Raw genomic sequence first — 72,089 nt, 5'->3', positions numbered from 1 at the left:
CCAGGAAGCTGCTGAATCAAGAAGCTCCCACCACAGCTTCCGGCTCCAGCATTAGTCTGTGTGAGAGGAAGTTTGCTAAGTATTATTGCAGAGAAAGTTCTAGTGGAGGGCACTGGATGCAGGCTGAGGGGGTCCAGAAAGGAGTCCTAAAAGGGCAGATGCTTCAGAGGAATTATCTAAGAATGAAAGGAAGGTAGTAACTTTCAAGGCATGAAAAAACAACATGTATAAAATCAAAACTGTCCGAGAAAGGGTGATGCCCTTAGAAGCTAGAGAATGAATGCAGGGTGAGAAGGGTGCATGTAGGCACAGACAGGAAACAATACTGAACCTGCAGAAAGACATTGGATCATGCTAAGGAGTTTCACTTTATTCAGAAGATGATAATGAGGCAGGCAGAAAGACAAAAGTGCTAATGATGTTGCTTTAAGAATAAAGTTTATATCTATGGAGAATTATTAATTTATTATACATAACCTTTGAACTTTACAATGTTCTTGCTTTGTTTGGTTCCTTGATAAACTTCATGTGACATTCATTCATAAAGAGCAGAATGTGAAACCTTAAAAAGAAAATGGTATCCACAGGATTATTTCATGCTTATATGTTTGCTTTTGATGGGCATTTGAGAAGTTGACTTCTTCCAAGTTCGTTTTGTTTTGTTATCTATTAGGTTGTATGGTGCCACGGATGAAAACCTTGGCCTTGAGCATGCTGAGCAGATACTCTAGCACTGAGCTATATTCTCAGGCCTCTGGTTTATTTCGAATGAATCTGAACATTATTCCACTAGCTGAGATTATCTCCTTGTGAATAGTAATTGCACAGATGAGATTCAGTCTAGGCAATCAATGTCATTTCCATGTGACATTCTGCTATTTATGTATTGTCTCCAAGACAACTTTTTTCTCTTTACATTTTTCTTTTCTGTCACACTATAGAATTTTGCATATTCCACTCTACTAAAAAAGTAGGTTAAATGCAAGGATAAAAATATGAGAACGTCTTAGACGTGTCTGATGCCTTAAAAGAGAAAGGAAATTAACTTCTTTGATGTTAACATTTTTGCTGTTTGACAAGTTCTTTAGAATTTTTTAAGTCGGGAAAGATAAAAGTTTTCTTGAAATTAGTTGTCATTAGTTAAAAAAAGAATCATCTCCACATTGATTTCTTGGTTTAGAAAAGAGGAAGAATCTTAAAGGGGCTTATAATTATATAGCTTCCTTCTTTAGGCAAGACCTGCCCAACATATTCTTTGTCCACCAAGAAATAAATTTCAGTTCTACTTTCATATTCCACTTACCGATAAAATGTAAATTAACAAAACAAATATATAAAATATTATAACAAGTGATTTATTAAGAATTCTGGCCAGGCATGGTAAGACATATCTGTAATCCCAGCAACTCAGGAAGCTGAAGCAGGAATATCACAAATTTGAGGTCAGCCTCGGCAACTTAGCAAAACCCTGTCTCAATGAAAAATGAAAAAGAACTGGGTATATAGCTTAGTGGTAAGAGCATCCATGGATTCAATCTTCAGTATCCTTCTGCAAAACACATGCACACAAAATTCTGAGTAGTTGCTGTAATATTATTGCTAATCATTTCTTGGCTTTGTTTTATATAGTTTTATTTTATCTACATAGTATTTAAAAGTGCATTTTTAAAATTTAAATAAGTGAAAATTTTTCAAGTAGTTCTAGGTTTACAGTGTGTAAAGTACAGAGTGTCCTCATATAGCCATACTTCCTTCTCCATCAACACAAGGTCCCCCCCCAACTTTTTTTTTTAAATATCTTGCATTTGGGTGGTCTATTTGTTGTAACCAATGAGTTATTATTGACAAAGTTCATAGTTTACATTAGGGTTCATTCTCTTTTTATACATTTATGGTTATGACAAATGTATAATGACATATATGCACCATTGCAGTATCATCCAGAATAGCTTCACAGCCCTAAAAATCCTTGTACTCCACCCGTTCATTCTTTCTTTTTTCCTTCCCTCATGCCTTGGCAGTCACTGATCTTATTACTGTCTCCTCAGTCTTGCCTTTTCCAGAATGTCATATAGTTGGAATCATACATATGATTTCCAGATTCATTTCTTTCACTTAGTGATATGTAATTCTTTTCATGCCTCAATAGCTCTTTTTCTTTTTATTTCTTTTCTTATTCTTCTTCCTTTTATCTTTTGTAGTGCTAGGGATGGAACCCAGAGCCTTACACAGTCACTGGGCTATATCCCCAGCCCAAATGTTATATACTATCTGCCCTACTATGGGACTTATTCTTTTCAATTAAAATTATGTTAAGATAAATCCAGATTGTTGCTGAACTATCGTTTACCCATTTTTCTCAGTTGTACAATATTTTTTGTTGGAACATAGCACAGATTATTCATCCAATCTTCTGTAGATAAGTATATGGGTTGTTTCCAAGTTTTTACTTTTGTGAAAAGTGGGCATATGATTGGTCTGGGACTTGGTAACTATTGCACATGTGCAAGGATTCTCTTGATGTATCCCTAGGAGTGGAATTGCTGGTTAAATGAATAGAATAAATAGAATATTCAATTTAGGGTGATAATACCACATTCAGAGGGCAAAGGTATGAAATCAGTCAGTAACATGAAAATTAAGATAATGATAACTGTCCTAGGGGTAGAGAGTGCTGTGATTTTTTTAAAGCAAATACAACATTTTTTATGCCTTTATTTTATTTATTGATTTTTTTTGTGTGTGTGTGGTGCAGAGGATAGAACCCAGGGCCTCACACACATTAGGCAAGCACTCTACCACTGTTTTGCAAATTTTTTGTATGTTTCTTAAATTCTAAAGATTCGAGAAAATCATTGAATCTATAAAAAGCAATTACAATCATATTAATTTTAGAAAAAAAAACAATTTAAGGTGAAGAGCATTTAGCATGGTAACAAGAGACATTTTCCATTAATAAAAGCTGCAGAAGTGATATAATTCTGGGTTCTAAGAAGAATTTCCAGTAGCCTGTAACATGAAAATAGTTTCTTCTTCACAATAATCTTCCAAAAACAACTGGTTTCTGCAATTCAATTCATACTAAGATGAGTTAAAATAAAAAAGGAACCAGCATAGCATCTATATATAAAAATATTACCAAAAAAAAGGGCGGGGGCAGCAAGGGAACAGGGAAAAAACATGGTAAATTAAGAATACACACTAGCAAAATGCCACGACAGACAAGGTAAAAGTAAAAGCCTATAAACTACCATGAAATAATAACATTTTAAAGAAACCTTGCCAATGGAATTAAGTATATAAAATGAGATGACAAGACAGAAATTATAAAATATATGGACAGACAACAGAAGGAAATGAAAGTGAATTTGCAGAGTTTAGAGAAAAAAGAAAGGAAGTTAAAAGTAGTCTAGAAATAAATGTCAATTAAGTAGATACTATTGAAAACCTAGAGAGAGACATAGGTTTAAAAATTGAGGAAAATCAGAAAAATGATATGGCACTAAAGCAAGAGTTTAAAGGGCTTGGAGTGAAAAATATAACTATGGAAGATGAGAAAGGAGATCCAACATATGCATAATTGATATTTTCACAGACATGAACCCTCTCTCATCCACATAAAGAACTATCTTAAATATTTAAAGATAAAAATCAAGAAAAAATATTTCTCCAGCCAGGCACGATGGCACATGCCTATAATTCCAGCAGCTAGGGAGGCTGAGGCAGGAGGATTATGAGTTCAAAACCAGCCTCAACAAAAGCAAGGCATTAAGCAGCTCAGTGAGACCCTGCCTTTAAATAAAATAAAAAATAGGGATGGAGATGTGGCTCAGTGGTTGAGTGCCCCTGAGTTCAATCACCGGTACCCAAAAAATAAAAATAAAATATCTAGGCTTCAAGTTCTAAAAAAAAAAAAACAGTTCTCCAGATAAATGGTAACTTGACTTTACCATAAACCAACCAACTTGAATCATATCCTAGCAGAAAGTTTTTGAATATCAAAGAAAACTTTGGTTGGTCTGACACGAGTTTAAGACATAGTAATTGTGTATGAGATTTTTCCACAGCCCTGATTACAAATATATTAAAAATATCCTAAAATTATTCAAAGTCTTCAGAGAAGGAAAATATGATTCAAGAATGTTATGCCCAGGGGCTGGGGATATAGCTCAAAGGCAGAGCATTTGCCTGGCACCTGTGAGGCACTGAGTTCAATCCTTGGCACTGCATGCAAAAATAAGCAAATAAAATAAAGTCATGCTGTCCATGTCCAACTACAAAAAAAAAAATTAAAGAATTCAAAGTCTTCAGAAAAGGAAAATGTGATTCAAGAATGTTACACCCAATTAATTTTTTTTGGCATTAAAAACAATAGAAGTACAATTCTGAATATGGGAAAATTCAGGGAATAATTCCCACAAATATTTTACAGTGCTGGGGATTAAACCAGGGTCTTACCCATGCTGGACAAATGCTCTGCCTCTGAGCTACACCCTCTACCCTTTCATAAGTTCTTCTTGAACGAACTATTTGAGGATTTACTGTCAAACAGCCAAGAGATGAATGGGGGAACTATGATAAAAGAACCAAATGTGCAATATTGGATTCATTTAGTTGTGGGAATACAATAAGATCAGCTTTATGGTTTAAGAAGAAAATGTATGGGCTGGGGATATGGCTCAAGCGGTAGCGTGCTCGCTTGGCATGCGTGGGTGCTGGGTTCGATCCTCAGCACCACATAAAAATAAAATAAAGATGTTGTGTCCACCGAAAACTAAAAAATAAATATTAAAAAACTCTCTCTCTCTTTAAAAAAATGTAAATGTAATAAATTCTGATGTTAAAGGAATATTACTTTTGACAAAAGTTAAGATAAGAAGAAAAAATAAAGGCTCAAATTAAATATTTAAGGAAATTCATCAGGCATTGAAATTTTTAAAGGAGTTCTCCAGGTGATTTTTATATGTGGGATTTTTTAGGATTCCCTGGTCTACGGGAATTACAGTATTTACTTCCATGTTTAATTCTCAATGGATAACCAAACAGTGTCCACTTCTACCAGACTGTTAAAGGAGGAAACAAAAGTTTGTAACAACCCATATATTAAATTTTATGTGAGAAAAGTACTTTTTGTCTTTCTTCTGGGTATGACACATTGTTTCAATATACAATCTTGGCAAGAACAGGCTGTCCTTGACCATGAATCTGAACAATTGTTAAGAGAAATCACTCACCATGGTCACACTGAATAAATCCAATCCATGCCTAGTACCCAGAACATCCACATTAATTATGGTAACTGACAAAAGAACATTAAGTACAGTACAGATCAAGAATAAATAAGTTAGAAAAGAAATAAAAAACCTAAACAAAACAAAACAAACAAACAAACAAACAAAAAAACCAGTTCTGTAAGCTATAGTATCCAGCAAATTCAGGAATATTTGGGGCCTCCTTGTCCAGACCTTATCTTTATCCTGTCTTTCCCATGTTTGTAATTTTCTAATTCCATTCTGGGTTTCCCATCAGCCTATTTGTCTGCCTGTGGCTTTGCCCCCACAGAAGCAGGGAAATTGATTCCAGGAACTTTTTCACTCCATTGGGCTGGCTGCAATGCTAAACAGCCACAGGTGGCCCCTATCTGAGTTTTGCCCTGACATTTTCTCTGTATACCTTAGCAACAGCTCTAACTGATTCACCTCTTAATTCTGAGTCACCACCGTTAGCCAGGAAGAAAACACATTCATTCATACACTTGTTTGTTTTTGTAGTGAATCAACCTCTTTGCTGTTACCACCTAACCCATTGAGATTTGGAGCAGATTCCTCAGTAGCCTCTTTTGCTCCTGGGATCATGGAAATCTCTGGTCATCCCTCATTCCTAGGTTAGCAGATACCTTAGCCTTCTGCTCCTTCTGGGGCTTTATACACTTGAATCATTCCTTTTTAAAAAAAAAAAAAATTCTGAAAATGTTCTTTTGTGGACTTGAAATAACCGTGTTCCCTGATGTTGTGGGTACAGTATCTCCTTGTGTCCATTAGGTGAAGTTTGCTAATCATATTGTTTAAAGTCAGGGATGGACGCACATGTCTGCAGTCCCAGCTACTTAGGAGACTGAGGCAGGAGGATCGCAGGAGGATCATTTGAGCCATGAGTTTGAGACTAGCCTAGGCAACACCAGCAAGATCCTGTCTCAAAAACAAAACAAAAGCAAAACATGTTTAAATCTTCTCTATGTTTTCTGATATATTAAATCTGCTTATTCTATCAGTATTTAAAGACCTAGACGATCATTGTTCTAATTCTACTCGCAGTCATGTCAGTTTTTGCTTCTTATTTATCTTTCTTCTTAAACCTCAATTGTATAATTATTGCTCTTTAAATGTCAAGGCCATGCTAAATCCATCCAAATTTAGAGTTGTTATATTATCCTTGTGAACTGGACCTGGATATTTTATCATTAGGGAGTGCTTATCTCTAATAGTACTTTCCATTTTAAAGCTTGATATTATTAAAGCTGAATTCGCATTTTTTATGGTTAATATTTGCATGGTACACTTTTTCCATTCTTTTGCTTTCAATTTCAAGACCTTCACTCAAAGCAATAGGAGTTTATCAAAATATAATTGACAGCTACTTTCTGTGAGCACATTGAAGCTGTCGTTCTGTTGTCTGTTGGCTCTATTATTGTTGTTGGTTGGGAGCTAACTATAGCTCCTTTAAAGGTATAGACTGCAGATATGAGCCTGGGTATCACAGACTCCACCTCAGACAATTCAGAACAACTGTTTCTAGATCAAAGTCCATTTTCTCCTGGACAAATTATGAGCCTCTTGGAATTCACCAGAAACACAGCTCAAATTACAAGGTACTTTAAATTTTTTTTGACATCAGAACTTCTCCATTCTCACCAAGAATCAGTGCTTCAGCATCGATCAAGTTCTGAGATCAGAATTGGCTACATAATTTGTGGGACCCTGTGCAAATTGAAAATGCAGGAATTTTTGTTAAGAGATTATTAAGAATATCAAGACAGAGATAACAGAACACTGAAGGGCAGGGCCTTCCTTTCTGATCATGCATGATGACAAGGATTGCACACTTAGGAAGTTGGCCTGTGTGAGATAAGCTCTGCATGCTGATCAGATCCAGTACTTTCTTGCACAAATGGAACCATTTGTTCCATTAGGATTGCAATAATTCAAAGGAAAAGAAAAGTGTTTGCGAGAAATGAATCATAAAACTTTTGAAAGACGTGAACAATCTTCTTGCAAACATATATACACTTTTTCTAGAGAGAATACATACGAATTCTTACAATTCTCAGCTATTGATTTTAGAAGATAGCTTTCCCAGATTGTAAGTTATCTTACAAGATAAGAAGAATCCAGAATTCTTTTCCATTTTCTGGACATTTTTCCATAGTTACCATTCATCCTTTAGATTTCACTGTGGAAATAATTGCTTCAATGAAACAAATGCATACTAATGAGAAAAAAATAGTTGTGTAATGTATGCCTGGAAAAGTATCAAACCTGATTAAAATTCAGACACCTAATAAGATACCAAGCTTTTATTAGTTTGGACAAATGAAAAGTAATACTATTATTTACTCATTCAACAAATATTTATCGAGTACCTATTATATGTCCAGAGAAGAGATACTAAAAAAATAAGATTATATACATGTAACCTTAGGTGATCATACACACACACACACACACACACATATACAAATATATCATAGATTAGTGTAAAAATTTAAAAAGCAGGTAAAAAAGAATAGGAAGTGAAAAGGGTTTGAAATTTTAAATAAGATGGTGGTAGAAGTAAATTTCACTAAGAACATGACATTTGAGGAAGATACAGGAATTCTGAGTCTTTTCAGTGTGTTAGTGGATGTGAAGAGATGGAAGACACACTGAAGGTGTGAAGAGACAGATGATAGAAGGGCTGAGAGGTGAGAAGGGGTGAGATGAGGGGCATAGGAGAAAGGGGTTGACTCTGTAAAGGGAAAAGACAATTCATTTTCGAGAAGAGAAAAAATTGCTTAAAAATGAGTTCAGAGGGCTGGGGTTGTGGCTCAGTGGTAGAGTTCTTGCCAAGCATGTGTGAGGCACTGGGTTCAATCCTCAGCACCACATAAAAACAAACAAACAAACAAATGGTATTTGTCCATCCACAACTAAAAATATTTTTTTAAAATGAGTTTAGAGTCAAAGGGCGTTGTAAATTGTTGGCTCTTATACAAAGCTGAAGGACATTGGCAACTTTAAATCTTATGCAACATAAGATGAAGTCTAAAGAAACAATGGCAACATTAATAAAGAAAAGAAAAGTGCATGATAGAAAGGTAAGAATGCATAACTTCGAGAGCTGAGATACAGCACAAGGGAAACACGGTTTATTTATCACACTTAGGTAGATTCAAGGTTTAATGACTTAATGTGATATCTTATAAAGGAAGCACTAAGCAAAATAAGACTATTATTTTATAATCTCGAGGAAAAACATAAAATATCTGAAGAAATTTCAGGGGATAGAAATTATCCAGCATACACCAGAAATTTATCTATTATCAATAAACACTGATTCAGATTCCCCATTTCTGGCAATGAAAGTAAAAATGAATTATAGCATATCTCATTTTCTGGCATAAGAGTGCTTACAAAATTATGGATATGGGCAAATACTTTCCCAGAATTAAACTTTAAGACAAATTTGCCATAAACCCTTTTATGTTTAAGGAGAATTGGGAAATAAATAAATAATGTTTTTACTGCCTAGTTATTAAAACTAAGGAATTGCTATTCACAATTTTATAAACCAAAGGGCACATCATCAAACCACAATAAACAAGGGACTAAGTTACCTATTTGATGATGATCTCACAATATTGTGGTGTTTACTTTTGAAAAACTTAAGTTCTGAGTAAGATCTGTTTAAGTTCATAGCAGAAGGCTGAGTTATGCATGGATGTATCTTAATATATAAATGCATTTTCCTGATAACTCTTTCAAGGTCCTAAAATAAATGGAAGTAGAAATGAGATGTACAGTTTGACATAAAACCAGGCAAAAATAAACACACAAAGGAACATTAGGAGTAGAGAAATTCAATACTGTTACAGTTATGAATGAATGAATAGAATGGAAAAGCAGTTTAGATGCTGAGCTAAAACAGAACACAATAAAAATTCATAAGGCAATTTTTTTAAATTCAGAAAAATGTTGCATAAAACATAAAGAAATGCTTAAAATCTGTAACAGAGCCTATAAAAAGGAGAGAGAGAGAGAGAGAGAGAGAGAGAGACTCCCAGGTGCCAGAAATGATAGGCAACTCATTACTAGATGGAAAGTGTATTAAATGAAGGTAGATTACTAGATACAAATGTTGACCTGGTAGCCAGAGGTTGGGTTTAGTAACCACAGGAGAAGTTAACATACAGCCTTGGCCTTTACGTGGCAGGGAAATGGAACTGACAACTTCTTTTAGTAAGCAATGACCTAAAGATGATTTCTCCTCTGAGTAAGGGGAACAAAAAAACTGTCAAACCAGAGAAGCATTGGGGAAGTTTGCTCTGAGCAGCTCTCTGTTTGGGATAGCTATTCTTCTCCCAAGATGAGAAATCAAAACTTAAAGCTAAGCGTCTCCAGGATGTGCAATTTGAATTTATTCTACCCCTATGGTGAGGGAAATCCAAGCTGAGATATTAATATTCAAACTGGTGCTCAACCTCAGTGGAACACACGGAGGGTGCCTGGCGCAAGCAAATGCAGAACTGCTCTATTGGGATCTTACTTCCACCCGGGTTTTGTGTTGAGAGCCACAGCCTAAGGGGTCCCAGCAAACTTCCAGCTGCCAGCAAAAACTTCTAGCTGCCAGCAAACTTCTAGCTGCCAACTGATTGGCTCCTCTGCAGTGATGCTCATTGGGCTGTTTCCCCGCCCTTTCAGACCACGGAGCTGCTCATTGGGGGACTTTTTTTTGGCTCTGCCCACGTGACCCAGCCAATCAGCCTCAAGAACAGGAGGAGTGGGGGAGGTTGAGAGGCTTGTGGGAAGCGGTGGTGGCAGTTGGGCTCTGAAGGTTTTTCCTGAGGAGCTGGGTGGTTTGGTGTGTGTGTTCTAAAAATAAAGTTCGTTTCTTTTGACAAGTGGCTCCTGAATTGTGCCCAGCCAGACTGTGGCAGTTTTTCACTCTGGGTTCACAGTTTAAAAAAAAAAAAAAAAAATGAACACACTCAAAATACAAAAATTCACAATAATAAAAGATAAAACATATGACATTATATTTAGCCCCACAAAATATATGTGGTGGTGTGTGTCTCTAATCCCAGTGACTTGGGATCACAAGTTCAAAGCCAGCCTCAGCAAATTAGCAAGGTGCTAAGCAACTCAGCAAGACCCTGTCTCTAAATAAAAAAATATAAAAAGGGCTGGGGATGTGGATGAGTGGTTAACTATCCCTGGGTTCAATCTCTGGTACAAAAACAAACAAACAAAAATCCATAAAAAGCAGAAGGATAAGCAACTTGAGTGATAGAAAAATATTTCTGAAAAAAATCAAATTGTTGAAAAGATTAAAGAAAAAAATTAATTTTTAAGACTAATAATAATAATAATAATTTTTAAAAATTCAAAATTAAAGAAAAAAATAAGAACCAAAAATTATAGGACACTATGAAAAGGAACAGGCAATTTGGGGGTTTAAAAATGTTAAATTTCTAGAGATGGAGCACAGTCATTTGAGTCAAACATTTCAATGAATTTGTTGCTTTATTAAAGTAAAAATCACATACAGCTGAAGAAAAAGTAGCAATGTGGAAGATAGTGCAGAGAAGACTATTCAGAATGCATATAGAGTGATAAAAGGATAGAAAAGAGGTTTTGAGACATGAAGGATAGACTGAAAGCCCAAAATACATGTCTAAAACCTGTTTCAGACAGAATAGAGCATGCCAGAGAGACTCTATGGAAACATAATGGCTAAGAGTTTTCTAGATATGGTGAAATAAATAAATTCCAAATAGAGGAGCACACTGAGACTGAAGAATAAATAAAAACCAAATAAACGTGATGGGTGTGGGCCAAACACATCATGCTGATACTACAAAATACAATGAAAAGACACTCCTAAGGCAACCTTGGGAAAGATGAGACACTATAAAATCTTTCAGTTAAAGAGAAAATTCCAAAAGACAAACTGGAAGCACAATTTCATTGACAACAGATACATCAGTAGCAACTATAGAATCCAGAAAACAAAGAAAAATTCTTCCAGAGTGCTGAAGAAAGAAAACTGTCAGAATAGAATTCTGTTATCAAGGGAAACCATTATTCAAAGGTGAAAAAGAAATAGACATTTCAGACCAGCCATTTGGGGTAGTGTGCCTCTCACAGACTCTCACAGAAAGAACGTTTTTTGCTAAGAGGAAAATGAACTAAACAAGAGTGAGATGCAAGGAACGCTGGTGATCAAAGGGCTGCTGTTAAACATTAACCAGACAGAACAACAAACTGGATAAATTTATTTAAAGTTTACAGAGAAGAAAGCCAGAATAGTTAGGAAAGTCATGAAATAGAGGAGGGATGAGTTGGAACTCCATAAGACATTATTTTATTAGAGTAATGGTTGTACTGGAGTGTGACAAATCAGTGGTCCAGAATAGAAAGCACAGAAATTGTTGTAAAATATGTTGGAATTTAGTATTAGATTAAGGTAAATCTTAAATCTTGTAGGGGAGGGAACAGATTAAGCAATTAGTGTGTTAACATAACTGGTAGCTATTGGGTGAAAAAAGAAATCAATTTCTATCTAATCTCAAACCTCTCACCAAAATAAAACCTAACCTAAAGACTTAAAGGTCAAAAATTCAACTATAAGCACACTCTAAAAATATGGAGGAATATCTATTTAAAATCTTGACAAGGGGACACCTTTCCAAGTTTGACCCCCCCAAAAAATTAATAAAAATGTCTTATATAGAGAAAAAAATAACTAAAATTAAAATACAAATGCCAGTCTGAGAAAAATACTTGTAATTTATATAATAAACATGAGAAAAGAATCAACAACCAGTTTACAGAAAAATGGGCATAGGATGTGAAGTGATAGATTACATAGAAGGAAATGCCGACGTTTCTTTTTTTTTTTTCTTTTTTGCTATAGGGGATTGAACCCAGGGACGGGACGCTTAACCACTGAGCCACATCCCCAGCCCTTTTTTTGTATTTCACTGAGTTGTTTAGGACCTTGCTAAGTTGCTGAGGCTGGCTTTGAACTTGAGATCCTCCTGCCTCAGTCTTCCAAGTTTTGCTGGGGTTCCAGGGGTTCTTAACATGTGAACATATATAAAAAGGCATTTGACTTAAACTAGTAAGTGTGAAGGTTAATTTTATGTGTTGATATGACTAATTTAAAGAATTCCCAAATAGCTGGTAGAACATTTCTGGATATGTCTGTAGGTGTTTGAGGAAGAGGTTGACATTTGACAATAAACTGGGTAAAGAAGATCTGCCCTTACCAATGCAGTCAAGATCATCCAATTCCTTGAGGGCTTCAGTGGAACAAAATGTAGAGAAAGAGCAAAAGACTGTCTTCTTGAGAGGGGACATCCATCTTCTGCAGCCCTTGGACACTGGGACACCAATTTACCTGATAATTGTCTGAGCCAATTCCCATAATAAGTCTCTTCTGATACATCTATTTCTTAGGTTTTTCTGGAGAATTCTGACTAATACAATAAGATTAATGCAACTAAAATTCCAATTAGATGGGTGTTGGGGGTTTAGCTCAGTGGTAGACCACTTTCCTAGCATTTGCAAGACCCTGGGTTCAATCTCTAGCACCATAAAAAACAAACCAAACCAAACAAAACAAAACAATAGTCCAATAGGATAGATTATTGGGCTAGGGATATAGCTCAGTGGTAGAGAGCTTGACTTGCTTGTGCAAGATGGATTCTTTACCTATCCAAGATGCAAACTACAAGAGTGTCTGACAAGGGTATATAGAGAGATCATTTTTTTTCTTTCTCTTTTTTTACATCACTAGAAAAAAATGTATTTGGTTAGCTTATAAGGTGATTAGATAGGGAAGTGGTAGCTGCTTCAAATAAACTCTATAATTTCATTTACTTAATACTCTCTTTCTTTTGCCAGGTGAGGTGCTGCATGCCTCCGGCAGCTCGGGAGGCTGAGGCAGGAGGATCTTGAGTTCAAAGCCAGCCTCAGCAAAAGTGAAGCACTAAGCAACTCAGTGAGACCCTGTCTCTAAATAAAATACAAAATAGGGTTGGGGATGTGGCTCAGTGGTCGAGTGCCCCTAAGTTCAATCACCAGTAACCCCCTCAAAATATTAAAAATAAAAAAACTATCTCTCCCTACACACACACACACACACACACACACACAATGTGCATAATATCTAGTGCAGAATTTCCAAGTAGCAGGAATAGGTGAGGGGAGGAAGGTGTAGGAATGAAGGTCTGACCATGAATATTGGTTGATAGTGACTCTGTCTTCTTCAACATATGGCTTTTAAGGTTGCCCTAAATATCAACATTCATCTAACAAAAGAAAAATCATGAAGAAGGCATGGAAATTTATAATGGGGCAGGATTCAGAAGGACAATATAATTTGGAGAATAATTTATGCTTTTTGAGGAATTTATACTATATATATATATATATATGTATATATATATATATATATACATATATATATATATATATACACATACACACACATATGTACAGAATACGATCAATACAAATATATTCACTACAGCATTTTTTTTTTAATCTTTACGTGGTGCTGAGAATCAAACCCAGTGCCTCAGGCATGCTAGGCGGGCGTGCTACAACTTGAGCCACATCCCCAGCCCCTACAGTATTTTTTTTTAATTTTTTATTTTTTTAAAGAGAGGGAGAGAGAGAGAGAGAGAGAGAAAGAGAGAGAGAATTTTTTTTAATATTTATTTTTTAGTTTTCGGCGGATACAGCATCTTTTTGTTTGTATGTGGTGCTGAGGATTGAACCCGGGCCGCAGGCATGCCAGGTGAGCGCGCTACCGCTTGAGCCACATCCCCAGCCCCAGTATTGTTTTTAAACAATCTCACTTTCCCTAGTAGGTGATTGGTTAAATATGTTGTGATTCATGCATACAATAGCCATTATAAAAATTATAAAATCATTATATTATTATAAATTAGCATATATATAATTTATAATAAATAATGCATATTTATATTATTGTAAATAATTATATAAATTGTAAAAGATTGAAGCTCTACATATAGATACGAAATAATCTCCAAGAAATATTTTTAGATTAAAAAACAACCTATAGAATAGTGTGGGTCATATGCTATCACTAACATGAGAAAAAAGCTGGGCGTGGTGGTGCATACCTGTAATCCCAGGAGCTTGGGAGGCAGGAGGATCATGAGTTCAAAGCCAGCCTCAGCAACTTAGTAAGACCCTAAGCAACTCAGCGAGACCCTGTCTCTAAATAAAATCTTTAAAAGGTTTGGGTATGTAGCTCAGTGGTTAAGCATTCCTGGGTTCAATCCCTAGTATCAAAAAAAAAAAAAAAATGCACACATACTTAAATGCCTAAGCTTCCTACCTTTAGTTGGATATTCAAGAAACTGGTACTAATGGTTGCCTCTGGGGATAGGACCTTACAGGCAAGGGATAGAGATGGGAAGGAGACTTTTCATTGTATATTTGTATCTTAGACACACACACACACACACACACACACACACACTATGTACAGTCTAGTCAAAACATAAGATATTTAAAAATAAACCAAGTACCAGAGAACAATACTGTGGAAGATCACGAAAGTTAGACAGAAAGGTAGTGACGTGGTGTACACACATTCTAAACTTGAGATATTTTTAAGACAGGATGAAGCTTTGAGGAAACCACTTAAAGAACAGGTGTAAAATATTTAATCCTAAAACAGAGACAGGGTAAAGAGAAGTCAATTGCTTCAACAGAAGGCAAAAAGGGAGGAACAAAAAGCACAAGACAGGATTGGCAGTAATAGATGCAAATAAATCAGAAATCACAATGAGTGTAAACTGATTAAACTCACAAGTAAAAAAGCAAGGTCATTTCAGACAGGCCCATCTAGATCAATAGCCTGCCAAGCACCAGAGACAGGAGAAAGGTCACCTTAGATCAGGTCCCAGCCAAACTGGCCCAAACCAGAAGAAACCCACAGCCAGCCCACAAATTCTTAATGAATAATAAATGCTTGCTGTTTTAAGCCACTATGTTTTGGCATGTTTTGTTTTGTGACAAAAGCTAATTGATAGAGTTGGGATTTTAAAAATTATAATAAAATTCTCTTAACAGTTTTATGCTATTAAATTTGAAAACCTTTAAAGACAGTTTTCTTGAAAAACATTAACTACCCAGAATCAATTCAAAAAGAAAGAAAATATTAATGAATATAACACCAGTAACTAAACTATATGTTCAGTTAAAAACACTAGGTTTAGAAATTTGTAGGAGATTTTTTAAAAAACTGATCTTCAAATAACTATTAATCTTCCAGAGAATTAGAAAGTAGAAATAAGGCACAAATTGGTATAATTTTATGTAAAATTACAAAAGGACAGAATAGAGAAAGGAAAACTAAAAGTCAATACTGGATAAATATAGATGAAAGTGACCTAAATAAAATGCTAGCAATAGTTTTGCACAGTGGCAGTTATCATAGCCAACGAGGTTTATTCAAGTTGTGAGTATTGCTAATTAAAATGCTAACAAATAAAATCTAGCATTTGAATGTGTGTGTGTGTGTGTGTGTGTGTGTGTGTGTTTATTAACGTGTCATGATCAAATAGACTTTATAGGGGCTGGAAGAGTTATATAGTAATAGAATACTTACGTAGCATGTGTAAATCCCTGAGTGCCACTCAGCACTCAAATCTTTAATATAATTAAGAGCTTAAAAAGGAAACTTCATATCTAGGCAATAGGATAAACCAAAAGGAAATTAATTATATGGAAAAAAATTTTAAAAGGAAACAGAATTGTCAATAGAAAAAAATAGGATGTTTGGCAATGTCTAGTTGCCAATTTTGAGTACTTTTGAGTATTACATTATTAAACAAAAATAAACAGCTTATTTATAAATAGTATGCTTAGATTTTCTTAAAAGAACACACAAAAAAAGATTAAAATAAAATGTGGTAAAATTATAGTGTTAAATCTTGGTGCTTGAACATAGAAGTCTATTATAATTTTCCTTCTTTCTTTTTTGCAGTACTGAGGATTGAACCCATGCCATATAGATATTAACATGCTAGGTAGCCACTCCACCACTGAGCCACATCCCCATCCCTTTTTATTTTGTTTTGAGACAGAGTCTTGCTAAGTTGCCCAGGCTGGCTTCACATTGTGATCTTCCTGCTTCAGCCTCCCAAATAGATGGATGACAGGCACACACCACTGCTTTCTAACTTTCTTTCTTTTCTAAAAAGAAAACTAGGTAAGAGCTCAATATTTTCTTAAGTTGCTTTTTATTTTTAAGTTGTTGATAGACCTTTATTTTATTTATTTATATGCAGTGCTGAGAATTGAACCCAGTGCCTCACACATGCCAGGCAAGTGCACTACAGCTGAGCCCCAGCCCCTTAAGTTGCTCTTTTAAAAACCAGTTACTTGGGGTGAGGGGTGCTGGGGTTGTGGCTCAGTGGTAGAGCGCTCATCTGGCATGTGCAAGGCCCTGGGTTCGATCCACAGCACCACATAAAAATAAAGAAATAAAATAAAGGTATTATGTTTAACTACAACTAAAAATAAATATTTTAAAAAATAACCAATTACTTAGTAAATTAAATTAAAGCATACAGGGGGAAATTGCATAGGGTTAGTAAATATTAAAGGAAAGAAATTTTATTGAGACCAATCATAACAATTTGATAGCATCATGTGTTATTTCCTTTGTACCATTATTTAATAAGCTTGTTTCACAGTCTGATTTAGAAAAGGTTGTTGTCATTCTATGCAATTTTTGTAAATTCTGAGAATGGGAGAGTGGTTCTCTCCATGAGATTGATTTCATTCAACATGGACGTTAGTTAGCATTCTGATGCATCAAAGACTTTAGTATATACTTCTAAAAGAACTTCAGGATTGCATGGATCTGCTCAGGCTGCCATAACAAAATACAACAGACTGGATGACTGTGAGCAGATAGTTGTTTTCTCAGATTTCTGGAAGCTAGAAATCAAAGATTGAGGTTCCGGCTGATCAGGTTCCCGAATGGCTTACAGATAGCCGTTCTTTGAATTGTGAGCTCAGAGACAGTCGGCTGACAAGCTCTCTGATGTTTGTTCTTATAAGACTACCCTTATGATCATTTAACCTCAACTAATTCTTGAGAGGGACCTCACCAAATATAGTCATACTGGAGATTAATAGTTCAATGTGAATTTAGTCTGTAACAAGGATGTAAACCCTAAAAGAAGGCCAGGAGCTAAGGCTGCTGATTCTTGCACTCTAGGAAAAAAAAAAAAAGTGACATGTTCTTAATTACTTTTAGAGAGTCAAGCATCTTTCATTGCAGAAAACAGAGCCTTTGAATAACTCAAATAAACAATATAAATCTCACAGGAATCAAACTGAAGTCATAATGCCAGTGGACTTCATGGAACTAGAGAGCCATCAGGGACAAGGTTGTTCCATGCTTATAGTCTGGGAGCAGGTTCTTCTTACAGTGCTGACAATGAAAGACATGTCCACTATGGTTATTAACCATAAAGTTGTAATATACCCTAACAAATATCCCACTCATCCACACATTTACTACATTAGTAAATGTGTATTGTTAATACTAAAATTTGTATTGTTAATACTAAAATGTGTGCTGTTAATACTAAAATTTCCGTTTACAAACTTCTTTATGCCATCTTCAATTATAAAATTCTGGAAATTATTGAACTATCCCATATTTGAAAGTCACTGTATTTCTTTCTTTCTTACTTTTCTATTTTTTTTTTCTTTTATGGTACTGGGGATTGAACCCAGGGGGAACTTTACCATTGAACTACATCCCCAGTCTGTTTTTTATTTTGAGATAGGGTCTCTCTAAGTTGCTTAGGGCCTTGCTAAAATGCCAAGGCTGATGATCCTCCTGTCCCAAATTGCTGTGATTTCAGGTGTCCACCATTGTGCCCAGCAAGTCACTGCATTTTAATATCCCAAATAAACAGAACTTTTCATTTTTATGGTTGATAAAGAAAGTTTCCAAGGGATACTTGAAATAATATAATATTATAAACAATATAAAATAAACTTATATAAATCAAAGTTCAATTTTAGTTTGACAAAACAAATATGTTCAATCTGACATTGAATCATGATCTACTAAATACTGAAGTTAGATTTTATGTAACTATAAATTTCTCCTTCTTTACAAGACTACATCATGTAAAGGTATCTTCTTTAAATTGCTATGTCAACGGGGCACAGTTGCACATACCTGTAATCTCAGAGGCTCAGGAAGCTAAGACAGGAGTATTGAAAGTTCAAAGTCAGCTTCAGCAACTTTATGAGACTCTAAGCAATTCAGCAAGATCCTGTCTCAAAATAAAAAATGGGCTGGGAATGTGGCTCAGGGGTTCAGTGCCCTTGGGTTCAATTCCTGGTGCCAAAACAAAAACAAAAACAAGCACACACAAAAAGCTATGTCAGTAAGCTTTCCATTATTGTAACCAGTTACCTGAGATAATCAGCTTATAAAGAGGAAAGATTCATAACCCACTTGAATCAAATGTATGAAATATGATATGTCAAGAGCTTTGAAATGTTTTGAACAACTAATAAAAAAAAGAACAAAAAAAAAAAAGAGAGAGAGAGAGAGAAAGATTTATTTTGGCTCACAGTGTTGGAAATTTTAATCCATTACTGGTTGGCCCCATTGCATTTGGACCTGTGACAAGGCAGCACATCATGGTGGCAGCACATGGCAAAAACATTTACCTCATGGTCAGCATGTAAAAGAGAGGAAGAAGAAGTGGCTGGGGTCCCAGTAGATCCTTGAAGGGAAACTCTCCAGTGACTGGAAGACTAGGTTCTACCTCTTAAAGGTTTTGCTACCTCCCAATAGTGTCATGGGCTGGAGACTGAGCCTTTAACACATAGGCTTTTAGGCAACAATTATCCAAACAACAGCAAATTCTATGAATATTTATGATGTGATGATATCTGCTCTGGATGGGTGGGCTGCTGAACTGATCCAGTCGTCAGCCTTCTTCATTTCATATTTCTGCCTAAAATCACATCATATATGCCCAGAATCATGTCAGTGCCACTGGTAAGCTTTAGAAATCATATCTGTCACTGTTTGTTCAGAGAAACAAACCAGTCAGAGTACTTATTTGGTGAGTAGAGGCAGTTGTGTGGGCTTCCATTTGGCCTTTCCACAATAAAAATCTTCATTCCAAGAGTCAGGAAACCAACATGGGACAATTGCTAGCTGCTGAGAATACCTGTCCTAACTCTGCATGTCAGAACTGGAGAATAAGCATAGGAAGACCCTAATGAGCTTTTTCTGTGAAGTGGACCAAAGCCAAATCTCCGATAACCTCCTGACCTTCACAAGCCTCTACTCTAGTCGGTGCATCATGGTGGTGCCTTGGTTCTCCAGGAAAGAGTGATAGGCTAGAGCTAGAGTTCCAGACTCTCCACAAAGTTTCATCTTCCCCAGAGCATATCACCCTGGTCAGTGACTGCAGGTCCCTTTGAGAAAGGTTAGGAGGAAGACTTATGATCTATATTTTTGGCTATGTGTCCAGGGAAACTGGCCTCACCTTCTTCAAGAGGATCTCATCTCAGTGTGTGAATTTGGGGCTCAAGTCTGGGAATTGGCTCAAGATTCTATTGCAATTTAAGTTGAACTTCTCATCAAACCTTGAGCTTTACTGCTTATTCAAGTCATGCTAAATACAACTAACTGATATTAAATTACTACACTACAGTGAGATTTCAGTGGAATCCCTATCTATCTAATGCAGACATAGGGACACTGTGGAAAAGTAGCCATCACCAACCATCTCTGCAGGTCAACTATTTCTGATTACTGCTTTGACTTTGCCACCCATCCCATTAATTATAACCACCTTGTCTTTAGCAATTAAACAATGTCACTTGGTCCTTGCCAGCCCAGGGAATCTTTGATTTCTGCCTACATCCTTTGATTCCAGGGTCAGTGAACAATCAGACTGTTAAAGCGACTCGGTTTCTTTAGCTAACACATCTAGTCCAGATCTCTGCTTCATATGCCCAAATCAATAAATTTGGCCAGATATACTTTCCATTCCTTCTATCCTGATCCCACACTGTTAGGATTCCAGACATATCCCACACATTTTTATCAGTAAACATTGGTAATATCTTGTTCTTTTAGTGTCTTTGGTTTCTTCTCATAGGTCATACTTCACAACTGGCCTCCTGAGGCCTGCCGGGATTTAAGTCTGGGTAAAGATCTAAAAACGCTGAGAGATGGTGGGCACAGGTCCTGAGGAGGCCATTCTCTCAGGTTCTTCAGGCAAGGGGAGACTGACCTCAAACAGGAAAGAACGGGCTGCTTATGCCTTGGCAGAATCTAGGGGTCAAGGGCCAGCTGCATTCAACTCTGCCCATAGAGTCTCCATACCAATTTTCAACATCCCACTTTTTCCCAATCAAGCCTTATTTGAACAAAAGAGACTCTATGGGGTTGTAAATGCAAATGGTTTTGTAATCCAGTCACCTATAGGATTAGCCTCTGTTTTCAGTAACCTGGATTTCACTAATGCACAAAATAGTTTCTTTTAGAACAGTCAGAAAAAGTGTGTAATTCTAAATGTCCTCAGAACATCCTGGCTTGTGAGTAAAAATAAAATCACCTTATTTTTTGGGTCCCAAATTCTTTTACTTTGAAAACTCTCATGTACATAACTGTAAAACCTGGACCTCTTTTGAGGTTCTCTTCTATGGAGATGTGTCTAGATTTTTAGAGGTTGTTACACAGTGTCACACTTCAGTGAAGCCACTCTGTATGACATTCCTTTCTTTCTTTCTTTTTTTTTTTTTTTTTTTTTTTTTTTTTGGTACTGAGCCACATCCCCAGCCCTTTTTTAGATTTTATTTAGAGACAGGGTCTTGTTAAGTTGCTTAGGGCTTTGTTGAAGCTGGCTTTGAACTTGCAATCCTCCTGCCTCATACTCCCAAACTGCTGGGATTACAGGTGTCCGCCACCTTGCCCAGCATGACATTCTTTTTCTTTGCTCTGAGCCCCTTGGCTTTGGGCCACCATTGTGATTCCAGCCAGGCTGCTGCTTGAAGCTGTCCTGTGAACTGAAGCTCGGCGTTCAGCCTAAGCTACTGTTCATGCAGTGGCCGCTGATTCTGCTCTTCTTGCTGTGCCCACGTGGCTGTTTCACCCTGACCCCCTTTCCCACCCTATGCTGTTGCTGCCATTAGGGATCCTGCATGACCCAAGGCTGTTACCCTATCAGGTTGCCTGCTGCTCTGTCCCCTTCCCTGCCCAGCTGTCTCTCTTGGCTTTGGCTTCTGCTGTGTAAACCCTATCCTCTGCATCCAGTTAGCTTCACGGTCACCACCCTCTGGCTGCTGCTGTTGGAGCCCCCCCTCCCCTTCTCTTCTAAAATGGGTAGGAAACTAAATATTTCCTCTTCCTTGTGTTTTGTCCTGTTGTGGAATTCCCATAGGGCTACTTGTGGCCAGTGGTGTTACACAATTTAAGGAGTCACGTCCTTCAGGATTATCCACATCCTCCCCCATACACGTTCATCCATGCTGGTGATTCATATTGGGACAGGGGCTGTGGGAAGGTTTGGTCTGAGGCATTACTTTGTGCCTAGAACTCCTCTCGAGATCTCAGGCCCTATTACTGAGTTTATTTATCAGCCAGGTCTCTTTCCTTGAAATCATGCCCAATTTCTCCCAGGAGCTACACAATGCATTTTTCTTTTCCCCAGTCTTCCTTTCAGCTTACATTCCTATCATGAATAGAGATCAGATACTTTTCCTAGAAGATGGCTTACCTCATGGTTCAATCAGTGAATACCAACAGATCCTGCTGGGGGTGCTGGCCTCCCTTTACACTAGAATGCGAAGGATGGTCCCACCACCACGGGACTTTAAAAATCACATTTAGCATTCTAAAAGAGAAATGACACTACATATATGAGACAGGGTCTTGCTGAGTCACTTAGTGCCTGAACAAGACTTGTCTCTAATATATATTTCAATCAAAACAGCCAGGGAGTAGGAGAAAAACCAGAAGAGTATGTTGTCCTGCAGTTAAAAGTTGGAGGGTTTATAGAGGAAGGAGTGGCCAATGTCATAAAATGCCAGTTGGTTAGGTAAAATGAGGGCTGAGAATGGACCAATGGATTGATCAACATGGAAGTCATTTGGTGGCCTTGACAAAAAAACATTTTTGATAGAGTGGTGTGGGAAAAAGCCTTATTGGAGTAGATTTAAGAGAGAATGGAAGCCTGGTGTGTTGGCACATACCTGTAATCCCAGCTGCTCTGGAGGCTGACGAGAGAAAGAGAGAGAGAGAGAGAGAGAGAGAGAGAGAGAGAGAGAGAGAGGAGAGAGAAAGAGAAGAGAAAAGAGAAGAGACAGGTGTGGTGGGACAGGCTTGTAGCTACTCAAAGGCTAAGGGAAAAAGATTTGAAGTTCAAGTCCTGTCTGAAAATAAAATTTTTGAAGGGGCTAGGGATGTAGCTCAGTAGTAGTAGGCTTGCCTAGCATGTGTGAGGTCCTTGGTTCAATCCCAGTATTTGGAAGAAAAAAAAGAAAGAGAGAGAGAGAAAGAGGAGCTGGGAATTGGAGAAAATTTACAGATACCTATTAACAAATTTAGCTGTAAAGAAATTGGGCAGTAGATGGAGGGAAAGTAGGTCAAGAATAACTTTTTCTTCATTTTATTTAAGATGATATAAATAATAGCATCCTTGTAGGCTGATGGAAGTAATTTAGTCAAGAGTAAAAAATTGAGTGAAAATTTGATAGGATTCCAGGGAGCAGCAATATCCTTACTTGAGTGAGAGGGAATGACATCTAGTGTGGAGGGGAGGGGAGGGACTGGCTTTCAAACAGAACAGAAACAGTTCATCTACAGGAACAAGCCATTAGGAAGAGGTTTGGGTTTTATGTAGAAAATTGCATTCTTATTCTGATTTATATTATTGATCATAAGAAAGCTAGAGTGTTCATCAGATCAATAGAAAGCCAGCTTCAGAAGTAGAAATGGTCCCTGAGGACAGCCTCCCCAGAACTCACCCAGCAGAAACCTACCCTAGCCCCAGAGGGGAGGTCAGGAGACACACAACTGAAAACATGTTCCAGCCACACTGAGGGCAAGGCCAGAGAAGGCGGTCTTTCTGATGGTCACTAATATTCAATTCTGGTCTAAAGATGCTCCAGAAAAGATTAAAATGTCAGATGGGAATAGAGGAAAGAAAGAAACAATTATGTTTTCTAGTCAATTGGGTTGCATTTAGAACTAGCAAGGAAGAAGAAAGAGCGGGTAGAAAACAATTTTCTATTTTAAGTAAATGGATAAGGATGAGTCAAATAAATTAGCTAAGAAACAGTGCTGGGAAGGAGAGAAAATAATCTTCTATTTTAAGAAAAATGGATAGCATGACAGTGACTTAATTACATTAGCTAAGAAAGCAGTTAGCGTTTATTATACCTTTCAGGGTGAGAGGGCTAACGACTTGAATCTGGGACAAAGCTGGAGGATTGAGCAGCAAGAAACAGTCAGAAGGGCTGGGGATGTGGCTCAAGCGGTAGCGCGCTTGCCTGGCATGTGTGTAGCCCGGGTTCGATCCTCAGCACCACATACAAACAAAGATGTTGTGTCTGCCGAAAACTAAAAAATAAATAATTAATTAAAAAAAGAAAAAAGAAACAGTCAGAAGCAAAGCCAAGAGTAAGTGGCAGGATGAGAGGGACAAAATCGCATTGTCATCTGAAGGAATCGCTGGGAATGATACTGAGGAGTTGCAGATGCTATTCCTCCACCTGTGCCCCCCTCTGTGTCCATACCAGTTCACATGCCCATGTTACAGAAGCCTCTTGAGATAAAACAACTGGAGAAGGAGCACATAAGATGCCATCTCCATCTGTGTCCCCTGCAGCATCGGCGGGCACTCTTCTAACAATACACATGCAGTAGAAATGCAAAAGCAAGTGCAGCGATGTGTGAGTCTTCATCATGCTTCATTTAATGGTTTGTTGTTGTTGTTTATTTGTTTGCAGTGCTGGGGATGGAACCCAGGGCCTTGCACATGCTAGGCAAACTCCACCACTAAGCTACACTCCCAGCTTCATTTTATGTTTTTCTTTTTTTTTTTGTACCAGGGATTGAACCCAGAGGTGCTTAAACCACTGAGCCACATCCCCAGCCCTTTTTTATATTTTTATTTAGCTGAGTTGCTTAGGGCCTTGCTAAATTGCCGAGGTTGGTTTTGAACTTGCAATCCTCCTGCCTCAGCCTCCAGAGCCGCTGGAATTACAGGCATGCACCATCATGCCTGGTTTCATTTTATGTTTGTTTTAAATTTATTGGAGCAATAGTTCTAGTTTCTTTAATTCAATATCATTATCAAATAATGCAAAAAAAAAAAAAAAAGCTAACATATTAAGTGCTTACAATGTGCCAGGTATGTCCTAAGTAGTTAAAACACATTAATTAATTTCAGGTAGGCAGATTATTCTCCTTTTACAGATGAGGAAAGAGACACAAAGAGGTTAGGTAACCTGTCTCTGCATACCTAGATAGTGGGGAAGTTGGAGGTGACCAGGCAGACTAATGGCAAATGCCTATGCTTTTAATCTCTATGATTTCATATCTATCTCAGTATTTAGGGATCTCTGTATTGCCAAGAACCCCTTACTGACTTTGTGTATGTTTATGAAATATCCCATTTTATCTTTGCATTATGAAAGTTTCATTCCAAATTATTGGAAATTTTTTTATCATCACAGAGAAAATCATAGCCACTTTTTCTTATGAATCCAAACAATTTCTGGAACCCTCATCCACGTGAGCATTATGCACTGATGAGTCAGAGCTGTCAGAAAGGCTTGGGAAATGAGATCTTAAATTACTGTCTAAGGATGCTAACATTTTAACTTTACACCATGTTTACAGTGAATATACTTCATATATTAATCACTTAAATGATTTCTGACTCTGTGTACATATGTATCAATAGCCATGTTCTTTTTTAAAAAATTTTAGTTATTGATAGACCTTTATTTTATTTATTTATATGCAGTGCTGAGAATCAAACCCAATGCCTCACACATGCCAGGCAAGTGCACTACTGCTGAGCCACAACCCCAGGCCCTAGCCACGTTCTTTTCAATACCAATATTTAACAATTAACAAAACATTAAATTTACACAATTCACCTATGGAAAAGAGCTGATGGAAAATGGAGAAGCAAGAGGAGAAAATAGTAAAGCAAGTGGAGAGGAAAAATAAGAAGAAACATTCAGTTTTCAAGTAAGTAGAAGCATGCTCCTCTTTCCTTTAGAAATTGTTTGTAGAGGAGGCAAAAGGAGCAGGGAGTGTAGCTCAGAGGTAAAGCACATACTTAGCATGTGTAAGACTCTGGGTTTGATCCATAGCATTGAAAAATTAAAGAACTGAATGGATGAACAGAATATTTACAGTCTTTATGAGGTACTCCTGGAGACTTTCTAGTCTTGCAGCACACCTGTGAGCCCAGCGGCTCAGGAGGCTGAGGCAGGAGGATTGTGAGTTCAAGATCAGCCTCAGCAATTTAGCAAGGCCCTAAACAACTCAGAGAGACCCTGTGTCAACATAAAATATAAAAGAGGGCAGATAATGTGGCTCAGTGGTTAAGTGCTCCTAGGTTCAATTCCTGTACCAAAAAGAAAAGAAAAAGAAACAAGTATGTATGACTTGGAGATTGTAGTCAAATGTGCTCAGGCCCCTGATGGTAGAACTGTGCTCAAGAAATGAGGTCATAGCATACATTTCACAAAAACACCACCTGGCCAGTGCCTCATCCTGAGCAAGATTCCAATAATAGTCTGTCCTGATTTGCTTTGTCATCTTAAATAATGTATTATCTTCTGTCATTCTATCCCTCGTCCTACATCTATAACACCTATTCCATCAAGGTGCCATAAAGTCACACTAGCTAAATGTGTTTTTGCAGATGCAAGTAAGTGCTATTTGCTCCTGGCTTGGAAATATTTCCTGAGGAAAAAAAAGTCAAAAGTATTTTTAAAGCAGGGTTATTCTTAAAACAAATGACATAATTAAATGCAAGCATATAACCAGAACATGATGAACTGACAACTTATATTTATAGAAATTCAATACTTCTAAGTAATTCCTGTATCAACCATTACTCAGTCACATTGAAATAAATTATAGAGGAATTAGAACGATCATAACCAGATATAATCAAATACGTTATAGTTGCTGTGGCAACCCACAACTTTTCTTTTCCTGTATTGTGTTTGTATCAAAGCCACTACATGATGTTTTTACAAGTGACATTATAGCAGACCAAGTTCTAAGTACAATGGTTAATGACCCATCTCATTGAATGTGTTTTTTCAGTCTTACGTGTTCACTATCCTGGAGGAAAGTAATAAAGTCCTACAGTTCCTGGAAAAAAAAAAAAGTCAGACTATTTTTAGTTTAAAGGGTCAGAATCATATTATTCATCTGAAAAGGATACTGAGATACATTCAGAGTAAGCAATAAGTGTGGGCCAATATATTAAACTGCCACCAGGAAGCTTCCTATGCCAGTCTTAGTTAAATGGTAATTAATTTTTAAACCTTGAAATACAACAGGATTATACAGTTCACCATTTACTGGTGTAATCTACACCATGGTCAATAGCAAAGCTTTTTCTAAAATGTATTACATGAGCCATTTTAATGCCATCACAAGGTATAATAACTTAATATAAATCATACTTTCTTTTTCAATAAAAAGTTTTATTCTAGCATAACATGCAAACATATATGCATACATGCATGCAAAACCCCAGACAAATCACAAGTACATAAACTCAATAAACTTTCACAGAGCAACTGCTCTCCTGATTTCATAGACCAAAACATAGTCAGGTGTCACTTAATGATGTTTCAGGCAACAATGGACTATGTGTACAACGGTGATGCCATAAGATTGTAATAGAGCTGGAAAGTTCCTATTGCCTAGACGTAGCCGTCCTAACATCACATCATAGGGTGACATGTTACTCATATTTGTGGCATTGCTGATACAAATAAAATCACCACACTGCCAGTTATATCAAAAGTATAGCACATGCAATTACATAGAGTACATAGTAGTTGATAACGATAATAAATGATTATGTTACTGATTTATGTATTTATTATACTACTTTTTATGATTATTTTAGAACACACTCCTTCTACTTATTTAAAAAGAGAGAGAGAGAGAGAGAGAGAGAGAGAGAGAGAGAGAGTTTACTGTAAAACACTCCAGCCCTAGCCTCATATATCTTATCTCTTGCTTTCGTCAAGTCCTCAGGGGTAACCAACCTTGACCATCTAGATTTGTATAAGTACACCCTGTGATGTTCCCATAAGAGCAGAGTCACCTGACAACACATTCTCAGAGTGCATCCCTATTGAGTGACTCATGACTGTAGAATATTGCTAATACTCTAGTGGTTTCCTTGTCATTATCTGCCTTTTTTCAAAAGTTATCCACCACCCTGATTTCTACATCATAGATTGGTTTTAGTTTTCTAGAAACAGGATTTCTTTTCCCCTTGAATCCAGGGACACTTACCCACTGAGCCACATCTCCAGCCCTTTTTGTTTTTTATTTTGAGACAGAGTCTTGCTAAATTGTTTAGGGCCTAAGTTCCTAAGGCTGGCTTTGAACTTGTGATCCTCCTGCCTCCGCCTTCTGAGCTGCTGGGATTACAGGCATGCACCACTGCACCTGGCTAAAAACATGAACATTTTAATTAAAGTACAACAAATTCATGAAATGTATACAAATTATAAGCATACAACCAACATCATATTTATCCATAGTCGCAATGAATTTCATAATGTGAACACCCATATACAATCAACATTCAGATTTTTTAAAATTTTAAAAATCAGAACATTACCAGCATCCCAGAAACCCCTCTTTTGTTCCCTTCTGGTCTTTTCTCCTACTTTAAGGGCAACTGCTCTCCTGATTTCTAAGTAAAATAGTTTCACCATATTTTTGAACTTTCATTCTCGTTACTGAATAGTATCTAATGGCATAAATATGCCACAAGTTTTTCATTCTACTATTTTGGTGATGTGAATTGTTTCCAGTGTGGGACAATACATATAATAATGCTGTGGACATTTTTGTATATATCTTGTGTGTGTGTGTGTGTGTGTGTGTTTGTTTTACTGGGATTAAACACAGGAGTGCTTTTCCACTAAGCCACATCCCCAGTCCTTTTAAATTTTTTATTTTGAGACATAGTCTCACTAAATTGCTGAAGGTCTTGCTAAGTTGCTGAAGCTGGCCTCCATCTTGCGATCCTCCTACCTCATCCTTTCTAGTCCCTGGGATTACAGTTGTATTCCACTGTGCCTAGCTATACATATATTTTGGTAAAAAGAATTCCATAGCTTTGAGTGCAAGTTCTGGGTCATAGGACATGTACATATCCTTCTTTAGTAGATAAAGCTGAACACATTTCTAAAGTTATACCAACTTGCGTATGATAAGCAGCATGTGAAAGTTCTAGTTGCTCCACATCTTTGCCATCTCTTGGTATCATCTATTATTTATATTTTGGTCATCTTTGTAGACAGGTAATGATATTACATCACAGTTTTATTTTTCTTTGCCATGATGACTGATATAGTCAAACAATTTTTCACAGGTTTATTGGTCAATTAGATATCTCCTTTTCTGAGTTGTCAAAGTCTTATGCTCATTTTTCTAACATATGTCTTTTGTATACTGATTTGTAGGAATTCATTATATATTTTGGATATACATCAAATGTATGTATCATAAATATCTTCTTCCATTCTGAATTTTCCTGTTCACTTTTTTCCCTAAGCACGTTCCTTTTGGTACTGGAGATTAAACCCAGGGGTATTCAACCACTGAGCCACATCCCCAGCCCTTTTTGTATTTTATTTAGAGACAGGTTCTCGCTGAGTTGCTTAGGGCCTCACTAAGTTGCTGAGGCTGGCTTTGAACTTGTGATCAGTTCAAAGCCTCCCAAGCCTCTGGAATTATAGGCGTGTATCACTGTGCCTGGCCCTATTCCCTTTATTAATGTGTTTTTAGCAAACAAATTTTCCTAAGTTCAATGTGCCTCAATTAATCAATGTTTTTCCTTTAGAGTTAATGCTTTTTTTGTGTGTTCTAGTTAAGAACTCTATTGTTTGTTATATTTAAATCTGCACCATTTGGAATGGATTTCTGAGTGTACCACTTATTGAAAAGAACATCTTTTCTAAACTATGATTTTGAAACAAGCGTATATGAGAGGCACATTGAAAAAACATCAGCCTTTAAAAGCACAAATTGCCTTCAATTACTTGGCAAATTTGGAATGCTCTAGATTGGCAATATAGAAAATATAAGAAAATTAATTTTTTTGTCACTAGATCAAGGGTTAGTAGGCTTTTTATGTAAAGAGACAGTAAATGTTCTAGGCTTTGAGGGCCATACAGCGTCACAACCATTCAAATATGTGGCTTAGCAAGAAGGTCACCATGGACAATATGTAAGTGAATGGCCATGGTTGCATTCCAATCAAACTTATAAAAACATGTGGAGGACTGGATTTGATCCAAATCCTGCTCCAGTCTATCACCAAAATTATCTAATAATTATGCACTTGTTTATTTCCTTACATCAGTAAAAACTTCATACAGGAATAAACCTCAGGTAGACCACTTGCCTGATCTCTCTTGGTGATAATGAGAGGTTGATATTGTTCAATGGAGGTGATATTGATTCACTCAGTCTAAACTGACTTAGTGGGAATGTAGCTCAGGAGTAGAGTACTGACCCAGCATTTGAGAGCCTGAGTGTAATTCAAGCTTAAAAAAAAAAAAAAAAAGTCTAAGTTGCCTTAGTTCTTTGCTGAGTATCCATGGTAAGACTGTATGAATCAATATTAAATCAATAATAACTTTACCAGTGACCCACACCCAGGCAGATAAGTGGTAAGAGTCTCTGAAATGGTTTGGAAGGATTAACGTGGTATAAGTTCCTTTTATGGATAATAGGGAACGGGCTTCTTTTTTTTAAAATACATTTTTATCTGTTCTTTTTAGATATAAAATACATTTTTAATTTTGAATTGGCACATGATGATCATAGTCTACTTGTGTGGTACAGTGTGATATTTTAATACATGTATACAGTGAATAATGATCAAGAGGGAATGGTGGCACATGCCTGTAATGCCAACAATTTAGGGGGTTGAGGCAGGAAAATCAAAAGTTTGAAGTCAGCATGGGTAACTTAGTGAAACCATGTCTCAAAATGAAAAATTAAAGAATGTGCTGGGATATAGCTCAGTGGTAGAGCATCCTTGAGTTCAATCCCCAGCACCACACACACAAAAAAGTAACAATCAGATTAGGGTAATCCGTATGTATATCATCTCAAACATTTATCACTTCCTTGTGTTGAGAACATTCAAATCCTTTCTATTAGCTATCCTGAAATGTATAATTAATGTTATCAAATCTAGTTACCCCATTGGGCCATAGAACATTAGAAGTTATTTATTCTATCCAATTGGCACCTTTTACCCATTACTTTGTTAAATCTATTTTCTATCCTTTTCCCTTCTCTTTCCTTCAAAATCTATTAATGCAAAAGTTTCCTCCCATAGTGATTTTCTGTAAATCTTGAAGGCCTTCTATATTCTTTTAAATTTTCTTTTCCCTTCCTTTCTTTCTTTCTTTCATCTAACTGGTTTATTTCAAAAGACCTGTCATTCATATATATATATTTATATATGAACATTTACTGTCTCTTTACATATATATATCTATATATATAGATATAGATATAGATATATCATGCATATATAATACATATATTAGTTATATATATATATATATACACATGTGTTAGTTACTAACACATGTGTATATATATATATATATAACTAATATATGTATTATATATGCATGATATATATAGATATATAGATATTAGTTGCCAATAGACCTTTATTTTATTTATTTATATGCAGTGCTGAGAATCAAACCCAGTGCCTCACACATGCTAGGTAAGTGCTCTACCACTGAGCTACAACCCCAGCCCCAAAAGACCTGTCTTTAAGCTGCAAAATTCTTTCTTCTTCTTGATCTACTCTTCTACTGAGGCTTTCAAGCAGATCTGTTATTTCATTCATTGAGTTCCTTAGTACCAAGATTTGCATTTGGTTCTTTTTTAAAAATATTTTTAGTTGTAGATGGAAACAATACCTTTATTTTATTATTTATTTTTATGTGGCACTGAGGATTGAACCCAGTACCACACGTACTAGGCAAGCACTCTATGTTTGGTCCTTTTTAATGATCTCTGTGTCTTTGCTGAATTTCTCCTTCACATGTTGAAATGTCTTTCTAATTTCATTGAATTGTCTGTAATTTTTTTGTATCTTATTAAGCTTTCTTAAAATCATTTTTTGAATTCTTTTTCATGCAATTCATTAATTTTCATTTCTTTTGGGTCTATTGCTAGAGTTATTGTGTTCCCTGGGAGGCATCCTGTAACCTTGTTTTGTCATGGTTTTTGTGCCCCTACCTTGATATTTGTGTATCAGGTGAATGAGCTGCCTCTACAAATGTTATCAGATGGCTTTTATAGTAAAAGACTTTATCTTGGTGACATGTCCTAGGGTTTCAGTTGGATACACTGTGTTGACTTTGGCTCAAGGTGGGTGCATTAGCATATTGTCTGTGTAGCTTCTTCAACTGTAATCAGCATCTGTTGCATAGTGCCTCGCTTTTGCTGAGGCTGGCTTTGAACTTTGTCTGCGGGTGTCTCAGTGACCTAGGCTGCAGGGGTTATGGATTGTTATCTGTATAGCTCTCTTAGGTGGGGCAGGCTCACTGACAGCTCTGAATATGGTGTACCTGGCTGCAGGTGTCAGGTGCCTGTCTATAGGTACATGAGGTGGAGCTGTCCCTGTAGGCACCAATGGGTGCAGTGCAGTATGCCTGTTAGTGATGCAGTGTCCCTATGAGTATCTGAGGGTCATAAAGGTGACTTTATAGGGACTCTGGGCCCTGACCTGCTAAGGGCAGACTTCCCAGGTGTTTCATGGGACAGAGGGTGGGTGATTTGGTGTACTTGTCTACTTCTCAAGGACTTAGCAGGCTGAGCTTCTGAGAAAATTCTGCTCAACTGCTTTTTGAGGCTGTATGCAGATTGGTGGAGCTGTTTCCCAGGGGCCTTGGTGGGCTGAGCCATTCAGGGAAGTCTGCTTGGCTGCTTTCTGGGATGGTGGCTGTGTGGGGACACCCATCTGCTTCCTAGGGCTTTTGTTGGATGAGTTTCACAGGGTGGGCTGCCTGGCTACTTCCTAGAATAGAGGGAAGATAGGGGGGTCCACTTTCATAGGACTGGGTTTGCCAAGCTGCTAGGGGACGCTGCTTGGCGGCTTCCCAGGACACCAGGTGAGTGTGGTTTCAGGATGGCACTGTGCATCATGAGCCTGCATGGGGCAGGCACAACATGGGTTGTGTTCTTTCTCTGGGGCAATGCAGCAGCGTGGTAACCTGTTAACTTCCCGAACTGGGCTTGGGGCCTGTGAGGGCAGTAGACTTCTCTAGTGGCAAATGCTTCAAGTGTCCATGGCATAAGTGAGGACTGCTGGGGCCTCCTTCTTAACTTTTCCCTGCCAAGTGAAATAACCTCTTGGTTGAGGGTTGATCTCAAGAGACAGGATGGTAGATGCCATGGGTTTAGTTCCCTTCCTTGTATGACCACCATGTATCTTACTGTTCTGCAGCGTCCAGCCCTCTATCTCAAACTTTCCAGTGAAGTAGCTGTTGTTTTTTCTTTGTTTTGGTCCTTTTTTGTGGAGGAACGTATGCCAAGCCCCTCCAGTTGACCATCTTGCTGTTACCCTCCAGTGGGAATGGACCTCTTGAGGGAGCTGACTGGATCCTCCTCCTCCTCCTCAGGTCATTTTACTGGCATCTTTTGGGGGACGTGAAGATTAGGGAAGTTTGCATCTAGAACCAGAAACATGGCTATGTCACCTGCTCTTTGTGAGGATGAATCATGAGCTATATCTAAATTAGAGCCTATATCCTTACCCTGTGTCAATGGATCTTTCTATCAATCTCTTCACAAATCTTAATAACAACCGCGCTCCTGTTTATAGGCTATAACAACCTTCATTGTAAGTGAATACCAGCTATTGGTCTAAGCCAGAAACCAGTCAGAAAACCAATCACTATTAGTTTCATGAGTCTAAATAAAAAAAAAACTAAGTCATGAGGCATTTTGCTGAGGGGTTTCTGCTCCAGCTTTCCTCACTTATTGTCAAGTTTCCATGGGCAATTGTCATACCACTAATGCTGGGGATCGAACCCAGATGCAACTAGGCAAGTGCTCAATCACTGATATAGATCTCCAGCTCTTTTCTTCATTTTATTTTAAGGTAGTGTTTTGCTAAGTTGCCCAGGTTGACCTCTACTGCATCTGGCTACTATATATATATATACATATATATATATATATATTTTAATGAGTGTATCATACCAGGGATCAAACCCAGGGCTGCACTATGCTGCACTAAGCAAGTACTGAGCAACATTCCCAGCTCCCCATGTTTCTTTTCTTTCTTTGTTTTTTTTTTTTTTGGTGGGGGGTATTGGGGATTGAATTCAGGGGGCACTCAGCCACTGAGCCACATCCCCAGCCCTATTTTGTTTATTATTTAGAGACAGAGTCTCACTGAGTTGCTTAGTGCCTTGCTTTTGCTGAGGCTGGCTTTGAACTTGTGATCCTCCTGCCTCGGCCTCCCAAGCCACTGGGATTATAGGCATTTGCCACTATGCCTGGTTCCCCCAAGTTTTAAAATGACAATTTACAACATTGTTTAGGAATCAGTGAGGTTTTTTTGTTTTGTTTTGTTTTTGGCAGTACGAGGGATCAAACCCAAGGCTTCATGTGTGTTAAGCAGGCATTCTACCACTGTGCTATATCCCCAGCCTGTCAGTGAAAATTAATTGAATTTTACTTAGGTAGTTATTTTCATTAATACAATTGGGTGGGTTTTTTGTTTTTGTTTTTGTTTTATGGTACCAGGGATTGAACCCAGGGGTGCTTAACCACTAAGCCACATCCCCAGCTCTTATTAATTTTTTATTTTGAAACATGGTCTCACTAAGTTGTGTAGGACTTGATAAGTTGCTGAGGCCGGCTTTGAAGTTGTGATTCTCCTGCCTCAGCCTTTTGCACCACTGGGATTACAGGCGTTCATCACTGAGCCTGGCAGGATTGGGGTATCTTAGAGATAACAGCTCTAGATATCTTGGTTGTTAAATCTTCTCTGGAAGTGTCATTTCTCCTAACAAGATTTTTACCTAGGCATAGGTGTTTGAATCTCAGGTTGCTCCCTTGACGTAAATGAGGCCCAGGAAATTTATTTTCTGGCAATTTGGAGTTGGTATCGAGGGATTTTAACCTGAATGTGGCCCTTTTATTGACTAGAGGAGTTAAAACTCTGGAGCTATTGTTGGTAGCCATTTTCCTCATGTGAACTGAAAGATGGTGTGAGCTAGACTTCAGCAGCAGTGAATAAGGAAACAGCACAAAGATGGAGTGCAGGCCACCCGGGTTGCCTGTGGCACTCCAGTCTGCTCCTGCAGCTCAGCTCCAACACCAAGTCTGCAAGACACAGACTTATTATTTAAATCAATCTCCCCTCTTCTTTTTCTTCTTCCTCCTCCCTTCCTTCCTGGAACCTTCTCTTTAAAAAGCTAAATCAAGTAGTTTTCTATTACTCAGAATTCTAACAATTCTAACTAGTGCATCATCTATTCCAGACATCTCATTGTACAGGAATAGGACCAGAAGCCCAGGGATGATGAAGTTAATTATGAAAGCCTTATTTGGTTTAGTGGGTCCCGAAAACAGCCCAGCCGTCCCTTTCAGAGGAAGTGTTCATTTCCCCAGCTCCTGGGAGTATTGGCTGCTAAAGGTTCACAGCTATGGCTCTTTCTAGGAGTTATCCCTAGTTAATAGAACTACCTCACTGTGGTTGTGCCTCTTCCCTGGGGTAGGCGGGCCTTCAATATAAGAGAACAAAGTCCCAGTCTCCTTGCCTCATCAGAACAATTCTGAAGGCTATTTCCGCTCCAGGCCCTATTGTAACTGCCTTGTAGTTCAACTGCCCTTTACCCAATCTGGCTTTCTTCACTTCCTGGAGCACTCTCTAATTTAAACCTCCTACATGCAAATCTCTGTCTCACCATCTTTCTCTCTCTGGGAATTCATCTAAAACAGTAGCTTTTTCACTCTTCTGTTGCCAGAGTAAAATATAAGAGGAGGGGGGGAAAGCTACATACAACATTTTGTGATAGAAAGCTTAAGATCCATCAAAGTCCCCTTCCAGCATCAGGAAATCTTTTCTTTTTCTTTCTTTCTTCTCTTTTTCTTTTTCTTTCTTTCTTTTTTTTTGGTACCAGGGATTGAACCCAGAGCCACTTAACCATTGAACCACATCCCAAGCCCTTTTCAAATTTGTAAATTTTGAGACAAGGTCTTGATGAGTTACTTAGGGCCTTGCTGAGTTGCTGAGGCTGGCTTTGAACTCGAGATCCTCCTATTTGGTCTCCCAAGCCGCTGGGATTATAAGTGTGCACCACCATGCCCGCAAAATCTTGTTTTTCTCATTCCAGTTTATATTTTGAAAAATGGGGTTAAGTGTGAGTGATTTTACACCTGGTTATTTCTTTAAGAGACTAAATACACATCATATTATGCATTTATTATGTTTTACAAACTTCATTCTGATCAATTACTTTTACATTCTTAAAACCCTATGCCTAATCCCTATTTAGCACTAGTTACACTACAATTGCCCACCTTCTTGCTGGTCTTCTCTACTAAATTGTTTCTGTTGTTGAATCCTACCTTGAGATTCACCTTGGGCAAATATTTAATTAATGTTGGTTGAATACATGGAGAGATTGCATTCAGTTGAAATTAAGAAAAATATTATTGCAGAAAAAAGAACTCCTAACATGAAAGCCTGAATCATATTTAACTGAATAATATATCAGAAAACTAGATATATTAACAGTAGATTGTCAGAAAAACATGTACAAAAATTTATTTTCCTTTAAAAGAATAGCATCTGAAATTTTGAGCTGGAGAAGATGTGGACTAAGCTAATGTTGACCCTTCCCTACAACAAAATGCTAGATAAGATTCAATACTAATTCCCTCTAGGATTTTATTTTGAATAATTTTAGAATGAGAAAAAAAAAATGAAAATCACTTTTTACTTTGTGTTTATGAACTCCTGGGTTTTGTTTTGTTTTGGTACTGGGGATTGAACCCAGGGGTATTTTACCACTGAGTCACAACCCCAGCCCTTTTCATTTCTTTTATTTTGAGATGGGTCTCACTAAATTGCTTAGAGCCTTCTAAATTGTTGAGTCTGGCCTTGAATTTGGGTATTTTTTAATGAATGTGTAGGACTATTATTCTATTATGGTCATTATTATTTTTTTTATGTACAAGTCCCAAATTTGACCATCAAGAGTTCCTTCAATTTAACTCCTTGTGTCTTTTTTTTTCCCAATGCTGGAGAATGAACCCTGAACCTTGTACATGCTGATAAGCACATACTTTACCACTGAGCTACACTCCCCAGACATCCTGTGTCCCATTAACATGTCCCTATTAGCCTTCCAATGCTTTGTTTTCTACCACATACAACATAGTTATGCCAGAAAGAAAAGAGATCTGAAAACTTACAATCTGTGTATTGTAAGCTGATGCTCAGGTAGTTCTGGAGGCTGTTAGAAGACTTAGAAATAAGCCCTACTTGCTACACCCAGAGAGAATGTGAGGCAACATTTCAAAATGGATGAGAAATTTCTAGAATTGATGCACAACTTGAATCCTCAGAAAGATGAAAAATGCTAAGTGTTCAGTAGGATAAGTCAACATAAGGGACTAGAACTGAGATCTCTGCGCAGGTACACAGCAACTCACAGGACTGGGACAGCCAGGATATAGGTTGAAAAACATCAACCTGAGGAAGGAGCAAGGTTCCATTGCATGGAGGAGAAATTACTGGTGAGAAGTGAAAACTGCCATACCACGTGATGATTTAGAATCAAAAATTTCTTGAGTGGCATGGAAATCTCCTAAGTACTCTCAGGGTGCCTGGCAAAGACAAGTGTAAAATCTCTTAGAAGGACATTCCCACAATCCACAACTCCACATGGGATCCTCATAGAATTAATAATGTACATCCAACATATACATATAACAAGCTGGGCACCGTGGTACATGCCTGTGATCCGAGCAGCTCAAGAGGCTCAGACAGGAGGATTGCAAGTTCAAAGCCAGTGAAGCGCTAAACAACTCAGTGAGATCCCGTCTCTAAATAAAATACAGGGGCTGAGTTTGTGGCTCCGGGGTAGGGCGCTTGTCTAGCATGTGTGAGGCACTGGGTTCGAGTCTCAGCGCTGCATATCAATAAATGAATAAAATAAATAAAATACAGAATAGGGCTGGGGATAGGGCTCAGTGGTCGAGTGCCCCTGAGTTCAATCCCCGTGCCCCCCCAAAAAGATACACATATGACAAAAGCTGACAAAACACATGAGGAAAGAATGTGTCACAAAGAGGAGTATTGATTATCTATGTAGTTGATAAAATAGGACTTTCTGAAAAGAGACTACATAAAATCAATATCTTAAATGATGAAAGATATAAAGAATCATAATGAACAAATCGCTGTGAAAAAGGAAGAGTGCATTTGATATAAAATATATAATGACTAAAAATTAAAAATGAAACTGCTGAAATAAAAAGAAGAAATACATGGGGTGTATGAATAGCAGATTAGACACAGCTGAAAAAAGAAGTAGAGCTGGATGCAGTGGCATATGCCTGTAAATCCCAGCTACCAGGAGGCTGAGGCAGGAGGACTGCAAGTTTGAGGCCAGCCTGGGCAACTTAGCAAGACCCTGTCTCAAAATTAAAAGGTCTGGGAATGTAACTCAGTAGAGTACTCCTGGGCTCAATCTCTCCAGTAAAAGAAAAAATAATTTAAAAAAAGAAAGAAAAATAAAAAGCAAAAGAGAAAAAGAAGGAAGTAGTGAATCAGAGCAGGTAATGAATTATGAAACTGAGCAAATTAACAAGAAGGAAGTGTAATGAGCAGCATAAGAAATGACTAGGGGCTGGGGTTGTGAGTCAGTGGCAAAGCACTTTTCTAGCATGTGTGAGGCACTGGGTTCGATCCTCAGCATCACATACAAATAAATAAAAAATGAAGGTCCATCAACAATTTAAAAATATTTTTTTTTTAAAAAAGAGATGACTAGCAGGAGCTTCAGAAGGAAAGAACAGAGATAATGTGAAGCAATATTTGAAAATGGATGAGAAATTTCTAGAATGTACAACTTGAATTCTCAGAAAGATGAAGAATACTAAGTGTTCAGTAGGATAAATCAAAATAAAATCTCTACCTAGAATACCGAAGAAAAGACAAAAATCTTAAAAGCAATCATAATAAAAAGAATAGATGACTGGTGGACACCTGTAATCCCAGCAACTCAGGAGGCTGAGGCAGAAGGATTGCAAGTTTTAAGCCAGCCTCAGCAATTTAGCAAGGCCCTAAGTAACTCAGTGAGGCCCCATCTCAAAAAAAAAAAAAAAAAAAAAAAGGAGGGGGCTGGGTTTGTAACTCAGTGGTAAAGGGTCCCTGAGTTCAATTCCCAGTACAAAAAAAGAAGAAGAAGAAGAAGAAAAGAAAGAAAATGCTAAATATATTATTATTGGTAGGTATTTTGTGTAAAGTAAAAAGTTAATGATCAGTGGAGGGATACTATTTATTTAGTTATTTATTTGGTACTGGGGATTGAACCCAAGTATGCTTTACCACCAAGTTACATCCCCAGCAACACCCCTGCCCTGCTTTTGGGTGGTACCAAAAACAAAACAACAACAAAAAAACAGGTCTTGCTAAGTTGCTTAGGGCCTCACTAAGTTGTGGAGGCTGGCTTAGAACTTGTGATTCTCCTTCCTCAGCCTCCCAAGTGGCTGCCTTTTTATGTTTTAAGATAGGGTCTTGCTAAGTTGCTCAGCCTGGCCTCAAACTTGCAATTCTTCTGCCTCAGCCTCCCAGGTGTGCATCAGCACGCCCTACTGGAGAGGCGATGTTTAAATGTAAGCTGATTAACAAATATATTAAAAGAAATTGCCTTCATCACCTCCCCCAATTTCATCATGCCCATATTTTAATTCCTCCCTCCCACTTGTCCTCATGCCCTTATCCCTTGGCAACCACTGATCTGCTTTGTGAGGATAGATGTTTTCATTTTCCTTAAGTAAATATCTAGGAGAGGAAAATATGCAAGTGCTGTGAGTGAACTATGCCATTAACATAGACAAACACTTTTGTGTCTTTCCACAATGGCAGAATTTATTGAATGACAATAAATTCAGAAGCCTCACTAAGTTGCAATCATCTGGGGGTGACCAGATAGTCAGAAGCTGGGCAATCAAAAGTTCTTTTATTCTATTCCAATCTTAATTTCTTTTTTTTTTTAAAGAAAGAGAGAATTTTTTAATATTTATTTTTAGTTTTCGGCGGACACAACATCTTTGTATGTGGTGCTGATGATCAAACCCAGGCCGCACGCATGCCAGGCGAGCGGGCTATCGCTTGAGCCACATCCCCAGCCCTTAATTTCTTTCTTTTTTTTTTAATTTATTTTTTAGTTTTAGATGGACACAATATCTTTTTTTTTTAATGTGGTGCTGAGGATCGAACCCAGTGCCTCGCGCATGCCAGGTGAGCCGCTACCACTTGAGCCACAACCCCAGCCTCTCCAATCTTAATTTCTAATATCTGCAATACTCAAATCACACATCCTACAAGTTATACATATTCATCTGTATATCACAGAAAGATCACGGAAGGGTGAAGGTAACTGCAGGGCTACAGGATGCTGTGCCAAGGGCACAGGTAAAGAGCAGATAGTAATGCAGAGTTGAAGAATCACTGGAGGTGGAAGAATAAAATTTTTAAGGAACCAAGGTCCTCACTTGCTGTACTACTGAGCTACATCTCCAGCCCTATAGTCTTAGTTTTGCATGTAAGTCAATTTTTAATTAATTTTTGTATATGGTATGAAGTATGAATCAAAGTTCTTATTTTTGGTTATGAGTATACAATTTTACTCTCCTTTGTCATGACTGGTTTAGCTTTTTATGGATCTTCATTATTCCCCATAAAATTTTGAGTAAGTTTTAGAACAGTTCCAAAAGGAAAAAAAAAAAAAAGACCTGTTGGAATTTTATTTGCAATTACAATGAATTTAGAGATCAGTTTGAAGAGAATGTGGGCACACAATGTTTCTCCAATTATCTCACTGAAACTCTTGCCAAAGTCATCAAAGTCACTTCCATGTTGTTAAATCCAACTGGTGATTCTTAGTCCCAATCGTACTTGACCCATGAACAGCATTTGGTAAAGGAGATAACCTCTTTTTCAATGACGCTTGGTTTCCAGGGCTGTATATCAGGGATAAGCAACCTTTTTTTATGTAAAGAACAACCAAACAGAAACTTTTGACTTTGTTAACTATGTAGTGTCTGCTGCAGTTACTGACTCTGCTATTGTAGAGTGAAAGCAGTAGACTATGGAAATGAAGGAGCATGTGTTCAATAAAATTTTATTTACAAAAAAAGATAATAAGTCAGATTTATCCCTTACGCTCCAAAGTTTGTTGATCTTTTCCTCTGTATTTTCTTTGTTTCATCCTACCTTACTGGAAACTTCTGTCTCTTCTGTTGTTGCTCCCTAACTCCTTAACCTGTTAACACAAAGTGTCCCAAGATCCATCCCTTTGCTTTTTTCTCCATAAGCAGTTTCTTGGTGACGCTTGCCAACGTTACGATTTTAAGTACTTGGTTTATGTTCATGACTCCAAATTTCTATCTCCAGATCACTTATTGAACTCTAAATATTTTATCTAATGTCCTTTTAACATTTGCACTTGGACGTCTAATAGCCATCTTAATGCGTATCCAAAACTAAACTCTTTTTGTTTAGACACAATATCTTTATTTTATGTGATGCCTCATATGCTAGTGCCTCACGCATATGAGACAAGTGCTCTACCACTGAGCTACAACCCCAGCCCCAAAACTAAACTCTTGATCTTTCTTCACATATCTACTCATCTTCAACATTATATTATTATGGGCTTGCTAGAGAAACAGAATAGGACATACATCTACATTTACCTATCTACATCTATAGATATGAGGAGATTCAGTATAGGAATTGGCTTGTGTAGTTACAAAGGCCAAGAAGTCCTACAATCTGTCATCTGCAAACTGGAGAATAGAAAAAATGGTTGTGTAAGTCTTGAGTTCAAGAGCCTTAGAATAAGGGTCTGATGGTATAAGTTCTGGCCTAAGCCTGAAAGCCTGGCAACTGGGAGCAGCAATGTCAGAAGACAGATGTCTTAGCTCAAGCAGAGAACAAATCCAATCTTCTGACACCCTTTTGTCTATTCCAGTCTTCCATAGATTGGATGATGTCAGTCCATATTGGTGAGAACAATATATATATATATACACACACACATATATTTATTTCTCACTAGTAACCAGTAAATACAAATTAATATACCATTTCATATCCACCAGCTTGATAAAAACAAGAAAAGTCATAACAAATACAGTGAGAATGTAGAGAAATGGGACTTCTCATTGTTGAGTAAACTGGCACAATAACTTTAAAGAACGATTTAAAAATTTCTTGAAAAGTTGAATACACACATATCCTATGACACAACAGTTCCTTTCCTAGTATACATCCAGACAAACTTTTGCAATGGGTGTAAGAATTTGTGTGCTTTTTTTTTTTCAAATTGGTTTGCAATATGAAAAAACTGGAAACATTATTATCCATTGGATTAGTTTATTCTTATCATAAATAAAATGTAAAAGTGAAAGAGCTGTTCATGCAACAATAAAGACAAGTTTCTGGAACAATATATAATAAAAAAGATGCAGAATACATAGAACATAACACCACTCATTTGCATTTTAAAACCACGATAGCATTTTTTGTTTTTTAATACAGAAATTTCCATATATGATATATCCGAGTATACATTAGTATTTTTTTAGCTCTTTATGAATTGAATATGTACATTTTAAGTTTTGATGTCAACCCTTTCAAAAAGGCCCTCTAATTAATCAACATGCCTTTGAAGATAGTGCCCATTTCCCCCCCAAAACTTTACTCTTTACAAATATAGAGTATAATTTCTTCTTTAAGTTGTAACAATTTGGAAGTATTTAAATTTACATTCACTAGAGACCATATAAATATTTTTTTGTTTTGTTTTTGAACCCAGGGGTGCTCAACCACTGAGCTACATCCCCAGCCCTTTTTATGTTTTGAAACAGAGCTGCTTAGGGCCTCACTAAGTTGCTTAGGCTATCTTAGAACTTGCAATCCTCCTGCCTCAGCTTCCAGCACTGCTGGAATGACAGGTGTGTGCCACCACACCCAGTAAGACAATATTTTTTGTTTTCTATTTATTTATATAATTTTCCTGTTTTGCACTGAGTTACATTTTGCTAATGGATTACTAGAAGCACCTTTTTTCTTAACTACTTTAATCATTATAGAAGAGGCTTATAATTTTCTCTACAGTCTATAGTGGCTTCCACAGAACACACAAGTTTTACATTTTTATGTAGACATATCAATCTGTTGGGATTTCAAGATTAAATTTTAAAGAATTGTCCTTACAATTTTCAGTTGTCCCAACTAGGAACATAGTATCTCTCATTTTTAAGTGTTACATTTTTTTTTTTTTCAGTCTATTCCTAAGTATATAATTTGCTATTTTAAATAAGATCTTTTTTTCCCACTGTATTTCTAGTTACAGCTGATAAATAAAGCTATATTAATTTTGATTTATCCACTTTTGAAATTTCCATTTGTTTACACTTGCATTTAAGTTATTTTCCATAAAACTTATTTGCCTTGTTGATGAGTATAGAAATGCCATCTATTCTTAATTGTGTGCTTTCCGGACACTGTAATGATATTGAAAGATCCTTCTACAGGAAAAATGAGAACCAACTTAAGAGAAGTGTGACTCAGCCCTTAATTTTAATGTTCTGGATTAGATGTTATACAAACTACCTGCCATATTCTCACTAAATTTTAATCTTCAGTGAAGGAGTCTTAGCTACCTATGCTTGCCAAATCTGATTCTCCTGCCATCCACCTTTTTTTATTTCAAGATTACAAACTCCTGCTGGGCCTCTGAGCCTAGGTTATCTCCAACTGGAATGCATACGATCCATTATCACTATGTTTCAATAATCAAAGTGGAAAATTATATTTGGGCCACAAAAATCCAGTGGGAACATGAGAAACTTTAAAAACAAAAAAACTAAATAAAAAAGATTTAGTTAAATGTTGGCATTGTTTAAGAGAGAAGGTTAGGGGGCTGGAGATGTGGCTCAAGCGCTCTCGCCTGGCATGTGTGCGGCCCGGGTTCGATCCACCACATACAAACAAAGATGTTGTGTCTGCTGAAAACTAAAAAATAAATATTAAAAAAAAAAAATTCTCTCTCTCCCCCCCTCTCTCTCTCTTAAAAAAAAAAAAAAAAGAGAGAGAAGGTAGGTGCCTAGATAATCATTCTCAAAGTTTTTACAAAGGGTTTACAAAATAAACACTACATAAGTATAGTAATTTATACTCTCTAGAATCCTGACTCTTGCCCTTTGTTTTATAACAGACCAAGAACTCATAAACCATTTTGTTATTTAATGAAATTATTAAACAACTCATTAAAATTTATTTGAAATATGCATATGTTATCTAAGGAAAGGGTGCCAAATCTTTCAAAATTCTGTACCAGTCAAGCCTATTATTGATATGTTGATATACTTCACAGGAACTTTATAATCTTAAGGAATTAAAGTACAATATTCTACCTACCTATTTCTATTATATGCATATTTTAAAGAAAATCTCTAAGCAATAAGCTTTAACAAAATAAAAATACAATTATTAATCTTTACTACTAATGATGACTAGTTTATAAAAAAGTTTGATGAGATACTTAAATGAATGTGAGTAAAAAATGAAACCAAATAATTCAATTTCTTAAAAGTCTTGAGCTTCTACACGTTTAATGGTACTGAAAAATTATAGTATATTATACATAATATATATAATTCCATTCGCATAGTAAAAATTAAATACAAAGATGAAAATTTATGAATCTTTTGACGTGTATAATTCATTTCACAGATTACTAACTTATCCCCTCAAAAGTATTAGGATGCGCTAGGTATGGTGGTGCATGCCTGCACCCCCAGGGATTTGGGAGGCTGAGTCAGGAAGATTGCAAATTCAAAACCAGCCTTAGCAACTTAGTGAGGGCCTAAGCAACTTTGCAAAACCCTGTCTCTAAATAAAATATAAAAAGGGCTGGGGGGTGTGGCTCAGTGGTTAGGCATTTGGGTTTAATCTCTGGCACCAAAAAAAAGATTTAAGATGCATAAAGGGTAGTCTCTGGTTTAATACTGAGTGTACTACATCTAAATAATTTTGATAATTTTTTGATTTTCTAAAATTTAATTTGTTTTCCAATTTGACATTTTATATCCTGTATAGATACACCAATGTTTTGCTAACAAATAAACTTGCATTGAGAATCTTGTAAAAAATGTAAAACACTGTATCATCATCAAATGGGAGAATGTTCACTATCAAATTGGAGAGAACACTCTATTCATTGAGAAAGGGAACGATAAAGATACACAGATAAATGAGAAACAAGAAGAATGTTAATACAATTTTATAGCTTCTAGCATTAGATGGTAGAATGCTAGGGCCTTCTGTGATTCTTCAGTCTCATCCCAAGGATGGGATATGTAGAAGAAGAAAAGTCATTTAAGTTTTATTGATATAAGCAAAGTGAATATAGCCATATGTTACATTTGCACAGTAAAGTCAACTGTGGTCTAAATACAGCTAATTCTAGTAAGGCCATACCCAGTTTGATTGAGCCCACCATTTCTTTAAAACAATTAGGGTTTCTTTATTCCATAGTGACTCTAAGTGATTTTGAGGTTTTACTCATCTGTCTTTAGAAGACTGATTAAAAATGTCTTTATAAGGACACAGAGAACCTCTCTATTGTCTAAAAAAAAAGCTATAATTATTTATTAGCTTCAGAAATAATTCCAGTATTCAGGAAACAAAGAATACCTTCTGTGGAGAGCCGTGACTCCTTTGGCCATTTTAATAATTTGGAGACTAAACATTAATTTAATCTAATAATTTACATCTAATAATTAAATTTTCCATGGGAGGAAAACTTACAACTTTTCAAAACACTAAATATTCAAATAACCTTGGTAAGAGCAGAACACTTATAAAGGTCTAAAAGAAGTGAATATGATATACCTCCCTAAGCTTTACTTTATAAAATTTGATTTTCAATGTAAATAAATTACCTTCTCTAATGTCCTTTAAAAATACTTAACTATAGAGCTGAGGATATAGCTCAGTGGCAGAGCAATTACCCAGCATGAATAGGCCATGGGTATAATCCCCAGCACCACAAAAATCAAAACCAAAACCAAAACCAAAACTATGTTCTGTAGTTCTTAGCAATGTCCTTTTAATGTAGAATTAAATTATGATGTTACTCTTTAATTCATTCATTTTCAATATTTCTAGGACTTTTGCCAGTTACACATTTTATAGTTAAAATGTACAAAGTCTGGTTTTATCCTAGAAAATTCATTGCTTCTGAGTTGGTGCATCACAGTATGGTACATTTTCTAGAAGAAGATCTTTCCTAGGGACCAATTCTAAAAGAAAAACAGAGAGAATAATTACAATTATTAAAATTAGAATTATAGTTATATAGTCATTATATTAGAATTAAATATAAGTATAGTCATTTCCCCCTAAAATGTATAAAAGTAAAATATTTAGTGTTAAGATAATCTTCTGGAATGGTCCTTACCTTAAGTCACTTCTTAGAGCAATGAAAAACAATAAGCTTCAGTGACTAAATGCATCTGGCAGTATGAGAAAATTTTAAGGGCACTGATTTTATTTCACATTAGAGTTGAGAAGCCTCTTGCTTGTATTTGTTTTAGTTTTAGAGGATGGGACCAATTGGCATTTTCTCTTAAAGAGCCTCTGCAAGGCTCTTTAAGGAACTCTTAATCAATTAGGTTTTAGGCTGCAAAGAATACCCCTTAACTAAATAATAGTTCAATCCATCTTGCTTTGCAGGTGAACTAGTAAATCTGCACTCAATTTCTTTTTCAGTACCTTGTTGAAAGCAGGAAGAACTAACCAGCATGTACTGACATTCTGGCAATTTCTCTTAGCTGTAGCCTCAGGTAGTACTTGGTTTGTGTCCTAAGAAATAGAAAGAGGCCCTGACCTTATGTTTTACCACTATATGGGTCACAAACTTAAAGCCTATAGTGGTCAGGTCCATGATAATCATACTCTCTTCTACCCTTACTTTTCACTCTCTACTTTCACATTTTAAGTTGTGTAATCTTCAGTACCTCACTTCTTGAGAAAACTTCTGTTGGTTTTAAACACATGTGGACTAGGACTGATTAAGCAAGAAAAAAAAAAAAAAACACACATTATTAATAGGTTTTTCATCTATTCATGGCATTGTTGTGAGGGCTAAAGAATCTGACAGGTTTGAGACTGTTTTCAGAAAAACAGCAAAACCATACCCTAGAACTGGCCTAATGATTAAAAACTGCCACTCCAATGGAGCACTAGAAGAAACTGCCACCATTTTTAACCTTATGAAACACAATGTGCTATACTTCAGATGCTGCCAGAAACAACATTCCTATATCTCCCCTGCCACCAAATCCATGCCACTTTCCCATGAGGACCTGATCCTATAACCACTAATGCTATTCCTGCCAGTAAAAGAGATCTGTGCCAAGCCTCTGCCCTCAAGGTCATTTCTTCTGTTTGTTTGTTGGGGATTGAACCAAGGGCCTCATGCATATGAGGCAAATCTTCTGTCTCTGAACTACACCGCTAGCCCCTCAAGTCCACTGCTGAACATGGATAAGGTGTGAGCTATCTATATCAAATGCTTGTGTCAGAAATGCAAAGGAAACTGAGGAACTGAATTTTCTTTATTCTATCTTGAGGATCTAGAACTTATGCAGATGAAAATTCCTAAGACAAAGGAAGACATTCAAAGAGTGGTAAATAACCAGAAAGCCTCTCGAATATCCACTACTCTATCCCTTCACTCAATTCTTCTTATTGTGTGATCTTTGGAATCAAAGGATACTCTATAATTGAATTTTTCTGTATTCATTAACTGCTAACACTTTAATTAGGCCAAACATACCACAGGTGTATTTACATAGTATATACTATTTTTCTATAATTTTATTTTATTGATTGTAAAATCTCTGACTTTGCTCTCTATGTTAGATGCCAAATACTATTAACCACATGAATCTATTTGACATTGTCAGATCTTTGATAAGGAACTGCACTGAGATCATGGTTTATTTCCTGTACTTTATAGGACCCTGAAAGCCTTATCTACTCTGGTCATATTATATGCATAATTTACAAAGTACTTCTTTTGAAATAAAAAGGCTTTAGCTCAATTATAAACCAAAATCAAAATTAAGGGCAGGAGTTTTTAAAAAAATCTATTATGAGTAGCATAGTTTATAAGAGTATGGCAATCAGAGAGACACTTTGGATATCAATAATTTATAAGATGTTAAAATATTTAACTCTGAAGTTACAGAAATGTTGCTAAATATATCAAGAACATAAATATAAATGATAAGTTGAAATTAGAGGCTGGGATTGTAGCTCAATGGTGGAGCACTTGTCTTGCATGTGTGAGGCACCAGATTCGATCCTGAGCACCCACATAAAATAAGTAAATAAATAAAAGTATTGTGTCCATCTACAACTAAAAATATTTTTTAAAAAAAGGCGGGGGCGCTGGGGAGACAGCTCAGTGGTAAAGCACCCGCCCAGCATGCATAAGGCCCTAAGTGCAATCCCCATCACCACATAAAAAATAAACAACAATAAAAAATAATATTTAAAAAAGAAGTTAGAGAACTTTAGAAAACTAAGTGTTTTCTTCCAAGAATCTATCCTTGCATATGGGGATCTGCTTATGTGCCTCTCTTACAGCATTGAAGGACTGAAGGAACATTTAAGAGCATTCTCCATAAATTCTAGTGCCCAGCACAAAGAATATTCAATAAGTGTTTACTGAATCACATTAATTTGCCTTTAAATACAAATTCTAAGATAGTTGTAGGTAATGACAAATGTAAATAAATGAAAAGGCAGAAATTTAAAAACACATTTGAAAAAAGATTGCTTTTTTTTGTGTGTGTGTGGTACTGGGGATTTATCCCAGGAGTGCTCTACCACTGAGTCACTTCCCCAGCCCATTTTATTTGTTTTTTATTTTGACACAGGGTCTCAAAATAAAAAAGTTGCTTAAAGTCTTGCTAAGTTGCTGAGGCTGGCTTTGAACTTGCAATCCTCCTGCCTCAGCCTCCTAAGTCACATTACAGGCATGGTCCACTGTGTCTGGCTTCTAGTGCATTTGAAAAAAATGTATCACACCAATTTTCAAAGCACATTCCCATTTTGTTTGTCTTACATATATGCCACAGAAGAAGTTAAAAACTATGGATGATCCTATTCAAAAACTATATACCAGGAGCTGGGGATATAGCTCAGTTGGTAGAGTACTTGCCTCGCATGCACAGGGCCCTGGGTTCAATCCCCAGTACCACAAACAAAAACAAAAACAAAACTATATACCATTAATATATAGTCACATGAAGTTCTGAGTTTTCTTGATACAATTTTTATGCATAAATTTGGTAACTATCTATAGAATGTATGATAGATAAAGGTCAATTCTAAAACCATTTGACTAATATCCATGTTACGTCAATAATCAAAGAGAAAGCAATTGTGGAACAATGAGTTAATTTCAGTATTTTTCTAAGTCATAGTTAAAGGCTCTGCGACCAATGATAAGAATGGTATGAATCAAATGTTATGATTAATTCAAATTCATGCAATTAAGATGATACAGAAAAAAAAATCACAAAAACTAGCCAGTACTTGGGGAAAATAAGCAGTTTCCACAACATTTTTAAAAGATTTTTTCAAAATAAGAAAATTTTCCCAAAATGATTAAATTGTCATGTCTATAATAAAGAACTTTGAAATCACACACCATGATAAAGGAAGTTAGTTTTTAAAAAGGAAAAAAATTACAAATTATATAAGATAAGGAGTTCTTGCTGAGTGAAATTCAATATTTAATTTTCAGTACAGATAATATTTAGAATGGAAGGAAAAGATAAATTTAGAATTCATGCACAATTGCAAAAATGCAGTTTCATTTTATTATTTTCACTCTCTATTACCTTCATGTTGAGATATATAGATGTATATACATACACATCTAGAGAGACTCATAATCACAATTCTCAATTTTCTAAACAAGAAGCAGAATTTTATTTCTCATTTTTATATGCAGGGTAGACACTGGTAAAATATTCAGAGGAATTTGCCTAACATAACTTAATGGAATCAAATCTGTTCCATTTTGAACCTACAGAATAAAGGAGGAAAAAAAAAAAAAAAACATGGCAGGCACAGTGGTGCATGCCCAGTGCCTCAGGAGGCTGACATAGGAGGATAGCAAGTTCAAAGCTGGCCTCAGCAACTTAGCAAGCTGGTAAACAACTCAGTGAGACCCTGTCTCTAAATAAAATACAAAAAAGGGCTGGGGATGTGGCTCAGTGGTTGAGCGCCCCTGGGTTCAATAACCCCCATACAAAAAAAAAAAAAAACCCCAACAAACTATGGTGTTGAAAGTCAGGATAATGGCTACTATTGTGGGAAGAAGGTTACTAGAAAAAACATGAGGATATGAAGAGACTTTGGGGATGCTGGTAATATACAACTTGATGTGGATGTTAGGTCTTTCACTTGGTGAAAATTCAATGAGTTGTACAATTATATATTGTGTACTTTTCTGTATATTTCCAATAGTCTATTTAAAAGCAATGATTTTGGCTGAGGATGTGGCTCAGTGGTCAAGTGCACCCCTGAGTTATATCTCCAGTTTCCCCCCCCCCCACCCAAAGAAGAACTTTAAAAGCAATGATTTTCTTTTCTTTTTTTTTTTAACATTTATCTTTATTTTATTTTTATGTGGTGCTAAGGATTGAACCCAGTGCCTCACGCATGCTCCACGAGCACTCTACCTCTGAGCCACAACCCCAGCCCCCTAAAAGCAATGATTTTCAATGTCATTGTTTTTTGTTGCTATTATCCCCCAAAATATTTCAGGGAGTGAAAACAATATATAATGTGAAATGAGATTCTACTGAATCCCATAAAGAGTCTCAAGGTATAATGGAGAATTCTTAATTATATTTCCATTTCCTATAATCCCAATTCTTCTGAATTAAAATAATTACAGAATAAAAGGTAAAAATTAGATTTAGTCTAGGTAAGTGATACATGAGCCTAGAAAAATTAAGAATCCCAAATAAATATGATGAAAATAGTAGTAATGTTTTTGTAACTACAGTTTTACAAATATAATCAGGGTATAAATTTAAAAATTAAAATGAAATCTGGTATAACAAAGTTTCATAATTCGGCATTTTTAGACTACCTTATAAATGCATACAATAAATATTGTAGTGCCTGGCAAAATCAAGCAGTTTTACTTATTAACATTAAAAGTGCTGTAATTAAGAGGTAATGTGAGGTATGGTGGCACATGCTTGTTGGCCCAGCTACTCAAGAGGTTAAGGCAGGAGGATTACAAGGGCCCAGGAATTTGAGTACAGCCTGAACAAATAGCAAGACCCCATCTTTTAAAATAAAAGCAAACAAACAAACAAATAAAAGTGTTATAACATTCAATATTTCAAAACACATTGCAGTCAGAATTTTTTTTTTTTTTACTTACTCAGGGTATTGTGGTCTGTGTGAATGCCTTGTATAACAGATGTTCTGAGCAACAGTTCAACATCAGAACCTATTTTCATTAGCTGTTAAAAAAAAAAAAACCTTTTAGGAGTTTTATGTATATGTTTAATTTTTTAAAATATTTCTGTTTATTTATTTTTATGTGGTGCTGAGGTCAAACCCAGTGCCTCACATGTGCGATGCAAGTGCTCTGCCACTGAACCACAGCCCCAGCCCTGAATGTTTAATTGAAATCTACAGTTTTACTACAATTTCTTCTTAGATAATATTGCTTTTAACTTTTTGCAACTATTCCAAGTACACAAAAAGCTCATATAGTTTTACATGATGTTCCAAAATAGATTTAGAGTATTTTTGGTAATAATGCATATTTTAAAATGCACAATAGTTGGGCAGAGGTTTGACTTTTTTTTTTCTTTATATAGTTGAATGTTCTGAACATTAGAAAGAGTGTTGGCTTAGGAGTCAGAATCCCTGGAATCCAACTCCAGCTCTGTCATTAAGGAATGGCTTTGGGTTAACTACCCACTCTTTTTCAGTTTCAGACCTCATCAAATGCAAAATTAATAACTGGACTAAAACAGTGATTCCTAAAGCTGTGGACCCTTGAGGGTCTTTGAAATTCTTTCAGGGATCTGAAAGTATTATGAACACAATCAAAATTGTTTTCATAATACTATATATATAGCCTTCTGCATTGTTTGTGAGTAGTAAAGCTTTCTCTGATACCTTTTTTTCTGGGGCTGGGGGATTAAACCTAGGAGACTCTATCACTGAGCTACATCCCCAGCCCCTTTTCTTAAGATTTTTATTTTAATATGGGATCTCACTAAATTGTTCAGGACCTTGACAAGTTGCTGAGGCTGGCCTCAAACTTGCAATCCCCCTGCCTCAGCCTCCAAGTTGCTGGGATTATAGGTATATGCCTCCACGCCCAGCAAAAATACCATTTTATACAAAGAGCTGTGATTATTTAGACTTAGATATTTGTCAGACATCTTGAACATGAATGAAATGAGTATATCACTTCAAGAAAACAATTGATAGTATTTGCTGACAATGATGAAATTCAAGCTTTCCATTAAAAATTGGAATTCTGGAGAACTTGTATCTGCTATATGAGCTTGAAAGCTTTGCAATAAAGATTTTTCTGATGAGATAGATATTAATATTAATAGATGTAATTTAAAAATATCATACAATGGCTGAGTGTAATGGCACACATGTGTAATCCCAAAGATTTGGGAGGCTGTGGCAGGAGGATTGCAAGTTTGAGGCTAGCCTCAGCAACTTAGTGAGGCCCTATCTCAAAATAAAAAAGGGCTGAGGATGTAGCTCAGTGGTTAAGCACCCCTGAGTTCACTCCCTGGTATACCCCACCCCCCGCAAAAAAAAAATATACACACACACACACACACACACACACACACACAATGAACTACATTAACACATTTGGAAAATCTGTCTTTTCATGAAACTGTATTTTCCAAATCACCATTGTATGGTGTTATACAATCATACATAGGTTAAAAAAAAAAAATCTGTTTAAAAGAAAAGAGATTAAAATTCACCGGTCTAGCTGGGCACAAATTTGAAGCTAACCTGGTCAACTTAGTGTCTCAAACTTTAAAAATTTTAAAAATAAAAGGGCTGGGATGTAGCTCAGTGATAGAGTGCCCCTGGGTTCAGTCACCAGTATTGGTACATGGCAGCGGGGAGTCATTATTCTACTAAATGAAGCTCTGAGTAAGAAAAGCCCTAAGTGAAAAAGAACTTAGCAGGAAGAGGTTAACAGTATAAAGGCTTTGAGACACTGAAGTTCTTTGTAGATTCAAGAACCCTCAAAATAAGGCACTGTGACTGAAAAGTAAGAGGGTACATGATTCAATTGAGGTGGGAATCAGATTCAGTCAAGTAGATATATAATCTTGTAGATCATGATAAGCATCAAAACTTTTTTTTTTTTTTTTTTGCGGGGGAATGTGGGGGTGATGCAGAAGATTGAACACAGGGCCATGGGCACACCAGACAAGGGATCTACTACTGAGTTACATCCCCAGCCAGTAGATTTTTTTTTTTTTTTAAAGGGGATAAAGATTGTGAATATAAGAGTGACCTGATGTGTGTCTTCTTAATGGATCACTCCCTTGACAATAGGGAGCGAAGGTGGATGCAGGGAGTCCTGGTAGGAGGCTGATGCAATAATGCAGGGAGAGATGATGGTGGCTTGGATGAGGTGATAATGAGGGAGATCATAAGTGGCTGAATTCTGGATCTATTTTGAAGCTTAAACCAATAAGATCTATTGACAGATTGGATATGTGACAGGACAGCAGTCAAAAAAGAAAATGCCACCATTTTTGGTTTGAGAATCAAAAGGAGGGAGTTTCCACTAGCTAACGTGGAGAAGGCTATGGGAGAGCAAGCCCTACCTCCTGACTCCAGAAAGGGGCCTAGCAGAGTACCGAGGAAGACAAATGAGTCTTTTCTTCCATTGGAGGTGATAAACTGAGTTAAATCCTAGAGCTAAGGCTGAAAATAGGTAAGATGTGGAAGAAGAGATGTGGGGGATCAGAGATGAGAAAGAGTTGGTCTGTATGAAATCTAGAGCCTCCCCCCGAAAAATCCATTGGTTTACAGATAACAAAGTTCCATATCCCAAGGGACCTTTAAGAAATTGCCACTTGTCAAGATATAGTATCAAAGAATATTCACAATTATTTGAAAAGGCTATTACATACTTCTACCCTTTCCCAACTATATATCTGTGTGAGACTGGACTTTCTTCAACCTAAAAAACATGTTGTAGAGGGCTGGGGTTGTGGCTCAGTGGTAGAGTGCTTGCCTAGCATGTGTGAGGCACTGGGTTCAATCTTCAGCACCACATACCAATAAATAAATAAATAAAAGTATAATTAAAAAAAAAACATGTTGTAGAGATTCAATAAAGAAGATGTCTACTTCTACTGAAGCAGACATTAAAGAGATTTACAAAGATGCAAAATGATGTCACCCTTCTCATTAAATTTTTTTAAAAAGTTATTTTTCATAAATAGTAATTTCTTTTTAAAAAATATTTAAACTTTAAGATCATTTCTACATGTAATGGGTTTATTTTTATTTTTTTTTTAATTTTTTTAAACTTGTTTATAGACCTTTATTTATTTGTTTATATGTGGTGTTGAGAATCGAACCCAGTGTCTCACACATGCCAGGCAAGTGCGCTACCGCTGGGCCACAGACACAGCCCAATAATGGGTTTATTAATGTTATTTTAAAATGAATCAATATACTTTTAAAGAAATTGTAGGTTTAAGTTTCTAATATGTTAAATAGCTTTCTGAAGTCCTCTATTTTATTTTTAAAAATATTTTTTAGTTGTAGATGGACAAAATACCCTTATTTTATTTGTTTATTTTTATGTGGTGCCAGGGATCAAACCCAGTGCCTCACACATGCTAGGCAAGCACTCCACCACTGAACCACAACCCCAGCCCATTTTATTTTTATTTTATATTTTATTTATACCATTAAAATCATACATAGTATATGGGTTCAATTTTACAAAATTACACATATAAGGAATTTGATTTCAGTCCCTATTCCTCTCTTTTTCCTCCTATTCTCCCTCTCCCTATTCTCCACCTACTCTACTGATCATCCTTTTGCTTGTTTATTTATTTATTTGTTTGTTTGTTTATTTATTTATTTATTTCCCAGCACTCCACACATGCTAGGCAAGACTCTACTGCTGAGCCACAACTTCAGCCCCTTCTTTATTTATTTTTGATTGGTACTTTCAGCACATACATAAAAGTAAAATTCCCTTTGGTCCATTTATATATGAATATAACATGACTTTGTTAAATTCATTCTGTGTTTCTTTCCCTTTCCCTTCCTTGCTCCCTCTCATTCTCCTACTTCTACTCCACTGATCTTCCCTTTATCTTTATGATACCCAATTCCCTCCTCCATTGTTTTTTTTTTCCCCTTATTTCGCTCTATCTTCTACATGAGAGAAACATCTGACCCTGGATTTTCTGAGTCTGACTTATTTGGCATGGTTTTCTCCTTTTCCATCCATTTACTGGCAAATATCATTATTTCATTCTTCTTTTTGGCTAAGTAAAACTCCTTAGTGTATATATGCTATATTTTTTTTATCCACTCATATATTGATGGGCATCTGGACTGATTCCATAATTTGGCTATTGTGAACTGTGCTGCTATACATACTGAGGTGGATGTATCATTACAGTATGCTGATTTTAGTTCTTTTGGATAAATGCTAAGGAGTGGGATGACTGGGTCATATGATGTTTCCAGTCTCAGTTTTCTGAGGAACCTCCACACTACTTTCCAAAGTGGTTGTATTAATTTTGCAGTCCCACCAACAATGTATAAGTGTACTTCCCCCCCACACCTTCACCAGCATTTATTATTATTTATATTCTTTATAATTGCCATTCTGACTGGAGTGAGATAAAATCTTAATGTAGCTTTGATATGCACTTCCCTAATTGCTAAAGATGTTAAACATTTTTACATATATTTGTTGGCCATTTGTTTTTCTTCTTTTGAGAATTTTCTGTTTAGTTCTTTTGCCATTTATTGATTGGGTTATCTGCTTTTTTGGCAATTGAATTTTATGAGTTCTTTATATATTCTGGATATTAATTCCCTGTCACAGGAGTAGCTGGCAAAGGTTTTTTCCTATTCTGTAGGCTCTCTCTTCATTCTCTTGATGGGTTTCCTTCACTGTGCAAAAGCTTTTTAATTTGATGATATCACACTTATTGATTCTTGATTTTATTTCTTGAGTTTTACGGGTCTTGTTAAGAAAGTCGGTGCCTATACCTATATGATGGAGTGTTGAGTATGTTTTTTTTCCTAACAGTTGCAAGGCTTTTGGTCTAGTTCCTAAGTCTGATTCATTTTGAATTGCAGGGTGAGACATGGATCTAATTTCATTCTTCTATCTATGGATATTCAGTTTTCCCAGAACTATTTGTCTTAAAGGCTCTTTTCTCCAACATATATTTTGCCAACTTTGTCAAGTATCAAATGGCTATAAGTATGTGGATTTGCCTCTATCTTCTGTTCTATTCAATTGGCATACATGCCTATTTTGATACCAATACTGCAGTGTTTGTGCTACTATAGCTCTGCAGTATAATTTGACATCAGGTATTGTGATGCATTCTGCATCAATTTTCTTACTCAGAATTGCTTTACTCAGAATTGCTTACTTAGAATTGCTTTACCTATTCTGGGTCTCCTATTCTTCCAAATTAACTTAAGGACTGTTTTTTCTAGTTCTGTGAAGAATATCGGTATTTTGATGGGTTTACCTTGAATCTGTATATTGCTTTGGTAGTACGGCCATTTTATCAATATTACTTCTGCCTATCCAAGAACATGGGAGCTTTCTGGAATCGTCAATTTTATTTTATTTTTTAAAATATTTTTTAGTTGTAGATGGACAAAATACCTCTATTTTATTTATTTTTCTGTGGTGCCAGGGATCAAACCCAGTACCTCACTCATGCTAGGCAAGCACTCTACCACTGAGCCACAACCCCAGACCATTTTATTTTTATTTTATATTATACCATTAAAATTTCCATCTTCTAAGGTCTTCTTCAATTTCCTTCTTCAGTGTTCCATAGTTTTCCATTGAAAGGGTCTTTCACCTCCTTGGATAGATTAATTCCAGTTTTTTTTTTTTTTTATATTATGAATAGGATATTATGAAAAGGACGGTTTTCCTGATTTCTTTCTCAGCTGAATTTCTATTAGAATATAGAAAAATTATTGAATTCTGATTGTTGACTTTCCATCCTGCTACTTTTCTAAATTCTTTATTATATCTAGGAGTCTTCTGGTGGGATTTTTGGGGTCCTCTAGATATAGGATCATGTCATCAGCAAACACTGATAGCTTGACTTCTTATTTTCCTATTTGTATTCCTTTGATTTCCTTCTCTTGCCTGATTGCTCTGGCTTGAGTTTCAAGAACTATATTGAGAAAAAGTTGTGAGAGTGGACAGCCTTGACTTGTTCCTGATTTTAGAAGAAAAGCTTTCAGTTTTTCTCCATTCAGTAATGATGTTGGCTTTAGGTTTGTAGAATATAGCCTTTATAATGTTGATATAAGTTCTTTCTACCCCCATTTTCTCCAGTGTTTTTCTAAAAATATATATTTTAGTTGTAGATGAACACTATACCTTTATTTTATTATATTTATATGTGGTGCTGAGGATCAAACCCAGGGCCTCCCATGTGCTAGGTAAGTGCTCTACCAATGAGCCACAACCCCAGCCCCTCTTCATTATTCTTAACATGAATGGTTGCTGTATCTTATCAAAGGTGTTTTTTGCTTCTATTGAGATGATCATACAGTTCTTGTTCTAAATTCTATGTAAGTAGTGAATTACATTTATTGGTTTGCATGTGTTGATAAAATCTTGCATCCCTGGGATAAAGCCCACTTGGTCATGGTATATTATCTTCTTTTTATATATATATATATATATATATATATATATATATATATTTTTTTTTTTTTTTTTTTTTGAGTGCAGCTTGCTAATATTTTATTAAGAATTTTTACATCTATCTGGGTATTGATCAGTAGTTTTCTTTCCTAGATATGTGTTTGCCTGATTTTGGGATCAGGGTTTTACTGCCTTTATAAAATGTATTTGGGAGTGTTTGCTACCTTTCAATTTCATGGAATAATTTGAGAAAGACTAGGGTTAGTTTTTCTTTAAAAGCCTGGTAGAACTCAAATGAGAATCCATCTGGTCCTAAACTTTTCTTCACTGACAGGCTAAATTGTTTCAATTTCATTACTTGATATTGGTCTATTTAGGTTTTCTGACTCTTCCTGGTTCAATTTGGGCAGGTCATATGAGTTTAGAAATTTATCAGTGTCTTCTAGATTTTGCAGTTTATTAGAATACAAATTTTCAAAAAAATTTTCTAATGATCTTCTGGATTTCAGAAGCATCTGTGGTGATATCTCTTTTTTCATCTCTAATTCTGCTGATTTGGGTCTTCTCTCTATCTTTTGGTTAGTCTGGCTAAGGGTTTATAAATCTTTTTTTTTTTTTTAAGAATCAACTCTTTGTTGCACTGACCCTGTGTATTGTCTATTTATTCTTAATTTCATTAATTTTGGCTGTGGTCTAATTATTTCCTATCTTATACTGATTTGGAGTTAGTTTATTCTTTTTCTAAGGCCTTGAGGAGGAGCATAAGATTATTTATTTGGAATCTCTCCATTTTCTTAATGCCTGCATTTCTTAGTGCCTGCACTCATTGCTATAACTTTTCCTCTTAGTACTGCTTTCAATAGTGTTCCAGAGACTTTGATATGTTAGATCTTTGTTTTCATTTGTTTCTAAGAATTTCTTGATTTCTTCTCTCATTTCTTCTTTGACCCAATCTTCATATAAAAGAGTATTATTTAATCTCCATGTGTTTATGTGGTTTCTATTTTATTTCTTGCTGCTGATTTCTAGTTTCATCATTATGGTCTGATAGGATGCATGGGATTATATATATATATATATATATATTTTTTTTTTTTTTGTATTTGCTAAGACTTACATTATGACCTAGAATATATTCTATTTTGGAAAAGTTTCCATGAACTGCTGAGAAGAAGGTAAATCAGTTGTTTGGGGGTAAAATATTCTGTAGATGTCTATAAGGTCCATTTTATTTATAGTATTATTTAGGTTGAATACATCTTTATTGATTTTCTGCTCTGATCACCTGTCTGGTAGTAATAAGGGTGTATTGAAGTCACCCAGTATTGTTGTATTGGGATCTATCTGGGATTTAAGGAATATTTTCTTAATTAGGTACCTTGACATTTTATATATAAATGTGTGTGTGTATGTATGTATCTTCTTGTTGGGACTGTTTCCTCTGCCAGTATATAAGGGCCTACTTTGTCTCTTTTGATTAATTTTTGCTTGAAATCAACTTTGTCAGATATGAGAATAGCTACTCCAGATTGTTTACAAACTCCATTTGAGTGGAAATTTTTTAACTTTTTACCTTCAGTCTGTGTCTTTGCCTATGAGTCTCTAGCACAGAGGATATAGTTGGATCTTATTTTTTGATTCATTCCACTAATCTATGTCTTTTAATTGGGGAGTTGAGATTAAGTGTATTCAATATTATTATGGATGTGTTTGTGGTTTACAGTCATTTTGATTTTTGTTTAGGTTTAATTGTCTTCATTCTCATTTAGATGATTAGTTTTCTGATATTTATCTACTTGGGAGTTTTCGGATTTGTTTTTGGGTTCCTCTGTATACAGTTTGAGTATTCTTTGTAGTGTTGGCTTATTTGTCATTTAAGGGTCCTCAATTTTTAAGAGGGTAAAGGCATCCTGAGACTACCAAGTTAGAGAACTGCTAGTCTAGAAGATGCCTAGGATTCCTTTTGACACCAAGATTTCAAGAACCCTGTAATCTATGAGAATTTAATTATCAATAACTACTAAATAATATTTACATAGTTACTGAAAGTATAAAATATGTATTTACATAAAACAAACATCCAATATCTATATTGGTTAATGTTAGATTAATGTCCCATGTGTAAAATAAATTTGGGAGACTGTATGTTCATGTTCCCAATTTAGTTGACAGAAAAAGCCTTCAATTAAACATCTTTTTTATTGAAACAGAGTCTCCCTTTGTTGCCCAGGCTAGTCTTAAACTCCTGGCCTCAAGCAATCCTACCACTTAGCCTCTCAAGTGGCTGGGACTTGAGGTATGTGACATTAAAACATCCTTAATAATAATTTCAAGATTTAAAAATAATTACCATATTGTTGTTAATCCACCTATTGAATGGTCAATAGTACAAACTTCCTCATATACTCTTATTTTAAAAAAATATTTTAAGTTATAGATGGACATGAAACCTTTATTTTATTTATTTTTATGTGGTGCTGAGGATTAAACCCATTGCCTCACACGTGCCAGGCAAGTGCTCACCATTGAGCTTCAACACCAGACCCCTTCATATACTCTTTTTTCGGGGGGAAGGTACCAAGGATTAAACTCAGGGGCACCTGACTACTGAACCACATCCCCAGCCCTATTTTGTATTTTATTTAGAGACAAGGTCTCACTCAGTTGCTTAGCAACCTCGCAGTTGCTGAGGCTGGCTTTGAACTCACGATCCTCCTGTCTCAGCCTTCTGAGCTGCTGGGATTACAGGTGTATGCCACCATGCCTGGCTCCCTTCATATACTCTTGCTTTTTTTTTTTTTTTTCTCTTTTTGTTACCAGAATTAAACCCAAGGACACTTAACCACTGAGCCACATCCCCAGACCTTTTTGATTTTGAAACAGAGTCTTCACTAAGTTGCTTGGGGCCTCACTAAGTTGCTAAGGCTAGCCTCGAATTTGCAATTTTCTTGTCTCAGCCTCCCATGCCACTGGGATTACAGACGTGTGCCACAGTCTTCTTCCTAGTTATGATTTGATTACTGATTACACTGTCATCTTAACTTCTACCATAAATAAAAATTACATATTTCCTGTTTGTCCTATCATATGCTTAAGTGAAATCTTCCCTTTTTTTTTTTTAATATTATACAGATGGCAATACTTAGGCTATGTCATTCTGTTTTATTAGCTCAACTATAACAGGTATTTTACTATTTAAAAATAGTATATTTTTTTGCCAGGTACCATTGTACACACCTGTAATCCCAGCAACTCAGGAGGTATAAGCAGGAGAACTGCAAGTTCAAAGCCAGCCTCAGCAAGTCAGCAAGACCCTAAGCAACTTAGCAAGACCCTGTCTCAAAATAAAAAATAAAAAGAGCTAGAGATGTGGCTCAGTGGTTGAGCACCCCTGGGTTCAATTCTTGGTACCAAATAAAAGAAATAAAATACTATTTTTCCTACTTAATATAAATGCATTTTATCATATTTCTTTAAAACTCATAAAAATTCTATTAAAAATGGAAGACTCTAATTTGTATCTTCCCTTTTACCAAACCAATTCTTTGAATCCTAACTAACCCTTGCAAAAATTCTCTATTTTTTGTTTGCTTCATAAGGACCATTTCCCTACCTTTATACAAAGATAGACACAGAAGCTCAGGATAGAGACATTGTATGTATATACATTATACAGGAAAAGAATCACCTGTGCATCTTTTCTATGAGCATGTATTAAGAGTTCCATGGAGCTCACAGACTAATATCAGTAGAGTGCCTTCAACTATAGCAAGTGACCAAAAAGCAAATATGGAAGGCAAAGTAGAATAGTTCATAAACTGAGGCTGTTTATGCTATTAGATGATAGAAATTAAAAAAAAAAAAAAAAAAAGGTGGGCGGGTTGACCTGACTAGTTGAGCAGAAGTTCCTTCTGGAGTTCCAAGTTATTACAACACTCTCCATAGTTTCAGTCACTTGCCTTAGGTGAAGACAGAATTTTATGGGTTTCTGTTGGTTCAGCTGCTCTTGGTTTGACCATGGCTACTTCCATGTTCTTTTCACAGGGCAACTTGGTGTCATTTGGGTGTAGGCAGATGATCTTGAGAAGGTGAGCCACACCAAACAAATAAAGATTATCTATATTTGTGATGGTTTTATTTAGCAAGTAATGGGTTTGACTTCATATATCCTCTCCATTTTCATCATTTCCTCTTTGCCAACAAAATTTTATAAGAGCTTTATTATATATTGGTCAAATTATATTGTGATAGTGTGTACTGTATATAAATGTAATAACAAATCACATCATTATGTTCAATACAACTAAAATACACCAATAAATAAAAAGAGCATTGTCATAATTTGAAAAACTCCATTACTGTACCTCTTCTATTTTCTTAGGAGAAGTTTCACTTTTATTACTTTTGAATTCTTCATTTATCTTTATTCTGGCTGCTAGAGAGAAAAAAATATATTCAGTTATTTGCTTTAGAATTTAGAATTCCTGCCTTAAAAATTTACATGTCATTCATTATATTATTCATTTCTCTTTCTATAATGTAAAAAAAGAGTTTGCTCCCATGTAAAACAAGCACGAGAAATATATTAAATAAATCTCTTGGAGAGGTTTTGACAGGCTGGTAAATTTGTTAATAAATAAATAAATAGGGGCTGTGGGTATAGCTGCGGGTAGAGCGCTTGCCTCTAATGCACAAGGCCCTGGATTCAATCCCCAGCACCACAAAAAATAAATAAATAAACAAATAAATAAACTTTTAGCACTCTAATACTTTCCCTACTTTTTACTCTATAGTTACTGGATTCTAAGAAATCCAAATGAATGCTGGTTTGTGTTTTTCTGTTTTGTTTTGGTACTTGGGATTGAATCCAGGGTGTTCTACCATTTAGTTATATGCCCAGCCTTTTTATTTTTTATTTTGATATTTTGAGACATAGTCTCCCAAAGTTGCTGGGTCTAGCCTTGAATTTATAATTCTCTTGCCTCAACTTTTAAGTAGCTGGGATTATGGGTGTGCCCCATGATGCCTAGCCCAGATTCATGCTTTTTTTCTATAAACCTAAGGACTTTGATTAAAAGTCTTTTGTTTTTCCAAGAAAGCAAAAGTCAACACATACAAGTGTGTTAAATTATATATGTACATACACTGACAATTAAATTGCTGAGGCTGTCCTCAAACTTTCAATTCTCTTGCCTCAGGCTCCAGGATTGCTAAGATTATCACTTAAAAACTTTTAAAGCAGCTGGGCGCAGTGGCTCATGCCATCATCCCAACAGCTTGGGAATTTGAGGCAGGAATACAACTTCGAGGCCAGTCTCAGCATCTTAGCAAAACCTCTGACAACATAAAAAGGCTCTGTCTCAAAATTTAAAATAAAAAGGATTGATGATGCAGCTCAGTGGTAAAGCACCCAAGTTCAAGCTCTAGTACCCTCCAACACCAAAATTAAAGCAATAAAAATATACCATGTTAACAGGGACTAGCCATAAAACCTTCCTTTTGTACTTGATACATCTTAATATGTAAGGTGGTTAAGAGTCTGGGCTATGGAGTCAAGATTACTTAGGCTATATTCCAGTTCTACCTCTTATCATGTATAATGTGGGGTAAATCTTTTCACATTTTGTTAGTTTTTGCCTCTGCAAAAGTAGGAGTTACAATAGTTACTACCCTATAGAGCTGATATGAGAATTAAATTAGGAATTTGTTTAAAGTACAGATGAAGCTGGGTACCGTGGCCTTGTCTATAATCCCAGCAGTTCAGGAGGCAAGAGGATCTTGAGTTCAAAGCCAGACTCAGCAACTTATTGAGGCCCTAAGTAATTCAGTGAGACCCTGTCTGTAAGGAAATATAAAAAGGGGCTAGGGATATGGCTCAGTGGTTAAGTGTCCCTGGGTTCAATTCCCAGTACCAAGTAATAATAATAAAGTACATATGACATATATAACTTAATGTTTAAAAAATTATTTCTGGTGAATTAGAAAATTTTTAACTCCTAGGGAAGTTGGGAGTGAAGTTGACTATGACTATTACTGAACTTAAAGCTTATAGCTATAACTTCCAGATAAGATAGAAACTGCTTAAAACAGGGAGATGCTGAATTTGGAATCATCTGAGTTGGTTTTCTTTCTCAACTACTATGACTTCTTGACTAAAACTGGTATTTACAATATGATGGTACCTGGTCCTAAAACGTGAAAATATGATAAGAGAGAAACAGGTTTAATGATCTGAAAATAAGGCAAGTTATGGAGAACACTGAAATTCTGACCTACCATTATTAAAAACCTGATTTAATTTTTTTTCTTTAAGTAGATATTCCTCAAAGAAATGTGACAGAAGCAGGACATGGTGCCATATGCTTATAATCTCAGTGACTCAGGAGGCTGAGAGAGGGGGATCACAAGTTCAAAGCTAGCCTTAGCAACTTAGCAAGGCTCTAAGCAACTTAGTGAGACCCAGTCTGAAAATAAAAAATAAGCTAGGCGCGATGGCGCATGCCTGTGATCCCAGTGGCTTGGGAGGCTGAGACAGGAGTATTGCGAGTTCAAAACCAGCCTCAGCAAAAAGCAAGGCACTAGCAATTCAGTAAGACCCTGTCTCTAAATAAAATACAAAATAAGGCTGGGGATGTGGCCCAGTGGTCGAGTGCCCCTGAGTTCAAACCCTGGTACTAAAATAAATAAATAAAATAAAAAATAAAAAAGGCTGGGGATGTGGCTCAATAGTTAAATGCCCCTGGATTCGATCCTTAGTATCAAAAAAAGTAATGTAAATAAATCTTTATAAAATATATATGTGTAAAATCAAAAGATTTGGTTAAGGACCGGGGTTGTGGCTCAATAGTAGAGCACTTACCTATCATGCATGAGGCACCAGGTTTGATCCCTGGCACCACATTAAAAAATAAATAAATAAAATAAAGGTATTGTGTTCATCTACAACTAAAAAAAAATTAAAAAAAAGAAAGGAAGAAAAACTGCTCAGAATGTAGAATAAAAATCCAGAGAGAAATTAAGAGGAGAAAATTAAGAGAGTAATCCAGAAGAGTTGTATTAACAAGAACACCAACAAGAGAGAAAAAGAAGTAAAAAATCAAAAGGGAAATAATCTCAGAGGAGAGATAGTAAAGGTCATTCCGTAGATAGGTCTTAACCAAACAGGCAGGATTTCCAAAACAGAATAACAGCTATCTAAATAATGAACTTGCTCCAGAGGGGTAAAAAATATATTTACCTTCTAATGCTCTGGGGTCATTTTTAAAAACTTGTTGTCTTGTTCTGTGCAATGTTTTAAAGAGCTGTAAAACCTGTTAAGAAAATAAGAATTCAGATCTCACAAGAAAAACTTTCAATTTTCCATAATTGTATTACAAGAATTAACAGTCTTCCTTTTCTATTTGTTTCTTAAACTATTTTTCAAAATAACTGGTGAAAAATCATGGTTTGCCATAATAACATTCCCTTTGCATTCAGATATATAGAAAGATATACAGATTGGAGATACAGTTTAGTGGTAGAGTGTATTCTTAGCATGCATAGGCCCTAAGCTCAATCCTCAGTACCAAAAGTTTTAGCTTTATTTACAAAAAAGTTTTAACTTTATTTACCAAGAGAAAGTTCTCTGAATCAAAGAAAGAAAGAATGGTTAAAAAGATAATAATCCTGTCAAAAATCAGCCTGCTTGCTGATCCATATTTGGGGGGAGGAGGTAATGGGGAAAATGAAGGAACTGATTGGGCAAAGGGGAGGGAGGAAAGGTGTGAAGGCAGGGTGGGGGTAGGGTGGTGGAATGAGATGGTTATCATTACCCTAGATACATGTATGACTGCACATATGGTGGGACACTACAGTAAGAAATGAAAAGTTGTGCTGCAATTGTGTACACTGAATCAAAATGCATTCTGCTGTCATATATACCTAATTAGAATTAATTAATTAATTAATTTAAATTTTAAAAAAATCAGTCTGCTAACCAACTTTATCAGTTTAGTATGTACTTGTTCACCTCTTTCTTAACATATTGAAGCTTTCATCTACTCTTAAAATCATACACACACATACACAAAATCATGAACTTATTATAGCTGAAAAGAGCCAGAAAAAAAATGTTTCAGATAATTTAAGCAAGTTTAACTGCAGTTTCTCAAAGGCTGAGTGAAATGCTGAGACTTATGAATATTCAGAGTTTGTGTAAAAAAAAGAAAGAAAAGAACCTGACATTTTTGTTAAAGATTATCAAGATTTTTTTTATTTTTTAAATTGTAGATGGACATAATAGCTTTATTTTATTTATTTATTTATTTATTTTTATGTGGTGCTGAGGATCAAACCTAGTGCCTCACACATGCTAAGCAAGCACTCTACACTGAGCTACAACCCCAGCCCTATCAAGCTGTTGTTTTGATAAGCTGAGGTCACCTCTCATTTCTCAAGTCCAAAATGGTACTCAATATTGCACTCCTTCCCTGTCCTCTCAATTTTGTTTTTATCATTTATTTATTTATTTTTGTGGTGCTGAAACTCAGAGCCTCACCATTGAGCTATATCCCCAGCCCATGTTCTCAATTTTAGTTCTTGAGACCACTGAGCTTCAAGCCAAAAATGTTAAGGTCATCCTTTAAATCTACTCTACTCTTCATGTAGAACTTTAGGAATACCTCCCTAAACATTTTTATATCCTCCATCCCCAAAACTAGTTCAGACCTTCCTATCTCTTTCTTAGATGACTTACAAAGGTATATCACTCTACCATCATTGCCTCCTTTCCTCCAATCTGTTCTCCAGATAATCTAACACTGAACATACTGCATGCCTGACACCATATTAAGGGTTTTACATGCATTAGAAAACTGGTAATATCAAAGACAGATAACAATAAGAACAAAAAAAAAAAAAAAAGAAAAGAAAAAAAGAAAAAGAACCAGGAAAATTGGGAGCAGAAAACTCCAAAAAATCTCTTGGATATCAACTGTATGAAAGCAAAGATTAGGTTGAGAAAATCTGCTCAGAACATAAAACAAAAATCCAGAGACAGAAATTGAGGAGAGAGGGCTGGGATTATGGCTCAGTGGTAGAGCATTTGCCTCACATGTGTGAGGCACTGGATTCAATCTCAGCACCACATATAAATAAATGAATAAAATAAGGTCCATCAACAACTAAAAAAAAAAAATTATAATAATTATCTTTTTTTTAAAAAAAGAAGGGACTGGGATAGAGCTCAGTTGCACAAGGCCCTGGGTTCAATCCCCAACCAAAAAAAAAAAAAAAAAGAAAGAAAGAAATTGAGGAGAGAAAATAAGAAAATTAAGAGAGTAATCTAAAGACTCAACAGTAATATTAGCAGGGGCACCAGCAAGAAAGAAATGGAAGTAAAAAAGGAAAGGGCGATAATCAAGAACATTTCACCAAGTAAGGACACAAGTCACTAGACAGAAGGATTCCACCAAGTGTAAAACACAAAACTCACAGTTGCATATCAGTGAAATGCTAAGAATAAAATCCAAGGGAAAAAACAGTTCACATTTAAAGTATTAGAGGGGCTGGGATTGTGGCTCAGTGGTAGAGCGTTCGCCTAGCACAGGCGGGACCTGAGTTCAATCCTCAGCACCACATAAAAATAAAGGTATTGGGCTGGGGATATGGCTCAAGGGGTAGCACGCATGAGCGCAGGGCGCTGGGTTCCATCCTCAGCACCACATTAAAAAAAAAAAAAAAAAAGATGTTGTGTCCACCGAAAACTAAAAAATAAATATTAAAAAATTCTCTCTCTCAAAAAATAAAATAAAATTTGGGCTGGGGATGTGGCTCAAGTGGTAGCGCTCGCCTGGCATGCGTGAGGCCTGGGTTCGATCCTCAGCACCACATACAAACAAAGATGTTGTGTCTGCCAAAAACTAAAAAATAAATATTAAAAAATTGTCTCTCTCTCTCTCTTTAAAAAAAAAATTAAATTAAGATGTTATGCCCACCGAAAACTTAAAAATAAATATTTTTTAAAAATTCTCTCTCTAAAATAAAAAAATAAAGGCATTGTGTTGTATCCACCTACACCTAAAAAAATAAATATTAAAATAAATAAACAAATAAAGTATTAGAAAATAAGAATGGCATATAACATCTAAATAATATCACTATGAGAAGACAAGAAAATGTTTTCAAATCTTGGAAAAAGTTAATAATTACACTCAATAATAATAGGAATAATATCAAAGATGAAAACTGATTCTTCAAAAATTATACATTTTGAAGACAACGTATGAGAGTGAGACTAGTCCTCATCTTCTATAGCTAAATGTCAATAAAAAATGTCTCAAAAGAGAAAGAAACCAATGAATAGCACTTTAAACATGTTATTTAGAAATATGAAGTAAATCCCAGATGATTAAAATAATTAAAAAGCACTTATCTCTGGGAAGCAAGAATTGGGAATAAGTAGAAGAAAATGGGTGTATACTGGTTTTCAATTTTACTTCTTAAACTTTACATATTTATCACATCTTTATAAAATTTTATTTTAAAAAAGGAAAGGGAAAAGACACTATCAAAAAAGAAAAAAAATTTAGGTACTATGGCACACACTTGTAATCCCAGCAACCCAGGAGGCTGAGGCAGGAGATCCCAAGTTTTGGGTCAGCCTTAGTAACTTTTAGTTTTGAGACCCTGTCTCAAAAAAAAAAAAAAAGGTCTGGGGCTCTAGCTCAGTGGTAAAGCACAACTGGGTTTAGACTCTAGTACCAAACAAAACCAAACAAAAACCAGCCAGGTACAAGAGGAACTTGGGAGGTTGAGGCAGACTGCCAACTTTGAGTTCAGTCTAAGCAACAGAGTGAGACCCTATCTCAAAGAAACAGAAAAAAGAAAAAACCCCACAGGATGGTAGAAAATATCTGTAAATCATATAACTGATAAGGGCTTAATACCCAGAATATCAAAAGAACACTTATAACCCTGATTTTTAAAATATGCAAAGGATTTGAGTAGACATTTCTCCGAAAAAAGATGCATAAATGTCCAATGAGCTATGAAAGATGTTCAACATTCTTTCCCTTCTGGAAAATCCAAATCTAAACCACAATAAGATGTTACCACATCCCAGTAGAATAGCAATAGTAGAACAAAGTCAATAACAAGTGTTGGCAAGGATATGGAAAAAACAAAATTCTTATATATTGTTGGTGAAAATGAAAAAAAAAATACAGCTGCTCTGGAAAAGTTTAGCAGTTGCTCAAAAAGTTAAAACACAGTCATCTCACAATCCAATAATTCGATTACAATTCTATTACTAGGTATATACCCAAGAAAAATGAAAACATGTACACTGTTCACAGCAGCATTATTCATAATAGTCAAAAAGTAGAAACAACTTAAATGTCTACAACCTCATGAATAGGTAAACAAAATGTGGAATATCCATACTACTATGCTTTGAGTTGTGCATACTCCCAAAAGAAGTTGAAGTCCTAATCCCAGACACCTGTAAATGTGACTTTACTAGGAAATAAACCTTTTGCAAGATGTAATCAAGTTAAGATGAGGTCACTAGGGTGACCTACTCCAATGAGACTCCAATGTGGGGAAAATACCACGCGAATTATAAACACACAGAGGAAAGAGAGCCTGGTGAAGACCAAGATAGAAACTGGAATGATACAACAGCAAGGCACAGAACCACCATTGGAAGCTAAGAAAAAAGCAAGAAAAGACACTGCACAGTGTTTCAGAGGAAGTGTGGCCTTGCTGACATCTTGACCATGGATTTCTAGCCTCTGTTACTGTGAGACAATAAATTTCTGTTGTTCTAAGCCACACTGTTTATGGCAGGTTGAGTGTCCTTAGCCAAAATGTTTGGGACCAGAAATTTTCCAGATTTTGAGGTTTCTCAAAATTTTGGAATATTTGCATAAAATTATTGGATCAGCACCCCTAATCTGAAAAATCTGAAATCCAAAATGCTCCAAAAATCTGAAACTTTTTAAGAATCACATTGATGCTCAACAAGTTTTATGGTTCAGAGCATTTCAGATTACCAATGTTGGTATTAGGGATGCTTAACCTGTACTTTGTTAAGACAAATGTAGGAGACAAATACAGATTTTGGTACTGGGAAATGGAATGTTGCTGTAACAAGTACCCCCCCAAAATGTGCAAGTAGCTTTCTAATTGAATACTGTGTACAGGAAGGAAGAATTCTGAAATGCTTGGTAGTAAAAGTTTTGATAGCCCTGAAGAGACTGTTGGCAAAAATATGGAATTTAAAGGCATCATAGTATAGCATATGCTTAACACTGTGAGGCGCTGGGTTCAATCTCAGCACACACACACTCACACAGATGCCATCATAGAAACCTGGAAATTTAATATTGCAAGAGTAGTAGAAGACATGTTGCAAGGAATTTCAGAAGAGGAGGAGAGGTAAACTAGACCTGGCACAAGCTTTTAGTTCCAGCTATTCAGGAAACTCAGGCAGTTACAATTTTGCTTCTATTGTTGTGACTTATATTAAAAGTATACTGAAAGTTCAATAGAACAAGAGGACCGCTTTGTGGCTCCCTATTATTGATCAACCATAAACACACTGCTTTTCCTCAAAGTATTGTAGCATAGCATTTCTTCCTTTCTGTGCCTGTTTTGGCCAGTGACAACTGCAAGTCCTAATGGGCCACAATGTTGATATTTAAAGTCAAGAATTGGGCACTGGTAAGAAATGGGCATGGGCTCGACGAGAAAAGAATCTGAGACCAGGTCTTTAGAGAGTAATGCAGATGGGTCCAGCACATCCCAAACTTTGAGAACTTGGGTCTCACAATTTCTGCTATTTATCGCTAAATATTACCTTTGCAAATAATTCTGCTGGGGCTCAGTTTCCTTTGGTTCCTACACTTCTGTACACCTTCTGATCATCTGAATAAACATTCCTCATCATTGCATGGTTTTAACTCCGGATTGTGTTTAACATCTCTTCTACTTCTCAGAGACCTGAAATTGGTCCCTCAATTACTCAGAACTCAAGTCGCGTGCTTTTATCACACATAATACTCGGTGCCCGTTAGCACAAAGAACTAAGAACCATAATGACTTCTCCCTCCCTTCTCCGCACCTGCATGAACCCACGACTGCCCTTCAGGGTTGGTCATCATCCTCCAGAAAGGGTCCCGAACCCCAGCCTCCAGAAACTCCAAACAACCTTCGCAAGGCCACGGCCACGAACTTATTACTCTTACCGTCTGCACCGCACCCACTCCCTCCCCAGGCCCTGTCACCTTGGCCGCCTGACCCATGGCTCTCTTCGCGGTTGCGGCCACGACTCAAGCGGTTGAGTCGCCCCGCCTCTTGGCAACCAATCAAGGCCTGGCGTTGAAATCCAATTCCCGGTGGCCAAGTTCCCAGCGCGCCACAACCAATCATCACGCAGCATCTCCGTATACCCGCCTTCCTCGGAAGAACCAGGGAGAGGCATTTGCCAATTTACAACTGTAAAACCGCGAGAAGTACTGGAGCCCAATTACTGGCCAGAGGAAAAAGGAAATCACCCGGAAGCCATCTCTATTAGGGGCAGAATCACTTCCGTCTTGGGTGGTTATCTTTTCTTTCGGGTATTGGTTACGTTTTGAGTATCTTGTATTTTAGCGTTTCCCGGTTGAGACAGTCTCTTTAGAAACGTGCATCAGTAACAATCAAGCATTAACAACTACACTGGGCACTGATTGGAACGCTGATTTTTAAAAACTGATATTCTTTCATTCTTTCCAAGAAGGTGAAGTGAGTTACTTGCTGAAGTTCACATGGCTATTAAATGGAGGCCTGGGATACAAATCTGCTAAGCCTGATTACAAAGACTATCCATACCCTTTATATCCTACCTACTTAATTTGCCCTACTTGTTTTGCTAGAGGAGGAAATGGGTAACTTATTAACAGCATCATAACAAGGAAGCACTTTTAAGTACAGTTTACCTTAGAACTTTGCAAGCGGTAAGAAAAATCTCAACCTTGTTCTTATGTCATAAGAGTTGTTCACCTTCTCTACCCCCACAAACTTTCAGATTAATTTCTAGGTACAATTGACTTTTTATAAAGAATGAAAGATTTGGAGCAATGGAACTCAAGGCCCCCTTTCCTCTCTATTGTCTGCATTTCAATATACTGCAAGTCATGAGAATAGTAGATAATATTCTACATTATTATTATTATTATTATTATTATTGTTATT

At 36.3% G+C, this 72,089-nt stretch overlaps 1 protein-coding gene and 1 non-coding gene across 6 annotated transcripts; one reads left to right on the top strand and one right to left on the bottom strand.

The window, feature by feature from the left end:
• Nucleotides 1–43,092: 43,092 nt before the first annotated feature.
• On the bottom strand, nt 43,093–71,241 carry Lyrm7 (LYR motif containing 7). 5 transcript variants are annotated; one of them, XM_027954792.2, is made up of 5 exons: nt 71,141–71,241; nt 65,113–65,185; nt 62,240–62,310; nt 51,360–51,441; nt 43,093–46,182 (listed from the first exon to the last, which is right to left on the bottom strand). In XM_027954792.2, the coding sequence occupies exons 1-5, from the start codon at nt 71,156–71,158 to the stop codon at nt 46,112–46,114; spliced, it is 315 nt and encodes a 104-aa protein (XP_027810593.1). In that variant the 5' UTR covers nt 71,159–71,241; the 3' UTR covers nt 43,093–46,111. The 5 variants fall into 5 exon arrangements, with proteins under 5 accessions (XP_027810593.1, XP_027810594.1, XP_027810596.1 ...); XM_027954793.2 differs by having other exon boundaries at nt 62,240–62,307; XM_027954795.2 differs by lacking the exon at nt 71,141–71,241 and adding an exon at nt 70,978–71,134.
• Nucleotides 49,081–49,154, top strand: Trnaa-cgc (transfer RNA alanine (anticodon CGC)). The gene has a single exon. It is a non-coding gene; the product is annotated as a tRNA-Ala (tRNA).
• Nucleotides 71,242–72,089: the final 848 nt, after the last annotated feature.

The sequence above is a fragment of the Marmota flaviventris genome, chromosome 5 (genome assembly GCF_047511675.1).
Source record: "Marmota flaviventris isolate mMarFla1 chromosome 5, mMarFla1.hap1, whole genome shotgun sequence".
NCBI lineage: Eukaryota > Metazoa > Chordata > Mammalia > Rodentia > Sciuridae > Marmota > Marmota flaviventris.
Note: the sequence above shows the minus strand (reverse complement) of the source record. Positions and strands in the feature narration are given on the sequence as shown.

What these genes read in the sequence shown, in the direction of transcription:
- Lyrm7 (XM_027954792.2), bottom strand. An exon ending in CTCCTAAGAAAATAGAAGAG is followed by an intron (nt 51,442 to 62,239) that starts GTACAGTAATGG and finishes TTTTTTTAACAG; the next exon opens with CTAATGAAAATAGGTTCTGA. An exon ending in CACAGACCACAATACCCTGA is followed by an intron (nt 46,183 to 51,359) that starts GTAAGTAAAAAA and finishes TTTTTCTTTTAG; the next exon opens with AATTGGTCCCTAGGAAAGAT.